The sequence below is a fragment of the Epinephelus lanceolatus genome, chromosome 8 (genome assembly GCF_041903045.1).
Source record: "Epinephelus lanceolatus isolate andai-2023 chromosome 8, ASM4190304v1, whole genome shotgun sequence".
In the NCBI taxonomy this organism is placed as follows: domain Eukaryota; kingdom Metazoa; phylum Chordata; class Actinopteri; order Perciformes; family Serranidae; genus Epinephelus; species Epinephelus lanceolatus.
In genome coordinates this window covers 10,914,617-10,971,696 of record NC_135741.1, presented here as the reverse complement: position 1 = coordinate 10,971,696, position 57,080 = coordinate 10,914,617, and the positions used below count along the sequence as shown (strand labels likewise).

Below are 57,080 nucleotides of genomic sequence, written 5' to 3'. Positions count from 1 at the left end.
GAAATAATCATTAGCAAATGTAATTTTAACCATAAATAAACTTAACAAATGTCTGCTATTATTACTACTGGTTCAAGTGTTACTGCAGTTCTGCATGTGGTTTGTGCAAGTGGCGTTGCCGTACCCCAGCAGAAGCCATGGTACAATCAATGTCAAACACTCTACTGTCTTTCTATTCCATTACTTTCAAATCCAATAAACAGTGGGAAATGTAGTGTAATGTAGGCTACATCATTGTTGATTGTTATATTTTTTGTTAAGTGTTGGTATGTCATAAAAATGTCATTAAAAAGTCATAGTATAGTATGTCATAACCATTAATTTAAGAGTCATAGTTTAGTCAGATAGTTTAGTTTAGAATGAGATCGTGAATACAAGCGGCTGAAATGAGTTTCCTCCGTGGGGTGGCTGGGCTCAGCCTTAGAGATAGGGTAAGGAGCTTGGACATCTGAAGGGAGCTCGGAGTCGCGCCGCTGCTCCTTCATGTCCAAAGGGGTCAGTTGAGGTGGTTTGAACATCTGATCAGGATCAGGATCCCGTTAGAGATGCCCAACTGGTAGGAGGCCCTGGGGCAGACCCAGAACACGCTGGAGGGATTACATATCTCATCTGGCCTGGGAACGCCTCAGGGTCCCCAAGGAGGAGCTGGAAAGTGTTGCTGGGGAGAGGGACGTCTGGGGAGCTTTGCTTGGCCTGCTGCCCCCACGACCCGGCCTTGGATAAGCGAATGAGAATGGATGGATGGATAGTTTAGTAATAGCTTAAGTTTCCGGAGTTTCCGAGCATACTGCAAGGACGTCACTCAAGCCAGATTTAGTCTTAACATCTGACTCCACAATGCAAGTACTGTTGCTGGGACTTAAAGTCCCCTGGGCAGACTGAATGGAGAAGGCCCGTGAGCGAAAGAAGGCCAAATACCTTGAGCTGTTAGAGGCCTGTAGAGAGAGCGGTTGGGAGGCCGGCAGTGAGCCAGTGGAGGTGTGCTGCAAGGGTTTCCCAGGGCAATCTGTGCACTGGGCACTCAGGCTCCCGGAGAGGAAAGCCATAAGAAACACCAGTGAGGCTGCAAAAAAAGCCTCAAGGTGGCTGTGGATCAAAAGGGCAGATCTATGGTGTAGCACGCTGCTTGATCACTAGCTCCTGACTGATCACCCAAGGCTGGGTTGCCAAGGTGAGGGTGTCTGATGACCCAAGACCCGAAACACCCTAACCCTATGACCCTGGGATAGTCACTGAGGATGTGTCGAGGCCTTATCATCTAGGTGTTTCAAGTAACTAACTGTCATTAAAAAGTCATTAAGCAGTCATAGTATAGTACAGTGCACAGTGGTACAGTGGTTACCATTGTCACCTCACAGCAAGAGGGTTCCTGGTTCAAAACCAGGGTGGGGGGGGGCCTTCTGTGTGGAGTTTACATGTTCTCCCCATGTCAGAGTGGGTTTTCTCTGGCTCCCTCCCACAATCCCAAAACAGGCTGGTTAATTGGTGACTCTAAACTGGCCGTAGGTGTGAATGTGAGTGTGAATGGTTGTCTGTCTCTATGTGTCAACCCTGTGATAGTCTCGCTCAGCAGGTCAGCCCAGAAAGGTCTGGCTGGGCTGACTCTCACTTTGAGATTGGAGGAAAAAACGCCCTGGCTGCTTGTATTTCTTTTAACCAATCACAATCGTTCTGGGCGGTGCCACAGCAACGGTGCGCTTGCAAAAATATTGCTGGGGGGAAACAGGTTTTGGTGTAACACGCCCACAAATATATCACCTACAGGACGCGAACCATGGCAGAAAAATGGCTACATCGCCGCAAGATCAAACACCGCAAAAGTTAGTAAAGGACGTGTTGAAAACGGTTGAAAACTGCTACACAACCGGAGGTGGTAGGGCGGGACTTCAGCGGGTGGCTTGTTCCGCCCAATGAGAGGCTGATCTATGCAGTGAACTTCCGCCCACTCAGACTAACCCTGTGATAGTCTGGGGGCCTGTCCAGGGTGTACCCTGCCTCTTGCCCAATGTCAGCGGGGATAGGCTCCAGCTCCCTGTGACCCCCAACAGGATAAGCGGTTATGGAAAATAAGAGTCATATACTGTGTCTCAAATCGCGTGAAAAATGCAGTGCACTATGAGTACCCTGATGGCGCACTCAAAACAGTCAAGAAGTTGAGTGTGGAACTATGGACTCTTCTCATTAAATATGGCTCATACACCCTCAATGGATGCCATCTTGGCTACGTACCGAAGGAGATGTCTATATTATTTTGTCCAGCCAGTTTATATCAATGTTGCTTCACATTCCCTCTTCCAGATCAGCTTGCCGGAGTGAGGAGAAAATTTGTGGACAAAGTGTCCAGTGTACTGATTAGGAAGCTCCTGGACAACCTTTTAGACGATGGCGTCTTGAATGATGACCAGAAAGAGGAGGAGAACAGCACCACAGCAGACAAGGCACGCTGTCTTATCGACACAGTGAAGAAGAAAGAAGACGAAGCCAGCAGGAAGCTGATTGCTCACATTCACAGCAGAGATTCGACACTGTACTCTGAGCTGGGCCTGTACTGTGTTCAACCTACTCAGCCCGGTGAGCTGAAATATTTCAACCTATTTTGAATCAGACTTGTATTATACTTCAACACAGTCACAATCAATCACAAAAGAAGTACATTGTTTCGAACAGAAATGTTTTGCTATCCCCAGCTGCAGTGCGACTGAGTGAGCAGGAATGGTCGATCACCCTCAACCGTGCCACTGAGTCATTCTGGATGTACAAAGTGAATGATAACAATGTCTGTCATTCAAAAAAATCTCATCAAATATCTCACATGACCTCAAAGGAATACTTAACCCACAAAATTACCATTTGTATATTAATTAATCGTGCCCTGTTACCTTGAATTTGTGAAGAAAACTTTGTTTTCCTAGCATGCCTTCATTGAAAACAGCCAGCATATTTATTAACTGATTGGGCACCACGTTTAACAGCATCAAAACTATTAAAAAATACATCTGGTTACAAATTCTCACACAACTCATGCTGCATAATCCAAGTCTTTTTTATCTAGTCATATGCTCAATACTTCCCAAATATGTGCATATTTATAATAATTATAATAATAAGTCACCCAAGGACACTTTACACAACCAGATAAATGGATGCTTTGATATAGTTGATAAATGTGGTCCCCATTCAATAAATAAATCAATAAGTGAGAGCGATGCTTGGCGTTTCTTCCGCGCGCACGCACCGTTGGCTTCAATGGCAAAACTACTTACGTGCGCGCTCCCGCTGTGTAGCGACAAGATGGCGGTCGCCGCCGGATTAGGTAAATGTAAGAGAGAAATACATCACAATCAGAAGCTTAAAAATCGGCTGAATGAATTTTCATGGTGTCGCTATTAAGTTTCGTAGTGATGTTGTGTGCCTACGGATGCATCCGCTGTGTGGAAAGATGCATGCTAACGCTTAGCAGGAGCTTCTGAAGGGAATGAATAGGAAGCGATGCTACTAGCTAAGCTAACGTAACTTAAGTTAGGTAGAAGGGCAGAAGGATGCATTATGACTGGCGTTTATGGGATTTCATGTGGTGTAATAACCATTTAACACCAGTCATCTGTATATAACATTGTGTAACTAGTAAGCTATCGTGTAATAAAGTAAATTAGCATGGTAATAGTGTGGCGCCGATGCTACTGAACCACAGCACCGCTAACGTTAACCTAACGGTCCGGGTGATGTATTAACGTTAGCTTATTTGCGTTATAAAATTGTACTGTGTCAACGGCTGTGGCACAAACCGTGTATTTACCGTTAAATGTTGTGAAAAGATAATAGTGCATCAGCATTTTGCCTTCGTGCATGTTTAACCTGAGACTGTTTAACGTCAACAATGACGGTACGTTTTTCTGACACTTCCTATAATCAGGAAAACATGATGTATAATGGGTCTGAATGAATGGGCTGTAGAGATGCAGGTGATCTGAGCTAACCTGCTGCACCGTCTGGCAGCGTGACTGTGGTTGTTTGCACGGCTCAGTTAACGGTGCAGCACCGTCGTATCTCACTGCAGAGGCCAAATGATGCAGCATCGTCGGAGCCAGATGCTAAATTTGAGGAAATGAAATAACGTCTACCTTTTATCAGACAGCTCAGGAGAGCCGGTCCACTAAAGGCTTCCTTATTTCCCTGTCACGTTGTGTGTGTCTGGATGACTCATGCCCCCGCGAGCTGCTCATACCTTTATAACTGCAAGTCATTGCTCTGGCACAAACTCGTGTGAATTTACAGCTTTGGTCACCTCGGTGATATCTAGATCTAACTGTGTTGGAGCTGTGCATATGTTAGTATAACAGTCTCAGTTTGGTATGTTTTGCCCACAAACAGGCGTTAAAGTCCCTCGCAATTTCCGGCTCTTGGAAGAGCTGGAGGAAGGCCAGAAAGGTGTGGGAGATGGAACAGTGAGCTGGGGTCTGGAGGATGATGAGGACATGACCTTAACACGGTGGAGAGGGGTGATCCTTGGCCCCCCAAGGGTGAGTGGTGACACTTTTTAACACTTAGGTAACGACTGTGCAATAAGCATTTAAGTGGGTATGATTAGCAGACTGTCATGTTAGTGTGCCAATTAGAGCCTATGTGTAAAGGCAGATGCATGGGGTTTAATGAATGTGCTACATTAGCTGTGACAGTGTATATGAGGTAGCAGCACAATATAACAGCTAATTAAAGGTAAAATATCACATGCTATAATATCAGGAAATGACAGGAAGCAACAGGTGGTACATCATAAAGCACAGTCCCAAGTTAGACATCACAGAAATAATGTCAATTTGAAAAATCTACAGCTAAGTTTTGATTCTTTAGATGCTAAATGTAGGAAAGGCATTCTGTATGCTGGTAAGATACTCTTTGAAATGTCTCAAGCTTTTGTTTTGATATGGTTGACTGCCTTTGGAAGATCATTTACAACAAGTGCAGCTCGATATGCATCCGTAATTTACAGAGCTAGAAGACACCTCAGGGGCGTTTATCAGAGGACTGTTTGGACATTAACGTATGTCTGACTTCAGCTGGCTCAGTAGATTTATGTTCTCACAGAGTTTAAACCAACGAATTTACTGTTCCTTTGGAACTGGGGAAAAAATAGATACATTTTAAAAGATAAACTATGCAGGATTTTCCTATAAAAACAATGTGTAGATCCCTACAGAAGTAACATTCTCGCTCATCACTATGACCCATCAGAAGTGTGTAGCGGTACGTCAATGGGCGTGTACTCCCACAGTGCTCAGGTGAGGTCGGAGCTTTATAAAAAGGCAGTGACTAAATGCCAGGCTGTAAGCAGTAACCATCCAAGAGACACAGCGCTGAAAAAAATGCAAATTCAACGAAGCGAAGCGCCAAACAAGAGTGAATCTGTGGTTGGCTCTTACTTTCACTTTTGGCGGTGAGCATGCTTACTAACAGAAACCGACAATCCTGCTTGGTATACCTTTAACCGTCATGAGAACCATGATTTGGGTGTTTTCTCCCATGGATGGTACAGTTGAATATATTTGACACTGTGTGCTGTTTGTTAATGTTTAGTATGCTGTTCACTCATCCCTCCCTACCCTTCTCTGTCCACAGACAAGCTATGAAAACAGGATGTACAATCTGAAGGTTGAATGTGGGCCAGAATACCCAGAGTCACCACCGTTTGTCAGATTTGTGACAAAGATAAACTTGAATGGCGTGCACACCTCCAGCGGTGTGGTATGTAAATCTTGGAAACCCATTTTTCTTATACTAACACGATTACCTCACTGTTGGCAGTTTTTGAAATGGATAATTCTCTTAATCCTGTTCATGCCACACTGATGGATACATTTGGAGAAATAAGAGCATTTGGCTCATGTATATATTACAATATCAAACAGTACGTGCATGCAGCCATGGTTATTATAATTAACTAAAACCAAACCAAAAATGAATACTAGGTGTCAAAAAACCTTTTAATTAACAAATAAAAACTAGAATTTAGAAAAAAACATTACTGGGTACTTACAAAACCAACTTAAATACAGCAAAAAAGTGCTGCATTTGTACTGTAATACCTATTCTGAATTTCTTAAATCTTGCCCCTGATAATAACCCACCATTTTAAAATTAAAACCCCTAAAACTAATACTGAAACTAATGACTAAACTAAAAATAAACATTTTAAACCACAAAAATAAACTGAAACAAGTAAACCCACTCTGGAAACTAACTGAAACTAAACTGCATTGAAAATTAAAAACAAATGAAATTACTAATGAATGAAAAATAAACTATAATAACTCTGCATACAGCACAAAGCTTGTTAACACATTAGAGTGGCATGATGTGTCATAAAAAGAAAAGGTGCACACAATGAAAGAAAGATTCGTCAGGCCTGCTCTGTAGACTTGTCAGTGCAGATGAGCAAGTTCCTCTTAGAAGTGCACGCTTGAATACTCTGACAGATGATGCAACCGCTGCATTAATTCAGGCACAAGAGACTAAGATGTGGTGTACTGTAGTGTGTTTATTATTCTTGATGAAGGAGCACAGAAAATACCACACATGGCCAACATGATGATGACACATTGGGTGGTGCAGACTGTGCACTTGTTCTTTCATGTCTTTGCAAGTGATTTTACTCCCTTCAGTTGTTCAGATGTGACAATGCCCAACCAGTCATTGTTCTACATTCTCCTAGTCAAATTTGGTTCATTTAAACATACTACAGATCAATGATAATCAAACTGAGGCTTGGACTCAAACAAAAAAAAGCTAATGTTAAAAACTTGTAAATAAAGGAAGTAAAGACCAACCTTTGTGTGTTTCAAATCAATCAGGTGCTATATATGCACTCAGGCAGCCCAATTATTTACAGTATGGGCTCAAGCATTACTTCAATCGGGCACTAAAAAAATGGACAAAGAGCCTGTCTCATGGCATCACTGTCATACATTTAAAAGATACAATCTACTTAGTTTTGGGGGCTTTAATTACTGTTTTGTTGTCATAAATTAGGTTTAAAATGAATCAACAGTCGAGCCCAAAGCGTCGTTCCACATATATACAAAGACAAGATGGTTACAGAGTGACAGGTAGCAAATGGCAACTGTAAAATATATCGTAAATCTAAATTTGGTCAATCAGCTTTCTCCATAAAGGGCTGTCAACTCTAGAACACATTACCAACTGAAATCAGATTACTTTCACATGTACAGTCCTTTACAACAAAGATTAAGTGCTGGATAAAAGCAAATCACAGCTGTGCCCATTTTTACCTTATTATGTAAATTACCAAGGTGTATTGGTGTATGTGTGTTAAGTGTATTGTGTGAAGTTTATTTTATTGTGTTTCCATATTTACAGTGGTTTTATGATACTGAAAGCTGTATAATGTAATTACACTGTAAGGCTCAGGCACACCAAACCAACATCAAAGAACTCATGGTGACGAAGGCTGACTATTGTGTCACTTCCTGTCGCCTGGGTCTCAGCCAACAAGTAGCACATGAACCCACTGCAAAGACTAGAGCCAATGACCACTTAGCACGTATGTTCTGCACCTGAATGAGAGGAAATAACTCAACATAGCAACAGGCGGCTGTAGTATGTGGAAGACTGAAAGGTGGAATTCAAGGCACTAGTAGTTAGCCAGTTAGCATATTGACAACACAACCCAATTGAAATAACAAAGGATATTTACTGTGTGCTAGTGAACAACGAGACAAACAATTATGAACTGTTTCTGCTGAAGAGCTCAGTGCCAAAAACTTAATCTTATCTAATATAACAAGCCTTCTTCGATCTCACACTCTCTTGACTTTAGCCGCCTCTTTACTTTCCTCATTTTTTTTCTCTCCGCCGATAATTCAACATGCTGAATCAGCTAAAAATAAAGCCAAAAGAGGCCGACTAGTGCCAACGGTGCGGTACATACTGCAAAAACTTAGGGGACAGATGCTCACTGATGGCCCGACATTGACCAGCGGCCGACTCTTGGCTTGATATGTCAGGGCCTGTATGTGTAAAAGCCCAACTAGGAACAATACTTGAAAATTAGCAATAGCTATAAACTCTCTGTGCAGCACATTAGTTTTATGCTCTGCGTTGAAACTCTTAACTTGCATCATCTCTATAAAAGAAGTATATTCAAATTGAAGCCACCTGTGATCTCATGATGTCATAAAATATCTTAAACATCTTACATTTTGGTAATTCAGAAAGGTAGAAGTTAAGACAAGACCACTCTTACCTGTTCTGTGTCCTGCAGGTTGACATGCATGCGGTGACTGCACTGGCCAAGTGGCAGAACTCCTACAGTATCCGGATGGTGCTGCTGGAGCTGCGACGGCTCATGACCTGCAAGGAAAACATGAAGCTTCCTCAGCCACCTGAGGGCCAGATCTACAGCAACTGAGCCCCTGCTACTTTTGCCTCCATCTTTTTCTCCCTTCACCCCCTCAACCCTCCCGACCCCCCCCCCCCCCCACCCCCCCAAAACTCTTCTGTTTTGCTTTCATCCCTTTATCCCCATCCTCTCCGCCATATGTGACATTCCACCTCCTGCCAACACCTTGACTGAGCACACACACACACAGCAGAAGACCCATACAGCAACAGATACATGAAGGCATACACATATACCTGTGTTCACACACTAAGCAGAAGACTGAAGGATACAATAATTGATAATCGCAAACGTACACACACAGCAGAAGACTCAAGTACACAAACACATGCAAACACACACATATCTGTACACACACTGCAGAAGACTGAAGGATACAATTGATACTTGCAGACGTACATATACACACACACACACATCAGAAGACTGAAGTACACAATCACAAACATTCAAACACACACTTATCTGTACACACACTGCAGAAGACTGAAGTACACAATCACAAATACATGCAAACACACACACATATATCTGTATACACACACTTATTGAGCGTTCATGAAAGTCATTCCAGGCCCCCTCCCCCTCCCATCACTGGAGCTCTGGGTGGACTCGATGTGACGAGGCAGGCGGAGTCCTCAGTCCACACCAGATACGATCATTCGAATACTGTACATGTTACTAATCTTTTTTTATTATTATTTGTTAAAAAATGCAGATTGTACAATAACATAAATAATCTTATTGAGTGTACCTCTTTTTGTGTGTTGCCTTTTTGTAACATTGAAAAACGGCCACTTAACCGCATATAGTTCACTAAACATGCTGTTAGTTATGAGATAATCTTCTTTCAAACCCCAAAAACACATTCGACCTGTATGTACTGTCATGTGGCCAGATGTCCAATGAAATATTCTCACCAGTTGTGTTTGGCTTGCACAGAGTAATTGTTCCCGAGCAGTCCTCTGTTGTAATGACGCATGACTGCAGCTCAGCAAGGTGCCTGGGAGTCATCACCTTCATCACACATGGCTTTTTTTCTTCTCTTCTGTGTAAGAACTGTCCAAAGTGAACATTGTGTATCTATACCACTATATCTGTAGCATAGTATGCAAATCTACTGTAGGTCTGCACAAGTCCCAGTTTTAAACCATGCTTGAAAATAGAAGTGAAATCAGCTACCTCTTTTGGTCCTGTGTAACGTCAGAGGAGTTTATCTGACCTGTGAAACTGTCTTTGCTACTTCATGTGACAATTTGTTTTACTCTCTCCACTTCTTTCATAAATCTTAATTCATGCATTTGTGTCTTTGCAGATCACTACGTCTTAGTCATGATAGTTTATGTGGAGCGTTTCTACATAATGACTTTTCTTCTTTACAGTGTTTGTTTACATAACTGCTGCTCTTAAATGACCCTTCACAGATTCAGCAGAAGCGTGATGCAAGCTCTCTTAGAGACCATTACGTTTGTCTGCTGTCTTGCATAAACAGAATATGAATATACAGTCAGCATGTGTTTAGCTTAGCATAAAAGAATAGAAATAAAGAGCATGGCTCTGTCCATATGTTAAAGAAATAGCCTGTTGTAAACTGTTTAAGTGAACACAGCTAATAAATAGATAGCTGTTGTTGGTACACCATAATTTAGTGTTCAGGTTTGTGTGTAGACAACTTAGAAGATTAATTTTGCCACCTAAATATAATATAGTTAAATGTTCAATACCCCAATCATTCATTATCTGCAGGTAGCATACAGCAGCACTTTTTTTATTCTACAACTACTTCTGACTTAGACTGACAGAGAAGCTGACAGGAGCTGCACACAGGTCTCAACATGGACACAGCTGAGCTGGCAGCTAGCAGCTAACTGTGCTAACTCCAGAAACAGTGCAACAAATCATGGCATCAGTGCTGACAGAGCTAATGGTGTTAACTGGAGGGTGGGTGCTACGCTTCCGTGACGCCACTGTCCAGCCACAGTAGATCAGGACAGCGATACTGGCTGTAACCTCCATATGGACTTAGTCTATAGTGGCAGTAATTAGCCAGCCAGTGGAAGTGACAAGGACTTACATGCACTAACACACACAGGCATGGCCGGACTGTCTACCACACCAACATACAGAGAGGCACCATTAACAACACACCCAGAGGACGTGTGATTTCATTCTCTGCCATAACTTCAGTAAACCTTTAGTAGTTGATTTTTTTGGCCACTTGGGGGCAGAGGAAACAAAATGTAGCCTAAAGTTAAACACAGACTTGTCAGTGTATCTGCACATGCTCCACTATGTTCACCAGCCAGTCTCCAACTGTGTCTCTGCTGTGTGCTGTGCAGTGTACAGTTGGTTTGTTCCAACGTTTTTGGCTAGAAACAGCTACAGCTTACTTTTGTTTGATAAGTACTTTAGGAAAAACGTCTGCATGCAGCACAAAGCAGAGACCTGACAGTGGAAAGAAGAACAAAGAAGTGAAATTTCAGTTGCTGTTTTGCATCAGCGTTTCCAGCAGTGCAGCAGCAGCTGTCATGGTGTTGCTATTTATAGCAGTGGTGGAATATAACTAAGTTTACTCAAGTACAGTGCTCAAACTCATTGTGCGAGGTACTGGTACTTTACCTGTGTGTCTTCATTTTATAATGCTTTGTACTTCTACTGCATTTTGAAAGCCAATATTGCACTACTGTACCACAACTACAGCAAATCATTTTTAAATTGTACAAAACATCCTTTGTTGACCAGATTTCATCCAGTCTATTTTTAAAATAGTTAACTGAATTAGCCTGCACTACATCCTCTGAAGGCTTGTACCATGATTTTACAGCTCAAAGTGTGAACATGTTTTTTCCCTTTCCAGAGAAACAGCTTAGTGGGAATCACTATAAGGAGTTCCCTCTTAAATCATACCTATTATTCCAACTTTGCAGATTTACATTATCAGCTCAATCTTTATCAGCTGCAATATTAAAGGGATGAACACATCCATACATCAATAATAATAACTCAGTAATTTAAAATATTCTGAAATGAACCATTCTGCATAATGAGTACATTCCCTTCTGGCACAAGTATATGTTAACTCTTTTGTTCTTTTACTTAAGTAAAAATTTTGAATGCAGGATTTTTACTTGTGACAGATAATTCTACACTGTGGTATTGCAACTTATACTTACTGTAAAACTTCAATTAATAGTCCAGGCTATTATTTGCTTAAATCACTGAAATCAACAGGCCTATATATGGGACAGGTCTTTAATTCCTTTCACTCAAAACTGTTGCTAAGCAAAGATGGAAAATACAATCAAATTTATGAAAAACCTATTTGATTGTTTTGATCTGAGGACCCTTACGGACTCAAGGATTATGAATAAATTACAGGGTAATCAGGAATAAACACACAATTTGAGGTCGTCAACAACCTGGTTTTATACATCGGAAGAACTTCTATTTAAAAAAAATGAACTGCTTGGCAACCAGACCAGGTGTCTAATTGAGACGGATGTAATTTGTCAAAACTTGCAGCCACATTGTGCTTGTAAAAGGGTCTGGGTGTTTAATTGGGACCAGGCTGTTATATCTCAGTCACTGTTACTAAACCTCAGAAAGATGATCAATGATTAATCAATAGCACTGATACTGAAATGGATTTTGCAAAGTGCTTAATGATTGAGGATAAAACAAAAAGAGCAATCAGTCCACTGATCCTCAAGGTGTTGTAGCAAAATTGGGTCTTTTCCATACGAGGTCACTTTCCACCAAGACTTTGATTTTGAATATATATCTATTTCACATCCAAAGAAATGGATTTTATATTTGAACAGAGGCACTCTGCCCTTTTTCTCATGTGTTTTAACCTAGATTAAAAATTGGTCATGGTGGAGGAGCAGCTGTTGTGGTTTTTACTACCCTGCGACAGATTTTGGTTGTATTAATGTACTGTCTATGTTACATATACACTCACCGGCCATTTTATTAGGTACACCAGCTAATCAGCCAATCACATGGCAGCAACTCAATGCATTTAGGCACGTAGACATGGTCAAGACGACCTGCTGCAGTTCAAACTGAGCATCAGAATGAGGAAGAAAGGCGATTTAAGTGACTTTGAACGTGGCATGGTTTTTGGTGCCAGATGGGCTGGTCTGTCACAAACTGCTGATCTACTGGGATTTTCACACACAACCATCTCTAGGGTTTACAGAGGATGGTCCCAAAAAGAGAAAATATCCAGTGAGCAGCAGTCCTCTGTGTGAAAATGCCTTGTTGATGCCAGAGGTCAGAGGAGAATGGCCAGACTGGTTCAAGATGATAGAAAGGCAACAGTAACTCAAATAACCACTGGTTACAACCAAGGTCTGCAGAAGACCATCTCTGAACCAACAACACGTCCAACCTTGAAGCAGATGGGCTACAGCAGCAGAAGACCACACCAGGTGCCACTCCTGTCAGCTAACAACAGGAAACTGAGGCTACAGTTCACACAGGCTCACCAAAACTGGACAATAGAAGATTGGAAAAACGTCTGGTTGCCTGGTCTGATGAGTCTGGATTTCTGCTGCCACATTCAGATGGTAGGGTCAGAATTTGGTGCAAACAACATGAAATGCCTTGTATCAACGGTTCAGGCTGCTGGTGGTGTAATGGTGTGGGGGATATTTTCTTGGCACACTTTGGGCCCCTTAGTACCAACTGAGCATGGTTTAAACACCACAGCCTACCTGAGTATTGTTGCTGACAGTGTCCATCCCTTTATGACCACAGTGTACCCATCTTCTGATGGCTACTTCCAGCACCATGCCACAAAGCTCAGATCATCTCAAACTGGCTTCTTGAACATGACAATGAGTTCACTGTACTCCAATGGCCTCCACAGTCACCAGATCTCAATCCAATAGAGCACCTTTGGGATGTGGTGGAACAGGAGATTCACACCATGTGATGCTAACATGTCAATATGGACCACAATCTCTGAGGAATGTTTCTAGCACCTTGTTGAATCTATGACACCAAGAATTAAGGAAGATCTGAAGGCAAAAGAAGTCCAACCTGGTACTAGCTAGGTGTACCTAATAAAGTGTTCTGTGATAGTGTAGTAAATGTGCGTTTTAGGCATTTTATTGTGTGTGTGTGTGTGTTCATTTTCCGTAACTGCTTATCCTGTTAGGGGCTGGAGCCTATCCCAGCTGACATTGGGCAAGAGGTGGAGTACACCCTGGACAGGTTGTCCTTTTAAATTATTTTATAGCCTTCTGACTGCCCATTTGTGAAGCTCTTTTTAATCTGATTCTGATAAATGCAATATGAATTTTATTATATTATTGCAGTGTTAAATGTCACTGACGTGCTGACTTTATAACATGAGCACTCTCCTGTAGATACACCCAACTGAAGTCTTCTTTGAGGTTTACCTAAAGTTGTAAAAGTCCAAAGGCTAGAAAACTGGTTATGTGGTGAAAAAAAACAATGTTTATGTGTATGCCTGAAGCTCAATTAAAGTGACAAGCAGAACTGAGAACAAGTTCGAGCAGCGAGGAAAAGAACAGGTAGACATTAGCACCTGTCTCCCTGACCAGATAATGAGCACAAAAAAACACCGTATCGTGCAAAAGGTTGACAACAATGTTAGATTTCATGACATTTCCACATGTCGCAGGTGTAACTAATAACATTAATAATGAATGCATTCCAGCGAGGTAAGGCTGTTATGGACTCATGTTCATGCTGGTTTACTGTGACATTTACTGGGATACAGAGCCATTGTTATTACTTAAACCTGTGCTTCTCCAGCTATGACAACTCAAAATAATATGAATATATATAGTGGTACATAGGGAAAGGTTTATCTATATTAATAACATTAAACATGACTCCATGTCCCAGACTGAAAGATCTCATACTGCACGAACTGACATGATCTTTTTTCTTTTCTTTTGTTTTTTACAGACATCCATGTTCAGCCGAGGATGAATCCTATGACTTGGTGATTCCACTGACTTTTCCTGTTGCACCACTATGTGGCTTTTAAAGGAAATGTCTCAATAACTATGGGATGGGTTGGCCCAGACCTCTATGTTCCCCTCTGGATGCATTGTACAAGGCCTAGTATTCATTAAATTTACTACAGACATTTTAAGACTTTTTAATGACCCGTGAACGTATGAACTTTGGTGATAGCTTAACTTCTGTATTTGTGCCGTCATCAGATTGAAATTTAAATCAGTCCAACACTTTGTTTAATGATTAAATACCTGCAAAACTAAACACAATCCCACCTGCCTCAGCTGTACTTTGTTTTATGCTAATTAGCAAATTTTAGTAGGCCAACAGGCTAAACTAATATTTTCAACATGCTAAACATTATTTGCTAAACATCAACATGTGAGTGTTGCCACTATGAGCACACTGACATTGACATGTGTCTCACAGTAAAGTGAAGCCTCACAGAGCCACGAGCATGGCCGCAGACTTACAAAATAGGCAGTATAAATAATGGACGTAGCCATGTGACAACACCGACTGGTTTGTGGACTGCTGTTTTAAGGCCTCGAGTTCGGAATTTCAGCTTTGGAGCTGTGGAGGAGCAAGGGATGGATCTGACTCACAGACTGTGGTGACGCCTCGCAGACAGCCTGTCACTCAAGCGGCCCCGCCCTTAAAGATGCCTAACTTCGGGCCTTAATAAAATGTAAACAGGTGAGTTATAAAAGAATTAACCTCCTGTATACCTGTCATGAATTTTGTAATTAGCTCCAGAGACCAAAACTGTTTTTTTGGACCAGGCTGTAAACATGTTTATTTATGCTGTAAAGTTGGGCATTTTAACATGGGGGTCTGTGGGGATTTAATCCGTGTTGGAGCCAGCCTAAAGTGGCCGTGGGATGAACTGCAGTTTATGGCACTTTTGAATTGGCTTCATTACTCAGCCTTGGAGGCTGACCCTTGACTTATGGTCTTGTTTTTTTTTAAAGATATTTTTTGGGGCATTTTTAGCCTTTAATGGACAGCAAAGGGCCACAGGCTGGAGTGGCCGCTGCGGCAACAGCCTTGTACATGGGTCACCTGCTCTACCACTAAGCCACCAATGCCCTGACTCATGGTCTTGTTTAGTTAAATGGGCTTCACTGCACAAGTTGTATAACTTTGTAGTATATTTTTAATAGTGTTGTTTCTTTGTGTTGACATGCTGAGGGACGACAGATGTGAATTAGATTAAAGCTAAAATCTGGTATGGTGTATCAAATGGGTGACGTTTATGTTTTAAAGGTCCAGTGTGTAAGATTTAGGAGGATTTATAAGCATCTAGCGGTGATGAGGACTGCAGATTGTAACCAGCTGAAACTTCGCCTAGTTAAAATTCCTTCAAGGATCATTGTTCAAGAGAGTTTCACCGGGAGCCAAATTATCTGCAGAGGTCTCCTCCTCTTAAAACAAATGGACCAGGTGATTTAAACCAGTAAAACCACTGAATAAAGCAGTTTCACGTTATAAATCAGTCTCTCTCCAACGCTCTTTGGGCCGCTACCCATGCACCTGCTAATGTGTGCTAACATTTTTCTCTTATAACTTCAGATCCAGACATTTAGGAGGTTTTGAACAGGAGCTGAATCATCCAGAGAGGTCTCCTCCTCTCCAAACAAACGGACCAGGTGATTTAAACCAGTAAAAACACTGAATAAAGCAGTTTCACATTGAAAAATAAGTATTTTTCTGACACTGCTCGCCATGGAGGGATTGCTTACCACAGTGGATGAAGCAAAACTCAATGGCCTTACCTAGAACCAGTGTTCGGTTTGTCCATTTTGGGCTACTGTAGAAACACAGCAATGCAACATGGCAATCTCTATAGATAAGGACCCTCTCCATATATTTAGTGTCATTCTAAGGTTACAAAAACACAATGATTCATATTTTTGGGTGATTACACAGTAAAGAAAACATATTTATTGTATTACATTACATTTCTGCCAATACATCCCCATAAATCCTACACACTGGAGCTTTAAACTGTACATGTTACCTTTTAAATAAAAAGAAATAAATGAAGTAAGTATCAACTAACATGACATAAGTTTGAGGTATGTGGTAAACTGTAAGTGCACTCTTTACCTTGTGACACTGTGAAACTGTACTATGAATAGAAATGAAGAAGAGTCTACTTCCCTTTGCAATTGTCTGTTGCACAAGACTGCAAACCTCCCACTGACTGTCTTATGTGTTCAAGATCTAAGCTCTGTGCCTCAGTGTCAGGTCCCACAGGAGGCCAGCAGGGGGCGCTGCAGGCTTACACAGTCAATAACAACTACTACAGCACATTTTATTATCCTGCTGGGGCAGGAAAATGTATGACAGATAAGATGTCATGGGCACGTCAAAGGGCTTCAGCACTGACTTGACCTAATTAAGAGGTGGGTGCAGTGAGGAAAGCTCAGTGAATACAGACACTGCCCTCTGTTATCCATTGGGGCTGATCAACAGCTGGAGTGGACTCTGACCTACCCAGAAGCCCCATGTGATTCTCATCAGTGTGTGCATGTAAGAACAGCCGAAGGAGGCCTGTCGCTAACCTCTATATAAGATGACAGCAAGTCATATCCAACGCCTCCAGGGACTGACGGAACTTGTAAGTACATTTCTGTGTCTTATTTGCTCGTGGGATCAGCAGTGAGTGTTTGGTTGACTCTGTATTTTATTCTAAAACATGAGAATCTTTACAAAGACCACACTCTCCTTCCATTATCTTAAGTGATTCCATTATTTAAAGGCATGACTCTGTTTTTCTCAGAAGCCTTTGAGACACAAAGGCCACCGTGGAAATATCACGTGATCATTTGCACATTTTCTGACTATTTTTGTACATCACCATGAGATCAGTGTGAAAGCCACATGGGTGCCAAGAGACAGCGCGTGCGGGACCATATGGTTTGTCGGATTCCTCCACAACGTGTGAAAGGGGATGTGAAAATTGTATCAGCTGCTTGAGACATGAGTAGCGTACTGTGGGTGTGAACTAAAATGATATTGCTGCTAGTTTCTGTCAGGAGAGACTTGGTTTCCCACCGGCTTTATCTGTGTAGAAAGACTCTTGTCCTTGACTTGCTTTGTTACATTAATGCACATGAGGCTGTAATAGTTTACTGATAATGATGCAGTAACTCAACTGGCCTCAGCTGACATTTGCTCTCATGAATTATCAGGGATATTTATGTTATGTCACCTTATGCTACCTTACAGTCGAACTTCACTACATGTCCGAGGGAAATAATTAAATTTCTACTATGTAACCACATTTATTTGGCATTTTGTTTGTTCTTAGTTGTCCTGGGCAACCTCAGTGGACAATAGGCCTTTTCACATCAGACATGTTGACTTGTCTTCATAGGAAAAGAACATGTGACTTACAACATTAAGGCTCTGTATTCCCAGTAAGTCAACACAGTGTGACAGTGAGCCAGCATACACAATACCAGCTAAATGAAATTCAGCCATCATTGGTTTGATTATTTACACCCGTGCTTTTCCTTCTGTGACAAGTCAAAGTGTGTCCTGTGAAAACGACATGTTGGCTGACAGCAGAGGGTCGTCAGCTGATTCAGCTCAGCTGGGCCCTTGGGCTATATAAACTGGCCCATGCTCAGGCTTCTCCCTTCCCACAGCTGCCATCTATTCTTCATCACTTTCTTTTGCACCTTCAACATCTCCACAGCACACATGCTGTCATGGCGAACAATGCTGAATTCTGCACCCAATAGCTCACTTTAACTCAATTTTACTTTTCATAAGCTAAAAAGAAAATAAGTGTGGGACTCCTGGTCACCTAACATTAAAATAACTGTATTTATATGTGATCAGAGAGCAGGTAAATTGGCAGTTTTAACAGTAGAGCTTTATAGGTAAATAATGTGCAACACAACTCCCCTCTGTCAGGTAACAACCCAGTCGCCAGAAAAAAATGCCTAGGAAAATGCTTTGTTTTGTTGTAAAATACCTGGTTTTGGGGGTGCAATCCCTGCTGGAAAAGCAGAAATGCCTCAGTAAATATTACTGCTTTTCATGGCTCTATGCCCACTGGAAACAAAGCAAGAGGTACCCACATTTGGTGCCTAAAAAGTCGCTGGAAAAACAGCAATGACTCGCCTCACCAAATCACAACTAGTTTGTTGTGTGTTGAACAGTGGTCTGCAGTGGTCATGCCATCAGGATGATATGGAGAAAATCAAATATTGCGATATGTTTGACCAAATACCTTGATACTGATATTGTGACAGCACTGTAGGGTTGACTATTGGTGTGTTCACAAAGCATTTACACAATGAGATTTTTGAGATTAACCATCAGTAATATGGATATAATGATTAAGTGGGTTAAGGCAAATAATAGAACAGCTAGAACAGTCTAGTAAGGTCAGAATATTACATCACATTACTGTATTGTGCCCTTTAAAACCATAAAAAGACACTGGTCATTGGTCAGCGGTCGCAGGTTCGATTCTGGCTTGCAACCCTTTGCTGCATGTCATCCCCCTACTATCTCTCTGTCTCCCCATTCCACACTGTCCTGTCAATTAAAGGCAAAAATCACCAAAAATAATCTTAAAAAAAAAAAAGTATGTGTTTAGTTGCATGGTAATCATACTGGTAGTTTTGGTTTATTTGGAAAATTTTTAAGACCTCTATCTCTGAGATTTCTGCCTTCAATACAATGCATGAGAATATTTGTTTTTGGTCAAAATCTGCCTGCCAAAATTAAAACCAAACTTTTCGGCACGGCAAGATGCCACCCGATGTAAGCGCGGATTAACCCTTTTATTAATCTAATTTACAAGACATTTCTTGAACTGGTAGGGTAGGCCCCGGGGCAGACCCAGAACACGCTGGAGGGATTACATATCTCATCTGGCCTGGGAACACCCCAAGAGGAGCTGGAAAGGGTTGGTGGGGAGAGGGACGTCCAGGGTGCTTTGCTTGGCTTGCCGCCCCCACAACCTGTCCCCGAATAAGCGGATGAAAATGATTGGATGGGTGGATTTCTTTTAAGACCTAATAACTTCTTATTTTGGAATAATACATAACGGCAAAAATTTGTATTCTTGACTTTTTGTTCTAGGTATGACACACAGCAGACGTGGGACCATTTGGGGAGGCAGCTTCTTCAATTTTTTTTCGGACTGACCCGGCTGCACCATGGCTCTGCTCGTGCACATACTAGCCTGTGCCTTTGGCCTGGGCTCTTGGGTGGCAGTAAACGGTCTGTGGGTGGAGCTGCCACTCATCGTCAACGCTCTCCCAGAGGGCTGGGAGCTCCCCTCCTACCTGACAGTCATCATCCAGCTGGCCAATCTGGGACCTCTGCTGGTCACCATCATGCACAAACTGTGCCCGGGTCGTCTTAATGAACGTGTTGTCATTTACTCCATCCTCTCCATCGGCATCCTCTCCTGCATCCTGCTTGTCTTCTTGTGGGACAAGACTACAATCGTGGCCGGGGCGCCACGTAGCACTGCCTTCTTCATCATCACCTTCTTCCTCTCTCTGGTGGACTGCACCTCCTCAGTCACCTTCCTGCCTTTCATGATGCAGCTTCCAGCCAAATACATCACCACATACTTTATTGGAGAAGGGCTCAGTGGTTTCATTCCTGGCATAGTCGCTCTGGCACAAAGTGTGGGCATCTCTAAATGTGTCAACTCGTCTCAGACTGAAGGAAACCACACAGACTCAAACATGTGGTCTTTACATACAGAGTATCTTCCCCCCAACTTCTCCACAGAGGTGTTTTTCATCTTCCTAGCAGCCATGATGTGCATCAGCCTGGCTGCTTTTGTTGCACTGAACAGGCTTCCTCGGACTCTTAAGCTGTCCACTGAAAACCTTGTGCCAGACACTGTGGCATCTGTCAGCTCCGGCCTGGACAACCCTGGAGCAGAGACTGATGGAGAGGGTGTAAAATGCCAGGGTGAGGGGGCAGCCCAGAGCACGCTTCTGCTGCCCGGCCCAAAACACTCAGTGTACCAGCTGACCTTCATCTACTTTATGGTGGTGTGGGTTAATGGTGCTACCAACGGCCTGCTGCCCTCTGTGCAGACGTACTCCTGTAAGCCCTACGGAAACCTGGCCTATCACCTCTCTGCTGCTCTGGCATCAGTGGCCAATCCAGTGGCTTGCACCATTGCAATGTTCTTCCAAAACAGGTAAAAATGATTGTTGTGTAGACTGTGATTTTAAATTAAAGGATAGGTTCATAGCAGTCTGACTTAAGTAACAGTCAGATGCCCATATGTGCATTGATTTTACGTGCTGTAATCATTTCTCCTATCAATAAATACTGGCCATTAGAGATACAGATGAAAATAACTTTTTTGCCACACCTGCTGAAACTGCCACGACATACACACAGCACTACATGAGCTCCATTTCAGTGTGCCCGTGCACAGCTTAACACGTTAATGGTGAAGGCCGGGAAAACTGTTTAAATGAAGTGTTATATGTCAGCCAGCAGCAGCAACCATGTAATTCTCAGCTGATTAAACAAACAACAATGTCGGCCTACAGGGCAAAAGCCATGGTAGCTTTCCTAGTCTACAAATAATTGCCTGCATGGACAGTAACGTTCACAATCTGATTTTATGTAGTAGAAGCCTTTCTGTGCGGAGTCTGCAAGTTCTCTCCATGTCAGCGTGGGTTTTCTCCGGGTACTCCAGCTTCCTCCCACAGTCCAAAGACATGCAGGTTAATTGGTGACTCTAAATTGCCCATAGGTGTGAATGTGAGTGTGAATGGTTGTCTGTCTATATGTGTCAGCCCTGTGATAGTCTGGTGACCTGTCCAGGGTGTACTCCACCTCTCGTCCAATGTCAGCTGGGGTAGGCTCCAGCCCCCCCCCCACGACTCTCTAGAGAATAAGCGGTTACGGAAAATGAGTGAATGAATGATTTTATGTAAGCCTGAAAGACATTCATCAGTTCTGTGTCTTGTCAATCTCCCCTGACTTGTATATGTTTGTTGGGCCATATGGTCACGGTGACATAAACATCGCTCTTACTGTTGAAATTTAGCGGTGGATCTGGCAAACTGCTGGCTACGATAACTGTCAAGTGTGTAGACTCTACCTACATGACGCACCACAGGTGTACATCAGGGTGGTAATAGTGCAGACACACTGACAGTTGCCTCTAATGGCATGTGCCAGAATCTATCACAGCTTATGGAAACAACCAATCAGAGCTGACCAGCCTGTAACGCAGCTGTCAATCATGTCACTGCTCAATCAAACTTTTTAAACTAGGTGGCGCTGATTAAATATGAATAAAGATTCTGTTACTGAATTGCCTATTTCTCACCTCAGATGTTTTCTGAAATATATTTTAGTGTACTGTTTAGCTGTACAATGAGAAATGTTGAAAACAGTCGGACTGAAACAGAGCACAAAAATCCACTGAATTCACAGTCCTCATTCTGTGCAAAAATATAGTATATAGTATATATTAAGTATATATTATTAAGTTTATTTGAAGCTAACAGAGCCAAAGTGAAAGCTGAACTTCCAGGTTCTGCTCCAGAAGTAAGAAAACCTCGTTCAAAATCCCGCTGACATTTATAACGATGCTAATACCTAAAAGAAAGTAGTCAGGTTTTTTTTAAATTATCTAATATTTTTGTGGTGGGAGCCCTTCTGTGCGGAGTTTGCATGTTCTCCCCGTGTCAGCGTGAGTTCTCTCCGGGCACTCCGGCTTCCTCCCGCAGTCCAAAGACATGCAGATTGGGGACTAGGTTAATTGGTAACTCTAAATTGTCCGTAGGTGTGAATGTGAGTGTGAATGGTTGTGTGTCTCTATGTGTCAGCCCTGTGATAGTCTGGCGACCTGTCCAGGGTGTACCCTGCCTCTCGCCCAATGTCAGCTGGGATAGGCTCCAGCCCCCCCGCGATCCTCAAGAGAATGAAGCGGTTAGAAGATGAATGAATGAATGAATGAATGAATGAATATTTTTGTTTATATAACAGCAGAGACTTTGAAAAGAGAGCTTTTTGTCAGTTTTATCGATATGGATGAAACCAAGATATGATGGCCTACATGCTCGCAATGCTGTGCATGTAAATTTTCACAAGTATTTTCTGTGCACACAAATTGTTTTTTAACTTCATTAAAATCATGAAATCAAGGTTTCAGTGTCTAGTAGTAACTGCTGTAGTGGATGCTAATTTGCCTCAGAATATAGAATTAAACCTCAAGAAAACTTCACTTTTCTCAGAAAGGCCGATGAAATAAATCCTGAGTGGCAGGTTGTAATGAGTCACAGAAGCTAGTATGACAAAGACAACTCAAAAGAATGTCCTTGGCACATCGTTTATGTGGGACAATAAAAGTCAATGAAACTCTCCTTTTAAAGAGTGGTTGACTTTTATCTCTAAGTGCATTCCTTAGAAGTTACTGATAACACACCTCTGTTGTTTTTAGGTCACTGGTATTTCTTGGCATAATGACGGCATTAGGGACGGGATTTGGCAGCTATAACATGGCTATGGCAGCTTTGAGTCCATGTCCTCTGCTTCAAGGGTCAGTGCTGGGAGAGATAATCATTGTAAGTAAAACCCAACAATCCTCAGTGGCTTTATCTGGGTAATAACTGTGGCAAAGTTCAACCCCTGCTTTGCTAAAGACCTGAGTATTGAGCAACTCTGCTTACTGACTTAACCAACTCTCATATTTGGGCTGTTTTGTTTTTCAGACAATGATGTTCAACATTTCTCAGATTATCATTCAAATGAGTCAGTTTTGTTCTTGTGCTCTCAACAGGTGCTCTCGTGGCTTTTCTTCACTGGAACTCTGTCATATGTCAAAGTCATGGTGGGTGTCATCCTCAGAGACCGGAGCCACAGCGCCCTGGTCTGGTGCGGAGCCGCAGCACAGATTGGCTCGTTAGTTGGTTCGGTCACAATGTTCCCACTGGTTAACGTCTACCGGCTGTTCAAGTCGGGAGATTTCTGCACCACTAAATGTCCTTTATGACATGGAATCTGAGAACTGCAGCACCAAGGAAGCTGAACGCGCTCTCCGTTAAAGGAATAGTTTGTGCTTATTCAGTGCCTTGCAGAACGTTTGATGAATAGACTGACACCACTCTCATAGCTGTGTCTTATGCTGCAATCCATTGTACTCGGAGCTTGGAAGAAAACGACCTCCGACACAGAAAAGTTCAATGGTACGATCATTCAAGTCATCATCCAAGTTGGAAACGTCAGAGCAATGTGATGTCAGAGCAACATGGCGACACACAGTGAACCAAGCAGAATGAAATTTTCATGATTTACTTTACTACATTTAGTGTTTTATGTAATGTTTGTGTTGTGAAACGTGCTCTAACATTGTAGCTGCCATCTCCATTTCTATTCGGTTGATTTGTGCCTCACAGAAGATCATGAGTAAAACAACCGCATGCTATTGACTGTGGTGGCTCACACTATTACTGCACCTGTTTACACAATTTTGAGCTGTTGTAGGTTATTTCAACTAGCAAAGATAAGCACTTGACTTAGTTTATATGCCTTTTTTTCTTTGCTAATGGCGCTTTGGTAACTGATGTAGGCCCTCTGTAGATGCTTGTGAAGCTCAGAGACCTTACAAACAAACATCAGTTTGCTGCAGGTGTCCATGTTTTCCTGAGGAGATGCACTGGGACACGTTTAGATTGCAAGTCAGGAACACTGACTCCGTATTGTCGACTTCCGACTTGCAATGGATTGCAGCATTAAGTACGGAGCTAGAACTTAGAGTCAATTAGCTTAGCATGAAGACGTGAAGCGGGGGGTAACTGCTACAGTAGCCTAGCTTTGTTAAAAAAAAATCTGCTTACAGCCACCTCCAAAGTTCAATAATTAATCTGTTTCTCTTGTTTAATCCGTGCACAAATCAACAAGTATACATGTTGCAGTTTTAGAGGGAGTTAGTTTGGAGTGTAGTTTTTATATTTTGTTCTTTTTTGCAGATTAAACAAGACAAAACATTTTAATTTGTGAACTTTAGTGGTGCTAGTAACCAGATTTTTAAAAACACATTTTGCTAGAGCCAGGCTAGCTGTTCCTTAAATCCAGTCTCTATGCTAGAAGTCTTCCTTTGTAGTTCTTCTTAGAGTTTATCATCTTTCAGCTTTTTGTTTATAAAAGTGATGTTTTTGCATTTATTTTCTTCCATTTGAAGCTGTGATTTTTACATCATGTTTGCACTTAACTTTATCAATATGTGTGTTTAAAGTCATTTAATACACTATGATGGGAAATACTATTAATCTGTATAAATATAAGTTAAACACTGTGACACAGCTGTCATTCATTCTGATACAGTAGTTTTAGGCTAAAAGGTGCATTGTACCAATCATGAGACTGTCAACTTGTCTGCCCACTAGATGGCGCAAGCACACTTCTATACATTTAAAACCTCTCACTCCACACTCTGTAGTCCTTGAAAATGAAATATATTTATACTGTGCATGTGAAAAAATAAAACAGTTAAAATTTATGTTACACAAGTGAGCTGAACATTTAATGCTGACATTTATACACCTTTCATATGGCGCATTTCTCTTTAAATTTAAACATGCATGCAACTATTAAAAACAGGTTGTTGGTGCATTTTATCACTGTGAATATTACTTTGGACAACACAACATAGTCCTAAATATTAACATTGTAAAGTTTAAATAGTTTAATTCATAATAAATTGTTGTCAGTTTAGACTTTCTTTATTGTATTTAGGTGGACCCAGTGATGGGAGGCAGATTTACTCGGCACATGTACTTGAGTATTTCCATTTTATGTTACTTTACACTTCTACGCCACAACATTTAAGATGGAAATATTGAACTTTTTGCTCCACATACATTTATGTGACAGATAGAATTACTTTGCAGATTAAGATTTTACAGAAAAAAATCTAAAAGCATCAAAACAAGATTAGGAACCCTCCACCTCAACCAGCTACAGCAATAAAAAGCTGCTTACACATTGTTGCATCAGTTTTAAAAGCAAAGTACGACTACGTCAGTCACAGGTTCAGTCACAGACAGAGTTCTTTCACTTTTGATGCTTTCAGCACATTTTGCTGATGATATTTTGGTGGTTCTGAATGCAGGACTTATTCTTGTACTTGCTGTACTGGTACTTGACTTAAAGGTACACTATGCAGGGTTGTCAGTTACTGTTTGCAAGCACATGTCAGCGAAAGTGAAAGTAAAAGCAAACCCCAGATTCATTCTGGTTGGGTGTTTCACCTTGCTATATTTGCGTTTTTCTGGCGCTGTTCCTCTAGGATGCCTGCTGCTGAGTCTGGCACCTGGTCGCTTTCTTTTTATAAAGCCCCGACCTCACCTGAGCGCTGAGGGGATACACGCCCATAAACGTCCTGAACACTGAAAATAAGAAAACTCAGGCAGAGGGCAAAGTCTCTGCAGATAAAAACACTGTAACACACTTGTAGTGGGTCATAAGTGATGACTGGGAAGGATTACTTCTGTATGAGTCTATACATTGTTGTTTAGGAAATTGCTGCATAGTATATCTTTAAAGTAAAGGATCTGAGTAATTCCTCCACCCCTGGGTTTAACTAACATTTTGTCACCACCTGTGAAAATGGACCATTAAATAGTCCAGTGGACAGTTTCACTTTTAATTAAAGTGACCATTATATGCTAATGTTATTGTCCACTTATAGTAATTTATAGCTCACATGATGCATGTAAGTCTTGCAATGCCAGTATTCAAATAGAGTAAAATGCTCTCAGTAGTAAAGCACCACCAGATTAAGAAATCACCAACTAGTCATGGAAATGGTGATAGGAAAGAAAGAGGCAAGATAAACAGCCATGAGAAACCAGACAGATCCTATAATATGTCTGGTCCAAGCCCCCATCATCCCTATCAAAGATGCTGCTGCACATCCTCTGAGGACGATGGAGGGACGCTGGTCATCCATGGGAACCGGAGAGTGGTTTCCCATCAGCAGCTGTTCCTCCTCTCTGCCCCCTTGCCCTTCAGAAGGAGAGCGAGAGGTTCCCTGGCCGGGAGGAGGGCGGGGGGGGGGGGGGGGGCTCTAATTACTGATGCTCAGCGGGGGCCGATGGCTGTTGCTCCTGCCGCTGGTCACTTGGGAGCCTCCCTGACCCCAACACTGAGTAAAAACAAAAAGATAAGGAGAGGAAAATGGGGCCACAATTAGCCCGATGTAGCCTCCAGGGCCCAGGATCAGTGGAGGAGAAGCACAGATGGGACTTTCTCACTTGGATTTGTTGAATCTACATTGCAGCGTGTGTAAGCTGCACAGAAATCACTGCAGTCAGTTGTTGATGCAGATTTGAAGAGTGGGTTTGGAGGAAATCACCTCAAGGAATACATCAGGTTTATTATTTTTGTCTTGAAATTAAAAAAAAAAAAAAAGAGGTGATTATGGTGATTAAACTGCAAGTATTCACCTGAAGACTGCATGTAAATGCTGTCCTCCTGTTGTTACCATGGCATTGAATATGTAATCAAAGGGATTTTCTCTAAGCTTCATTAGCTAAATTCCTTGATTGGCTCAGGGCTTTTGTGTCGAGACAAAACAAAGCAGCAAAGAAAAGTGTATCATTTTCCTGCGAGCGTCAGATGGTCCCATCGCTCCTCCAGCTGGTCAGGAGGGGCTGAGGCCACCTGGATGCTGCGTCCCAGTCCTGTGAGATCCTGCAGTCTCCTCTGCCATGTGAAGACTCCACTTACTACGCCACTGAGAGGTCCATCTGCTCAGGACGACACCTCCCAAACAGCCCCCCACCCACCACCACCAACACTATCACCACTGCTCCCCCACCCACAGCTCCCCTCCCTGCAGCCAGCCACTGTGCCTCTCAGCTAAATGAGCAGCATGTCAAATGGAAGGAGGATTTACCCTTCCTTTAACGGGATAAGAGAATGAATTCACAGCACCATGATGCAATGAATGAATGAACCCACCTGCACTCCTGCTGAATCGACAGATATGTCACCTGTGTCTGACTTTGCGCAATCTTCTCGCTCTGAGGCACGAATGCAGAGCAGCATGTTAACATTTGGTCACACAAAAGGAAGGCAGTAATTTTTTTTTCTTCGTTGTTGACGGAAACAACAAAACGACGCTCAGAAAGTGTGGAAATTTGCTCGGGTGAACCCACAGGCCGACAGATTTTGGCAGCTGATGCTCAGGTGAACAGCTTGTGGGTAAACCAATTGCTGATGCATGCAGACAATTCACAGACAGGCGCAGCTCAGACAGCATCTCACAGCCTCTCTCCCATCAATTTCCACACACACCCCATCTAATAAACGCCGTCCATTTATTTGAGATTGGATGTGACAGCCCTATGTCATTTCACTATAGTGTCTCCGAGCAGACAGCGATGCACACGGGCCCACTCCTCGTTTTCTATCAGCAGGTATTGATGTTGCTTTAATGAAGTGCCTAGCACTCCACCCTAGGAAGAGACAAGTCTGTCAGCATATGTAAATGCTTCCTGCCTGTCATTGTTGTGGAGGGTTCAGCATGGGTCAGCATAGATTCCCCCTCTGGGAACCCTTTGTTCTGGGGCCCGACTGTGCCACATGAGGGGACCAATTACAGAGATGCACAGCAGGACGGGGGTGCTAACTTGTTACCCTGCTGTAGTGAGCTAATTATTACCTCCACACTGTGAGTAGCATGCAGCCGGTGCATCATGGAGGGGTAACAATAGCTAGCTTGTCTGTATACATATAGCTCCTGCACAAATGGCTTCCAGTAAATGAGAATACATTTCATTTCGGTGAATTGGTTTATATCAACGGCACCATTATCACAGTTTGGGAAAAGGTCATCCTAATTTTCGGGTCATAAATAGCTACTGAACTACTTAAATCCCAGCGGAGCTCCTTTGCATTGTCAATGCAAAGGCAATTTACAGGCTACAGACTGCCAACCACATAACCTTGATGTGGTGTCAAGAAATGATTTATGAAAATGCATCCTGTTCTGCCGGTCCCGAGCGAGACCTGGCTGGACCCGGAGTGTTGACACAAAGCCCATATGGCCGAGCAAACACACACACACACTCGCTGAATTATCATTCATATCATAACATCTCAATGGGCTTTTGTTCCCAGTTCCTGATGAGATATTGGCAGTCTGTTTCTCATCAAGGAGCGCAAGAGATCTGCCATGGTTTTCGCCGAGAAACAAAGTGTTTCAGCTGACGTGCAAAATAAAGCTTTACCCTGATGCCAGTGAGCAGAGGTGTAAGTATTTGATGAAAAGTAACGAGCAGGTCGACCTAAATGTGTAATACACCTGAGCATTAAGTACATTATCAAGAGTGTTTTGGAGAGGGAAATAATAAAGGGTATATTTTAGGAGAAAATAGCAAACACACCTCTTGATGCATATAGACGCCCTTCCTTTCTTGCTATTAGCCCCCTCCCCTTACATCCAGCCCATTCATCTCCTTCTCCCCACCCCCCAGTGACCAGTCTCGCCCAGCTGCTAGGGGCTACCAGTCCCCCTCGTGTGTGGGGCCAGTCAAGTGGAAAATGGCTGCTACCGAGAGAGCCCACTTTAGAGAGCCATCATCCTTTGAAGGGGCATGATGGCCTTTGACAGCCACAGTGTTAACATGGAGCCCACACGAACACAGCACTGCTATTATCGTGTTTACTAAAGCAAGAGGAGAGGAGAGGGGATCAAGGGGAGACCCTGTTGGTTGATGTTTGAGTCCAGGGGTAGCGGGGTGCTCGTCTGAGCCACGCCACAGTGGCATTGTGGGGAAACATGACATGGGATCACTCACAGCCAGGTGGAGATTGTGTTTCAACATGTCAGCGGAGCTTTTAGTGAACAGGTGGTGATATGATTTGTTTGTCTTGTGCTTTCTTATCTGGATACAGTCTGATTACTATTCAAACGCCTGTTTCAGTCAGACATACACCGTTTCTAACTTGACAGCAATATAAACGGGTCCCTGTGAATTTCCTGCTGGAATGTTTGTTAATGCAGCGGCTGACAGGAAATAAACAGAGACTGAAGCTGCTCCCCATGGCAACAGACCAGCAATGAAAAAGTATAGACTGAATCACCATGATGTCACACCAACAACAATCACTTCTGGGTAGACAACTGGCCACTGATTTCAATTGTGGTGATGTGTGAAATCAGCAAACTATTTCTGTTGTCATTTACAGCCATAATTGTAACATTTAAAGGTGTACAGTTAAACACGGTGGTCCAGGCTGTCTGACGTTTCTCCTTATTTTATGTACTGTAATGCTTTGCTAGCGTCCGGCAAGGAAGCTAAGCAATGTACTGCTGTGGGGCTGCAGGAAAACAATATTTCTCTGCTTTACCTTGCATGCTAACCAATACAGGCTACGGTAGACCAGCAACTGCCATTTTTTGTATCATCAGAGTACTAAAAGCCTGAAATAAACATCTACACAAAGCATTTAGCAGCAAACCCGGACGTCCGAGCTAGCACAGCCCCTGATGCTAACGCTAGCAGCAACTACGTCAAGCCACCCTCGACCAGGCATTCAAACGCAAACTGAGTCTACCTGTGACCGACTAATTAACTCCCTCGCAAAATGGATTGCAGACCAGTGTCTGTGGTAGAGGACAGGAGGACAACTGTGTCCAAAATCTAGCAGCTTTACTACGACACATCTCCTAAAATTAATTTGAATTGAAATTCTTTAAGTACTTTCACAGCTAAAATTGATGTATGCAATTAATTTAGATTAATTAATCACAGCGCATGTAATTTTTTTAATCCCTTGATTGCCCTAAAAATGACTGTTTTTGTAAACGGAGTCTGGTGGCTTTGAGAAACAGCTTCAGTTCCCCATTGGAAAGGATTGTCTGACAGCACGGTAAAGCTATGAAAATATTCTAAACATGACATACACCCAATTTGATATGGATCTTTTTTAGGTGGGCCTTTTTGTAGGTTGCTAAAAACTACACAATTGTGATGTGTGATTGAGCCTATGTGTGAATAGAGCAGGTAATTGTCCGGAGAATTCACAGCAAGCGACTGAGCGTGTTGATGACGTTTCTATCATGCAGCTTGCGCAAAACCGGAAGAAAACAAATATTGGAGGGTGAAGAAAGGTCATTTACACAGACACCACAACGAAAGTGTCTAACTGGAGAGTTAATGACATTTGGGAACTTCTGTTGGTAAGGGCTGAAGCTGAAAATGTCAGACAAATTAAAGGGACAGCAAGAGACTCTGTTGTTTACAACCAAATTACGTGTAATCAGCGTCATGTCCTGCCTCCTGCACGCTCTACCCAGGTGCCACCCCCTTGCCTAAACCAAATGGAGTATTTTCAGTTGGTGAGAGGATTCTGACACAGACAATCTCTTGTTGTGTGCCACATGTGTGAAAGAGAGAGTCCAGACAATGTACATGACTCTCCAGACATTGTCCAGACAGTTCACATGAGAAAACAGATTAGGTGACAGTGAAGAAAAACAGTAAAGTTGTGGATCCAACAGCTCAACAAACTCACTATGAAGCTCTGTAAAGCCGAGGGGAGCTGCAGATTCACCTGATAATTCTCTACAAGTTCAGCAGTACAAGCAACCCCTTCCACATTGTTATTTAATGCATTATATTAATAAAAATATAGATTATAGCCACTTTAAGTAATTATGATGGACATTATTTTGGCAGCTTTGGTGGATGCATTTCTTAACTTTGATACAAGTCAAGTTGTTTTGAGTAAGTGTTGGCCTTTTGCAGGACAAGAATACAAAATGCTGTGGTGTTTGCTCCCAGTGTTTAGAGAACCGAAACATGGTTCAGAAAAAGAGTAATGTGCTCATTAGCTGATGTAGTGTGCTCTTATCCACCTCTGACCTTATGCAATGTGCGCAGCCCAATTTATGGATGCAGGTTGGAACAGCAACAGATAAAAGCTGACACCGTTTCATCCGGCCTCGCTCTCACTGGCTCCACTCCAGCACCGGCTGACTGCTGATCTATGGCTGTAACTGGACCAAGCCGCTCTCACAGCTCCGGCACATGTTGCTGGAGGACACACGTGGAGCTCAGAGTGAGCAACAGTGATTTTAACTGCAACAAATGGTCGAGGTATGTCATTATCCAGATTTTTGGTGAAGGGATCATTACCTGCCACAGATGCCACTGTTGTTTTGTGTCTCCATTTGTCCTGAGGCGAGTGTAGCCCCGATACTTGAAAAGAGCAGGAGGTGCCATTGTGTAGATGCACACCTGATCTTAGCAATCAATTGGCAGCTCTCCCCTCACACAACTCTCTCAGGCTCTGCCTCAAGGCCGTCCATCTGTTGCTGCGAGGCTGCGGGTGAATGTGCTTGTGCACAGGTCGGCATCTATCTGAAGCTGCACGTGTGTGTTGGAAGTGGGAGGTTGCAGAAAATATGTGATTTGTGGTTTTGTGCCTGTTGACACCGCTGCTCCCAGAGGTGCAGCTCTCTCACTCTCTCTGTAGTCATGAAACCGATATTTAAAGCGGAAAGAGGTGACAAACAAATGTGGCAAGATGCTCGGTGTGTAATTAGTACAAACAGAGGTAGCATTAGAGAGCTGGGGGGGAGTTTAGATCCATACATCCTAATGAAATGAGCATATTGCGCCCTTTATCTTCCCTATAAACAGATGTAAAGATATGCATGGAGTGAAGAAACCTGAGGTAAAAAGGACAAATAGATGCAGTCCCTCTAACATACTGTAACAACAGATTTTTATTTCCTGCTGAGTCTGCATTATACTGCCGCTCATGACCACCTTATCTTCTCTGGGAACATTAAAAAAAAGGCTTCTGAGGGTGGTGTTGAATGCCTTCAGCGTTAAATACTCCTGTGTATGTGTTTGTGTTTGTGTTTGTGAGTGGAAATGCTGACTTTCTATCCAGAGTGTCTTATTTCAGTGAAATGCAATAAGAGAATCAACGCAGAGGAGCAATGTAAACGATCATGACATAAAGACTTGATGTCCTTGAACACACACATTTTAAATGGTATTTTGTCTCGTTATAGTTTTGTTTTCTTTCATAGTCATTTAAATGGGAGCAGAAACGTATCTTTTGGTTTCTGATTTAAATGAATAAACCCTGTAAATCACAGACTGTATTATAAAATGCTACCACAAATTGCATATTATTTTGAGCTATTTGTGGGAGGGTGTTGCAGTTCTAAGTCACAGGGAGGGTCCAGAGAAATTATTAATAACCTTAGAGAGGGTCTTGCTTTTTCATTAAGTAAAACATATCCCTATGATTTTAATACAGTGTCTACATGCATAAAATATTTTTTTTTTCAACTGTAAGAACAAATAAACAAGCCAAAGACATAAAGGCAGGAGACTAATGGACAATATTTTTTTACACATGTAACAAGGTTACAGCACAGGGTACAAAGTGCTTTTTATTCTAAGGCTAAAGGACCACAAAATCAAAAACACTTATCTTTCCTCTTACCTGTAGTGCTATTGATCAGTCTCGATTGTTTTGGTGTGAGTTGAGTGTTGGAGATAATCTCTTGCATATAATGGAACTACATGGCAAGATGGCAGTAGGCTTGCGGTGCTCAAAGCGCCAAAAAAAATCCCAAAACATAAATGTCTCCTTCCAGAAATCATGACCCAGTTACTCAAGATAACCCACAGACCTTGTTGTGAGCAGTTTCATGTAGGAACTATTTTCTTTCTACCAAACTACACCCACTTACCTAGTCACTGCATAGAAGGAAGTGTGCATCTACTGCTATGTTCACACCACAAGCAAAAAAGCATCAGCGTGACCAGCAACGTTATTGCCGAGTCGTTGAAGTGCTTCTCCAACGCTCATTAACGTAGTTATGTTGTCACGGGCTTGTGTTTGTCATAGAGCACCTCCACTAAATGTCATCTGAAGTTTTCAATTGGTTAAAAAAAAAATCTCTGCTTTTGATCAATGTGTGAGCCGCATTTTAACATTACATTTTGCTGCCACATTGCATCCCTGTGTGCACTGCAATGCACATAAAGCTAGTATAGCATCAGCTAATGTTAACTACATTAAATAACACAGTACCAAAGCTAGAAACAAAATCACGTAATTGGTTGATGCTTCAGTTTGTCACTGGAGTGCTGAAAAGAGTTAATGCCAGCTCAGCTTTTACTTGTAGTGCATCACACCCGTCAACAGCAACAAGTGTCGGGCATCAGTTTGTAGCTTGATGTCACCGGCTTCCAAAACATTGACTTGTTGCGTGTTGCTAGCTCACCTAGCACCACTAAGCTAGCTAGCAGCTCAGCACATGAGCACAAGCCTGTCATCCATGAGTAGACACACGCTTCCTTCTGTGCGGTGATACAATTGGTGTGTGTAGTTTAGTATTAAGAAAATCGTCCCTGCATGAAACTGCTCACAACAAGGTCTGTGGATTATCTTGAGTAACCAGGTCATGATTTCTGGAAAGAGACATTGCTGTTGAGTTTTTCAAATGTATTTTTTTGGCACTTTGAGCACCACAAGCCTAGTGCCATCTAGTTCCATTATATTGGAGAGAAGGCAGACATCTCCAAGGCCGTTATCTCCAACACTTGGCAACTCACATTAAAACAATCTAGATTGATGAATAGTACTACAGGTAAGAGGAAAATATGTATTTTTGATTTGGGGGTGAACTGTCCCTTTAAACCTTTATCTCCAGGATAAAAGCCGAAACATTTCCTTTACTGTTTCAGTTTGACAGACAGACCATAATCTTTCTGAGTAGGACAGTGAAGAATATTTGTCTCTACTATCTATCTTGTGGGAACATGATTTTTGATACCCTTGACCTTGTAAACACTGAACCTTTCTGATAGACGTAACTCGACTCAGGGTTGTTCTGGTCATAAGAATCTGATAAATGATTAATTGATACAGAAAAGATGCCTGTTTTGCATTGTTCTGTATTATTTCCTTCATGTATTGTGATCAAAAATATATTTAATTTGCAATGTACTTGTCTTAAGTCTATGAGACATTTGGATTTTGTATTTCCCTATACTGGTACCGCAGGACTCGTCAGTAGTTTGTTAGTAACCAGTGTGGGTTCTTAAGCTTTAATGATTTATTTCATTATCTCATCCAGATTACTGATCTCTCTCTCTCTCGTGCCTGCTCTGCTGCTCTGTAAGTAGAATAGTCGGAGATGAAAAACAGTAATGTGTCATGCTCATACTGGTAGCCTCCCTCCCTGTACGCTCTCACTTTAACATGATTTAGTTCATTACGGGGATTCGGCGCTGGAGAGAATGTCATATGCTAAGTTAACCTCTGCATGCCTCACTGGCTCGGTGCCAGTTATGAAAGGACACGAACATAGACACACTCTCTGTGATGACGACAACTGGCAAAGTTCCCAACCTTTAAAACAACTCGAGCCGCTTTCTGGATATATCCGATGGTGTGAGTGCACTCAATAAATCTGCAAGGGTCTGATTCAGACTCCCACACATCGCCGTTCAGTGTCCTTGAACGCAGCTAATGCCATATCAGTTCAGGAAACATAAGATCTGTCCGCTCTGCCACAAGTCAATGAGTCACTGAGAGCACTTTTAATTGTGTGGAGAGCGGGTGATGTCCATTTCATAAATATATTGAGTAAAATACTCACAGATCATTTCAAACTGACGTTCTGACGCTTGTCTTTTCATTGGACAGCCCACTGTGAGGACAGCCAACAATCCCATTGAGAAATTAGCAGGGTCCCCTGTGCTTTTCTCTCCTTTAATGAATAATTCAGCTGTCAGGGTGAAAGCAGGGCGAGGAGACCTTGTCAGTGGCGACTGACTCAGCACTCTATGGCCTGAGGGTGACACTCTAAACCTAAGCATCGCATCCTGTTCCCTCCATAACAGGTAGCGGTGCTACAGTATGTCTCCTGTGTTGGTGGCCACATGATCGGCCAAGTGCAGAGGAAATGGAGCGGAGGAGAGGAAGCTCTGCTCAGTATGGATCTACCCATCATTAAGCGCCCATAAAAGTTCTGCAAAGCAAGATAGTTTGTTGATTGTCAAAGCACTTTTTAGCCATCGTAGCAGCTCGGCTCTATTGCTGTCAGTGTCAGCTGGTCAGTCCACTTTGAACCAGAGTGAAACGTATCAACAACTTCTGATGGATTGGCACAAAACTTTGTAATTCATGGTTCCTTCAGGATCAATTGTAGAAACTATGGTGATCCCTAAAACTTTCATCTGCACCATCATCAGGTCAAATGTTTACGTTTTATACTTTATACCGTAAATGTTTGCACGACTTGGCCAATATGTTGCATATTTACTGTTTTTCATCAGAAACAAATATATTTTATAATTTTTCTGTTGACTGTTTATGATTGTTGACTTTTGCAGTACTTGCTTTTAATTCTCATGTGCTTATATATTTATTGTTATGCACCAAAGAACCAAGGCAAATTCTTTGTATGTAAAAACCTACTTGGCGATAAACCTGATTCTAATTTGTCGAATACTATTGTTTATAACCTGCTAAACAAGACTGTCTTCTCCTGAGTGACAGCAAAACGTCATGTTGATGCTCAACATGACAAAACATGACGTTATAGACTGAATCACAATGTCAGTTTACAATAACTTCTGGGTACAAAACCATCACGTCGTGCAGAAAATGAAATGGCGCTGAGCAAACACTGCCTCATTTGGTTAGTTTTTAGCCACCTAAAAAAATCATAATCAATTTAAAGGGCCAGTGTGTAAAATGGGTTGAAAACAGTGACATCAGTGGTCAAATTCTAGATTGCAGGGCTCACTCGCTCACCCGTCCCGTCGGGTAAATGACGGTGGCCTCGTAGGGACAAACAGCCTTGCGCAGACATGAGTTTTTCAGGAGTAGGTCTATCTAGCGACGAGGTAAATATTTATTTAGAAATCTAAACCATGTTATGATATTGTAATGAATCACTCACGAGCAGGAGACCAGAGTAGCGTTCGGGAAAAAGGCCCGTTTATTTGAGCACTCCAAAAACTCCGGTAACACTCCAGGGGGTAAAAGACTCCGTCCCAAACTCTGACTCTTCTAGCGTAACACACACAGTTCATACCAGTGTTTCCCATTAATTAACGAAACTATGGCGGCCCGCCATAGTTTAATTTGACCCGCCGTAGTTTCTAAATAAAAGATTTAGGCTGCTGAAAGTATTGACTTCTCGTGATATAAATAATATCTCGAACGCCGTAGTAGTTTTGTGCCGATGTGCTCAGGCTGTCCGATCCAGAGCTCGACAGTGCGAGCATTTCACTCGACTAAAAATAAGTCTGTGCGAACTGTAAAAAATATTTAGGGGCACATGTGCGCATAAAAAAATCAGCCGAAGCAGGAACTCCAGCCGCCTTCCCTCTTCCCTGTGTGACACGGTTATGGGCGGTTTTCCAAGCCACTGTCGGCTGGGTGGAAATAAGTCAAAGGGTTCTAGTTTCCCAGCGCAGCGCAGGGTGGCGAACCCCGCACAGAGCTAGTTTCGAGCAGCGCAACCCAAGGCGCGCTCAGTTTGGTAGTTTGGCAGACCGAGGTGTGCTGAGATGGGTGTGGTGGCGCAGCAGGGGGAGGTGTCGACAGATCCAGCTTGGCGCATGGACAGTTTCGTGCCAAAAGGCTTCGCCGAAGGTGCGCTAAAAGCTCGCCAGCTGAAACCAGGTCTACTGTCAGCGCAGGCGGAGCACAGCCGGTGTAAGCCGAAGTTTGGCTGACCGGCGGACAGTGCGCACACGTCACCAAAACCTCACAGGAAGGTTTCCAGAATATCAGGCACATTAACGATGCAATAAATAGCCACAAAACCATTATTCAATGCAACTATCTGCAATCAGCACATAAATGTATCTCTATATCGACTGTCCCGTCACATCTGATGTCAGATCAAAGGGGATTGGCACCGTTTGGCACGTTTGGCACGCGTAATGGAAATCCAACCTGATTTGATTAAACAGCTGCAAACTAATGAGTTCACATCCCTCTCAGCCAACCACAAACAGCCACAGCATCAGATAGGGAGTATATATTCAGCATCTGTCATCTTAGAAAAGTCAAAAGAAAAGAAACAGAGTGAGACTGCGAGAGAGAAAGAGAGAGCGCACGCACAAGAGAGAAACGCAACATTGATTTACAATTGTGGTGACCTCCTCCCAGGCCACCTTTGCATCATCAGCCCGTGGAGGACTGCTCGCAGTTCCGTATATTCGGACACTGCAAACTTGGACCTCCCGGACCAAAACATCAGCTTCCTCCTGGGAGAAGTTTGGCCGTCTAACGCTGCTGCTCTCTTCTGCGATTGCGAATTGAGTAAACTCTCATTACGCCTTCGTGCAGCACATTTAAGACAATAGTATCCCTCTTTCCGACTTGCGCAGGTAGGAGGGACGGAGGTGGGACAGACGAGTAGCTGCGCCAGCGCGCACGGTGTGCCAAACTTGCAAAATCCACCTGGCCATACCCAGTTGGCGAAGCGCAGGTGCGCTGCGCCCCCGCCTCGCCTCGCCCAAAGTGTGGAGAAGAGGGACCGGGAAAAGCGGCGGACCTCTGGGGAAGCCTGGGGGCTCACCTGTTTATTTAGCCTAGAAATATCTCTGGACTATAGTAGCTGGAATGGATGACTTTGAACGCGATTTTGAAGAGTTTCTTGTAGCGGACACAGACCCAGAGCCATACCTGTTTGAGCCGGAGCATACAGATGAGGAACTTGGATGCTGAGCGGGCGAGAAGAGAGGCTGAATCCTCTGCTCCCATTTTGCTGCACAGAATGGGATTTGGTGCTACCATTGTTGGGGAGATATATCATCAGGAGGAAAAGCGCCGCAGAGAGTGCATCACAAGGAGTGAAGTTGCATCTTCTTTTCCTCGCAGATGACGGTTCGGGTTCATTCTCTCCTGTTGCGTGGTAAGTGTGGTCCATTCGCAAACTTTATAACTAAAAAAACTTTTCACTACTCTCTATTGACGAACTACTAACACTCTCTGCTGTTTCCTCCTCCTTCTTCCTTCCTTCCGCTGTCTTCGTTGGTTTATTTATACACCGAAATGCGTTCTCTGGCTGGCTGGATTGTCCGCTCGGGCTGCCTTACATACATGGCGGCGCAAGATGGCGACCTCTCTAAAGCAAGGCCCTTGCTATATATATATATATATATATATATATATATATATAAAAGCATAATTATAAGGCTACAAAAACCAAACGAATTTTATTTTATAGCAATTATACACTTATATAAACATATTAATGGGTAGAATATTCAGATTCAGATTCAGATTTGACAATAAACCATGCCAAATATTACACACTGGCCCTTTAAGTGTACTGATATTGAGAATATTGTCACTGCTTTACTATGTTGACAACAGATCTTTCCGATGGGGAACTGAAGCTGTTATCTCAAAGCCACCAGACTCCACTGAATAACTCACTTTACTTTGCAGAACAGGGAAGTTCTTGGCTGACCACTGCCTCGATTGGTAAGTGTGTATAGTTAAGCAAAAAAAGAATAGAAAATCCAAACATAGCATACCTGATACTGAATTTTTTAGGTGGGTCTTTTTAAGTGGCCAAAAAACATTTTGGTGCAGCCCTGTCCACAGCAGAACATTGCTTAGCTTCTATTTCGTTAGATTTAGTTTATCAAAGAAGCTAGCAAAGCAGCACAGTAGACTTCATAAAATAAGCACAGCAGAAATGTCAGATAGGTCGGACCATTGTGTTTACCCATATGTCTTTAAACGTTACAGTTACGGCTGAAAATGACAATAGAAATATACCCGCATGTTTACCCAGAAGTGATTGATGTTGTTAGCGCGACTTCACAGTGATTCGGTCTATAGGGTGCCAAAGTTTGCATACGTAGAGGGGTGGATGGATAGGACAACAAAATGTTCCCATTTTTTAACCAACAGTCAATGTAGCTTTCTTCTAACCTTGAGTACAGTCATTCCATGACCAGCATCACGAGGTTATCAACCATGACAACAAAAGTTCCCTAACCTTAACAAAGGAGTTCAGCCCAAACCACAATGTTTTCCTAAACCAAACCAAGACATTCGTCTGCCAAAACATAACCAAACCTGAACCTGTTATCAGATCATAAACCAGTATCTAAGTGACTTTTAACATACTTTGTGTATGGTCAGAGTGCACCTGAACAATGCTCCACCATTTTTTGGCCTCCAAGTGAGAACAGCCTAGAATATTCACAGTTCACATAATCTGATTGAGATTAATTTACATTTTTCATACATTAATACATCACATTAATCACTAAAACCTGTGTCATGCAGGAGAGACAATTAAAAAAAACTTGTCATTGACATTTAAAATACACAGATTGATTCACAACATCAACTCATGCATCGAGTAAGATGCAAAAAAACATTCCATCTTAAGAGTTGCCAGTAGCTGCTGGCGTAGCCTTTGAGCAACACAGTGAATTAAATTATTTTTTTCTCAGCCTATAACAAACTAACTCTATATGAAATATGCATCAATCTTCTGACTGTGTCTTTATTTGTGATGCATTTGCAAACACAAACACCAGCCTGTTAAACTTGGCCAGCTCATGCTGCATCTACAATGCCTGCAGCAAATGAAAGCTTACTAATACATTTTCATAGCCTCGTCTATTAGATGAGCTTGACCTCTGCCTACACTGCAACTCTTCCTCAGGATAGATGTTTTCGTTGCTGCTTCATTTGCTCAGCACAAGGAAGTAAATTAAATAATTCAAAACACAAACTAGTTGTGTTCATTCATCTATTGTTTAACGCCACACTAACTGCAACTACTACACCCTTGGTATCGCCTGACACTACTTAGCTAAATGTTTGGCTGAATACTGACCACTAGGGGTGGAGGAAAAAATCGATACAGCATAGTATTGCGATATTTTTGTGTGGCAATATTTTATCATCACACAGTGCTAAGCATCAATTTTTTATTATATAAATTATTATTATGAGAAATACAAATGAAACTTTAGGTAGCCTACTAGAATAATATAATCAACTGCATTTTCAGTCCCTAGATACATTTTGCTGCTACTAAAAATGGCTGAAGTGAGACGAACAGACTGAAAACTTTGTCTTATTAGATAAAACAGATGTTGACAAAGTTTTCCTTGAAAAAAGGTAATGATTCACAATCTATCGCAATATATTTTATCACAATACTCAGCATATCGCAACATATATAGTTGACTAACTAGAGGACAAACAGTGGTGTGCCTATATAATCTTTGAAAGGAGCCACAACCTAATTGTGTGAGTACACGCATACACCCGTACTTAAAGCAAATATCACCACAGCCCTGGTGCTAAGTAGCGAAAGTTAGCATGCTAACACACTAAACTATGATAGTATCATTATAACAGCAACAACTTAGCATGTAAGTGCTGTCATTGTGAGTCTGTTAGCATGGAGATGTTAGCATTTAACACCACAGTTCCTATGTGCAGCTTCACAGAGCTAACACAGCTGTTGACTCTTAGTGTTGTTTTGTAATTACTCTGATCCACATATGCAGAAAATGTCAAATAATATAAAAGATAAACTGTTTTCCACACATCTCTCTGTGCCCATGTCAAACACATCTTTCCTTCCATCTATTCACCACAAATCTTTATTCCAGTGTGTATTTTTGTCCTTTCTGTCTTTCTTTCTCTTGGGTGCATCATGCCTCTGGCTGTCTCCTGCATTCATAGCCAGTGGAGGAGGAAGACATTTCAACACAGTTACAAAAGATGATTCCACATCCAGGGCACTCGAGCCCCCCTGGGCCCAGTGCATTTGCCTCCTATGGTCCACAGAGCTCTAAGCAAACATCTGTTTTGCTCTGGAAACAACCTTTGATCGCAGAACGAAGACTTGTTGTCAAATTAATGGAGGACATGATCATTACAAACACAGAGGGTGAAACTGTGAAGTCTGTTTTCTTGTTATTGATCAGGCAGGTGAGGTTAAAGATGATTCATTTCTTCAGTTCCCGCTCATGAGCTTATCACATTGGATCAACTGCATCTCAGGTTAGACCCAGCGAGCGAGTGTCACAGAGGAAATATTACATAGTACGACCCACTGTGAATCCATTAAACCTGAGCATGCTGTCACATCTGTTCACATGTGTACAGTCTGTGTGCAGGGATTCACTATTTTACACATACTGAGGTCATGACAGCAAAGTAAGAAAGTAAGTTTTAGATGTTTCATCTGAACTGTATCTACTTCACTGATGAATTACAGTTTTATTCAAATGAAGCAGTTCTTCAAAGACTATAATTTACTGCTCATAAACCGCACTAGCTAAAATAACTGTCACAGAATATTCTCCAGTTTCCCTCGTAAGGAGCACCAAATTATATTGTTCTATCCAGGAAACTTTCAAGGAAATTATGAGGAAATTAGTGACCCATAAAATAAAGTGTTTTATTTCCCTACATGGAGGTTTAAATGCTCCACGGTGCCAGGAATTTAAATATGCTTAAGTCTGAAAAAATACTGGACGCAACATAAAAAACTGTAGGTTTTTGACCTCAGATTTTAAACTCCCCCCAGGGTGCTAAATCACTCAAATTCACAGAAAAAAATACAGAGGACATGACATCAGGGTCCTGAAGTATTGATTATGTGCTTATTAAAATCTGAAGTAAGTCTATTACAGTTGTTATTTCAGCCATTGGAACTCAAATCAACAGGAATGACAGTTCATTACTGCTGTATTTGCATGCACATCATGCTGCCTTGTACGTATTCAATCATTTTGATCTCCTGAGAGTAGAAAAAGTGTTTCACTGCTGAAAAGACAGTCTTTTCACAAAATCAGGCTGTCCATGCAGTAGAAAGATGTATATACTTTTTAAACTTGTGCTATTTCTTAAGTGCAAAAACTTGTTGTGCAATGATACTTTCTTTTATCCCATTTTAACAGCATACACTGACAATGACTGTATGATATCTACAATTGTGGAATGGAGGCATTTATTTATTTCCATTACTATTTTATTACAATTTATTACTTATTGTTATATATGAGCCCAGTCCTTGAGTGCACCTGAATGTTATGGTATGTTTGTACAATGACAATTAAGTAATCAGAGTCTGAATCATTTCAGGCGAGAAACAGGCAACACAGTAACAGAATCTTGTTTTGTGCTTACTTTTACAGAAATCTGAAACAATTGCATCAGAGTCAATGGAGCACAGCTGTGTTGTTGTCGGACCCTGGTCTGAGCCAGCCTGATGCTATTTTATGATTGGCCAGTCTGCGTCCGGGGGCAGGACTTGGCGAAGGGTCAACTGGGGTGAAAAGCCAAGTGTTTCTGATATATATAAAACTGCACTTAACTGTAAGCTAGTGGGTACTGAGCAGAGCTATGTAGGTCAGAGGTGTGTGTTTGGATCTCAGTCAGCAACATTTGGCTACACTCTATTAACTTGTCCTTCATCCTCTGCATCCTGATCTAACAATGTGTGAGGGAGGTGATCACATCCCTCCCGTTTAACTACCTCACCTCAGAATATGTGACATTACAAAAGATAAAGATGCTCTCTAACTGCTGTTTTACTATGACTTCAAGTATTAGTAATTCAGCTCTTATTCAAGGAACAACCTTGAAATTGGCACCATTTCCATTTTTCCTGTTGAACTAATAAAATCAATATCAATATAATCATATTCCATGAGAAAGCCATCACTGCCTGTGTTAATCTGGCCATGTTAAATTTCCATCTCTCCATCCATCCATTATGTATACCTGCTTATCATAAGCAGCAGAGTCACAGGGGGCTGGAGCGTATCCCAGCTCACACTGGGCGAGAGGCGGAGTACAGGCTGGACAAAGTCCAGCCAATCACAGGATGAATATGGCCCTTTAAAGAACAGTAGTTTTAATCTAATGCGTTCTGTGATTTAAAGAGCGTACATTTTCTCATTATTATACATTGTGCATATCAAATGATGCCAGAAGGAACTGCAGCTATTTTCCTGTCTTTTGCCTGATGCATGCTGGGATAGGCTGAAGTGTAGCAAGGAGATGAGATAATGGACTGCACACTGGTGATACTGCCACCTAGTTATCACTCCTCCATTGTGCCACTAAAAATTCGATTTTAGCTACAGTGTGCTGTCAGTATGTCAAGAGGAAACGGAGCATTGCTTTAATTAATGTGCTGATGCACATGGATGCCTCAACAATTCTTTGATTCTTTGACTTTTGATAGCTGACTTGACAATCATTGTGAGTCCAAATTTTCATCAACAAAAACAGAAACACTCCTGTCAATCTCCTGAGAAAAGCGCAGTACCAATAATTAGTGATGTAGAGGGAAAGATTAAGTGACAACAGCCTTCTCCCAGACATAAAAAAGCCTTTTATTGAGAATTCAAACAGGTGTCATACTGTTTTCTGAGAGGCAAAACAAATGACAGGCTACTGAGCCGTAAATAGCACAGCAGACGATGGGAGATTGGCCATATGTCCACTGTGTGTGTGAGCGCCAGCTACACTGGCTTGGTTTGAGATAGGATTCATTTGGGAACGTCCCAGTAAAAGCTCCTCTGGGACGGACAGGGATTCAACATCCATTCACTCAATTTTGGTCGGCTGAAATGCTCAAACAGTGCACTTGTGTCCTCTGAGGTTTGGATGTATTAAAATGACAATTTAGCTGAGCGTTATCTGTCAGCGCTAAGCAATTAGCTGATAATCACAATCAAAAACGTTGTTGGAGCTGGTGAGTCATTTCTGCTGTGACCGTGAGAGAGCGTCAGTTGATCCAAAATATGATATCAGTTTAAATTTCATATTTGTGTACCTCATTAGCCCTCTTCATGTCCCTTCTACATTTACCACCAAGAGGGTGCAGGGTGTTGGGCAAGGAGAGGGTGTTCTCTGAGGAGCACGCAGCTCCATCTGGGCCAAAGTAATTGGTCTGCTATTCATATTCAGCAGTGTAATAGCCTCTAGCTATTCCTACAGTCACACGTGAACTAGTTACACTGAGAACAATCAAAAGATGGGTTGACCCGAGTGTCAGTTTTTCAGGAAGGCTTACCGAAACAACATGGTGAGAAAATCTATCCTGGTTTGATCCTTCTCTGATTGAATCAGTCAAACATTATCCAGAGACTTCCAGTCTGCAGAATTCATTAGGAGATTTACAGATTTATAGTTTTAGAGAGGCAGAAGCACTGACTACATTTACATGCACACTTATATTCCATCATTATTATTATTCCAAATATGACAATATTCTGAATTTGATAGAGGTCATGTAAACAGCATTTTCCTAATACATTCCAAATTAGGGTCTGTGTCAACATAGCTTTTTTGTTTTCAGCGTGGGTGTCTTTTTAAAATTGTTCTTAAAGAGGAGAGAGGAAAAGCGCTGCATCCAGTGTCTTTTTTGGGCTCTGCCTTTTTTGTGCAGCCACTCCAAGTCTTTCTAGTTGAAAATCTGAACTTTTCAGAAAGGCGCTGGTGACGTCACTGCCGCTTCTTTAGCTAGGCTACTGTTTGCTGTCAAACAAAGACAGAATTTTTTGGGAAGCAGATCAGCCAGCATACACTGGATGTTGCTTGTGAGTGTTGGGCTTTTATCACTGTTCGCTTTGTAAGCTTGAAGTTGACTGTGTAGTCAACCCTCATGTTAATGTAGCACCACCTTAGCTACCTAGCTAATGTTGGTGTCAAGATATTGTTGTCATATAAACATACCTATGTGGAGCACGTCATTTAAAAAAGCGCTGAGAGCGTTTTTATGAAACGCCGAGATGAAACGCTCACCAGCGCCCTGCCACCAATTTTCTGCCAAAGAAAAACGCCATGTGGACACATGCCCTTAGAGATTTTCCGAATACCACATGTGGGATGTGCCAGTACTATTATTATCATTATTTTAAAGATTATTTTTTGGGGCTTTTTGGACCTTTATTTGACAGGACAGTGGTGGTGTGAAAGGGTGACGAGAGGGGGAATATCATGTAGCAAAGGGCCACAGGTCGGAATCAAACCAACAGCTGCTGCAGCAAGGACTTAGCCTTAGTACATGGGGTACCAGCTCTACCAGGTAAGCTACTTGGCCCCCCTATTATTTGGGTTTTTATACCATTCTTTGGGCATGTATACAGCCCTTTCGGAATATGCATCTAGACTGGGTTTTTTATCATAGTATGCAACACACAGCCTCTTGTCTGTCCGATCAGCTCTGTGCATTGCCATGGATCAAAAAAAGCTCGCCAACAGTTTGCAAGGCTGGGGCAGAGATGCATGCCTAAATGAAAAGCCCATATTTGGTCCGAAGGTTAACACATACTTTTAAACATCATAACAGACTTGGATACCAACAGGTTTTTGGATATGCATGAATATTGCAATGCCAACCTTTTCAAGAAGGTGGTTGAAGGAATGAAAGTGGTAGGCTGTGTTTGCACGGTCGAACAAGTCCATGACCAGAGGAAACTTACAGTATAATCCTGTTTTTATGCAAAGGGGCTCCAGCTGTGCCGTTTTTCTATATGTTGATGTGATGAACAACATGTTAGGATCCATTAATTGCAGAGCGCACAGCTGCAAGTAAACGAGAATATTAGTAGAATATTAATTTTTATTAGCCATATAAACAGCTTTTAGAAATATTGTCTTTTTTACAATAAGGGCAGAAACCGGAATATTTTGTGCATGTAAATGTAGTCACTGTTAGATTGTGCCAGTTCTTGGACGATGAAGGTGAATCTTGCATTATGATGAACTGCCATTAATAGAACCTGCTGCTCTTTGAATAAAAAGATCTGCCCTCCTTTCCCTGAGAAAGGCCTGCAGCAGTCCTGCTCTCTGAAATGTATGCAGTGAATCAACAATTACAGTGGCAGCTTATGGTGAATTATTATCATGTTAAATTAAAGCCCCTCTGTGTTGGTAATAGCATGCACAATAGCGCTGTACTGTGTTTGTGCATAAACGTTTTCTCGGCAGCCTCAGAGCACAACATGAATAAACTGGATCTATTTCACCATTAACACCATTCCTCACCACCATCAGTGGACTGGGACTACTGGAAAGCCCCCTGCTGTAAAGGTAAGCTGCCGCTGATGCTTTTCCTGGGTAAAAACACCTATAATTACTTGTGTAATGGAAGAAAGCACCCTTCATCATCTGATCATTCCTCAACAAGATAAATATGGTGGTCAAGGCATTTAGAGACAAATGCTATCCTCTTGGTGGCGAGGGTTTGGAGTGGTGTATTTATCATGGTTTGAAGTGGTGTCTGAGTCTAACCAAAGTACTGATTATTCAGAGTGAAGAGGAGCTGCCAGCCCATTACCTCCCAGAAAATAACAATGTGAACACCCGCCTCCCTGGCCTTTCCCGATGTAGTCTGTCAGAGCTTGTCAGCTGCAGCACCATTCATTCAATCTCAACAAGCACTGTGCTCCAGGATTCATTCCCCGTCCTGCACTATCTCTCCCTCCTTTTAGCTTCGCTCTCCCTACGCTGCCTCGCATTACCTCCCAATGTCTTGCAGGTTGCCTCCCACCCCCTTCAGCCCCACCCCACCCGCTCACTTCCTCCCATTCTGCAAGCCTCTGCTGCTCCACCCCTCCACCCTACTTGGTCCTGATGAGCCATTGTGAGATTCAAGCAGATGGATGGGGAACAAAGGGGTGAGAGGGGGGCCCCCTCTGCCTGTCCCCCTTGTATCACTGCCAACCAGGCTCTGGGTAATCTTCTCAAGCTTTCACGGCAGAGCAATGAATAACCTCAGCCTCCTCTCTGAGACCCGGGCTACGCCGCAGCCACCCCCCTCTTATCTTACCCTCTGCAGACTCGCCAGGGCCGGCTGCTCCCCGGATAGCATCTCTCACCCTCGCTTTCTACTCACTGTCTCTGCCCTCCACACCCAATCAGGTTTTTTTTTTTTTTTTGTTTCTAGGGGCGTGTTACAAGGCCCGGAGATTAATTGGGGCTGTGGCTGGATGACATCTGGTCCCAGCTTCATAAAAGTCTGGGTCCTTGAGGTCTGCCGGGTTTATAATGAAGTGTATATAAGTTAATTTTCTCATCAACAGAGCGTTAATCAGAGCTTCTTCAATGGCCATTTCAGCACTTATCAGGGAATAGTTCAGAAAACAGTTTGGCTAAATTTGATTACCACAACCTGCTGGTGTAAACTGAACCTATATAAAAAAAATCTTAACCTGTTAACCATTATAGTATTTCTTCTTTAACTTTAAAGCATATGCTCATACTGTCAATAAATCGCATGAAAAGCCCAAATCCAATAATGAATTGATCGACTAACGAGTATTGACTGTGTATCCAAAGCCTGATATATCTCATTCCTCTGTGTCCCAGAGCTTCACTGTTGTCCAAAACTATTAACTACATCAGTGAGCCACACTGTTGCACAGAGCTACATGTTCCATGAACACACACACTGTAGTTGATTTTGACTCAATCCAACGTACACCATCCTGCTGCTGACAGTCCCCAATAAATACAAAACTTAATCCTGTTTGAGAAACATTTGTGGAATTATGGTGTCTATCTACTTGGGGAAACTATTACGCCATTTTTAAAAGATGAAAGCACATATTTGTAATGCTTTTTAGAAAATTATGTCCTTAGTAGGAACCAGTGAGCTTATGGATGAACATAAACAGGGTTCAACGTTCCTGTTTTTTGTTTCATTTGCCAGAAACCTACTTGCTTGTACAGCTGCATTTATCAGTTCTTTTCTGTCGATTAATCTGTCGATTATTTTCTTGATTAAATGATAAGTTGTTTGGTTTATAAAATGGTTAAAAAATGGCTTTCAGTGTTTCCCACAATGAAAGATGACATCTTTAAATGTCTTGTTTGTCCACAACCCAAATATTCAGCTTGTTGTCAGAGATGAGTAAAAAAGAAACCAGACAATATTTACATCTAAGAAACTGGAATCAGAGAATTTTGTTTTTTCTTCCTCTATAAAAATTATTTGTACTGATTAATCAATCATCACATTAGTTGGCGATTCATTTTACATTTTTTAATCAAATAATTACTGCAGCTCTACTTGCTTGAAGTCAATTTTACTTGTCCATATACATTTTTTCTTAGTGGTTATAAAATAACAACAATGACAAATCGTTACTGCACACATGTAACTCTCAATTAAGATAAATTATGAAACGAGATAGCTCACTCCTTAGCTAGTTCGAGTATTTAATTCCTTTTTACCACTTGCCCAATCTGGCAAGTGAGTTGCTAGATTTACTAGCCTGATGTGGTATTCTATTTGCCGCTGTCAATCAGGCAATCCTTATTGTTTAGCCCTCAAACAGACTGAGAAAGTCAGAAAGTAATGAGAGAGTAACTAGGCATTTTTTAACAGTTACTTATGTTTTGTATGTATCTGTCAGACTAAAAATGACCAGCTAAGAGAAACAAAATCCCACAAAATGTCGACTATATACACATATACGTATATCTGCACATATGCATTAAGTAAAAGACATTAAAGAAAAGCAAAGGCAATGAAATATACTACATAGATAAATAATTAAACAAACAGATAAAAGAAAACTACGTCCAAATTTACTTAATTCATACTTTAAAACAAATATTATGATGATGATTAACACATTGTTGGTTTGAGTCTTTTTCATAGTATTTGTTGACGTTAAGAGAAATGTAAAATACTGAAAGCTTTATTCTATAATATCCCTACAAAATTACAGATTATTATTCTATAACAATAATAATAATAATAACAATAATAATAATAATCAGTTCCTTGTGTAACTATATTCCAGCACTTAGAGAATTTCCCAGTCGATTATTAGACCTGAGCAGTGAAGCTCTACAGTCATTAATAAGAGCTTTATGCTTGTGCCTCTCCAACAACAACAATCCACCTCCGCTACTCTACAGGAACAGCTCAACCACTCCACAGCTTTCTTGCATGGCCCTGTTAAAATATTGAGCATGTACTTAAATGCTATTTGGCCAAGTGTCATTTAGGCTGAAGGGCTCTCCATCCACAAAAGATGTCTTGAAGTGACTGGATCAGAGCTGGTAGTGAACCACAGAGGAATACACAGGTGTTGAATTATTTACTCTCCATAAAATATTTATACTTTTGTCCCACAAACTACTAACTACAAGTATGAAGTAGGGCTGAGAGAGAGAGAGCAGGAGACATGTTAGTAAATCATACTAACTTTGTGTTACATATAGAGCTGCCATTTGATATCAGAATTTACTTAAAGGGACAGTTCACCCCTTTTATTCCTTTCCATTTTTCTTTTTTCCGCTATATTTTTATCAAACTACATTGTTTTGGTGTGAGTTGCCGAGCCGTACAGATGCCTGCCTTCTCTCAAATATAATGCAACTAGATGACACTCAGCTTGTGGTGCTCAAAGCCCCCCAAAAATACATTTGAAAAACTCAGCAGCAATGTCTTTTTCCAGAAGTCATGACCTGGTTATTCAAGATAATCCACAGACCTTGTTACGAACAGTTTCGGGTAGGATTTTCTGTCTACCAAACTACACCCACCAACCATATCACAGCTCACCTAGCATCACTGAGCTACCTAACGGCTCAGCCAGGGAGGACGCCATTAATGTTTACATCTCACGCTGTCACGACCCCAAGCCTCTCGTCCGTGAGTAGATGCACTCTGTCATCTGTGCTGTGATACGATTGGCGGGTTTAGTCTAGTAGAACGAAAATAGTCCCTAAATGAAACTACTCACAACAAGGTCTGTGGATTATCTTGAGTAACCAGGTCATGATTTCTGGACAGAGACATTGCTGTTGAGTTTTTCAAATGTATTTTTTTGGCGCTTTGAGCACCACAAGCCGAGGGCCTTGTAGTTTTATTATAGACGTCTCCAAGGTAGACATCTCCACCACTTAGCTGTGAGTCTAAACTGATAAATAAAACTACAGGTAAGAGGAAAAAATATGTATTTTTAATTTGGGAGTGAGCTGTCACTTTAAACTAATACAAATGGAACAGGTCTTTAATGTGTAATTTCAGGAAATGTATATAGTGGCTTTAATGTATGCTTCACTGACATCTATCAATAATACATTTACATAACATGACGTCTATTCATATTTCATAATCCCCATCTCAGCCCATCTCAGCTACATCTCTTTTAAACCAGTGATATTGATAACAACACTATGTAAAAGAGTCAAAAACAAACTGCTGTTACTTGTTATGCTAAATACTTTGTCTTCAGAGACCAAATGACAATGTTCGTTAACAAAACTTCCAAGCACAAAACCCCTGCATCACATACATAAAATGACACGGTACTGACCAAACGCTGCCTTAAAAAGTTGGTTTTTAGCCACCTAAAAGTGTGCGCTGTATTTAGAATATTTTCATTGCTTTTCCTTACCGCCAGACAGTCCTTTCCTGTGGACAAATGAAGCTGCTATCTCAAAGCCATCAAACTCTATTGACAAAAACAATAATTTCACTTCTATATGGCTATATATCTGTTAACGTCACAGTTATGGCTGAAAATAACAACTGAAATTAAAAAAGTTCAAATCTATTGGTAGTTGTCCACCCATAAGATGATTGTTGTCTACTATATAAAGTACGCCATACAGGTGAGGCAGTACTTTAATATATGTTGTGCAGCAGTTTTAACTGTCTGCAGTCTGAATTTGAGTCAATATGCAGCATATGCATCTTCTTTTTTATTCTTAACAGATTTATGTCACCATAAATATAAAACATAAAACGTGTGAACCCACTGTGTGTCGTCAAACTGAGCCTATTGAGCACAGAGGTGATCATCTGAAAGCAGATTCTACAAGACCTTGTCTGTAAGCTCTCCATTTTGCTCCATAAACTGTGATGGCATTCTCTGATTAAATTATAGCTGTATTGACTTTTGGGAACCACTTGCCTAAATCTACAAGATTAGCCTATGATTAATGATGGGCAGCTAATCCTTTGTTCAAATTGGACTGTTCAAGACGAATTGTAGCAGGGGAGACAAGATGTTCACTTTCTCCTCCTTCAACACCTTCCACCTGCTGCCTCCTTACAGGGCTGCTGTGCTGAGACACAGCCTGTAAAACTAAATAACCACATCATGCATGTCTTTTCAGAAATGCCACACAGCGCAGGTGTTTCACTTTCGTACTGATAAAATGCTGACAGTATACTAAGTCTGTCAGGGACCTCTATGTGATAAGCTCCTGTAGCCTCTGTGCAAAGCCGTCAGTGTTGAACTACAAGAAGAAAAACAAGATCGATAGTCAGGAAATTTATGGATGGAACAAGAGAGGAAGTCAATTCAAATTCTGGAGGTCTTCAAGGGTCCTCGACCAGACCCCAGATCCAAGTCAGACTGCGGTACAAATTATACTCAGCCTGGGCAGATGAGGTAGAGGCTTGTTTTACTGCAACAGGTCTGAGTGTCACTATGTCCAATATCCAAATGAATCTGCACTGCATGTTGATTACTTTGTAGAGTAAACACCTTATTTCTTCATATTGTTACAGCTAAAGATAAAACACTTGCTGCCATGATAACTTTCAAGAGTTATAAACTCCTGTCTCATTAATCTGTCCTCTTACTGGACTTCCTGGATTCCCCTGCGCTGTCAGTACCCAAGTGGATCTGAATTTATCCCAGCCCATCTACATATGTTCAATATTTTGTAGTGGATAAGTTGTTACTTTACACTTCTCAGCCATGCTGTGGTGAAGGTGTGGTTAGGTTTAGGCACAAAAACCACATGGTTATGTTTATATTTGTTGTAAAACACCAATGTCTGGTGGCACAAAAGTCACCTGGAAATGCCGCGATGTGTCTGTGAAAAACATCTAGGTTTGGGGCTATCAACGCTGCTGGGAAATGCTGTGATGTGCCACTAAAACACCCAGGTTCCATTATTATGTAACGGTTACATTGAAATTTTCTCAACTACACTGTGGTTAAGGTGTGGTTAGGTTTAGGCACAAAAACCTCGTAGTAATGTTTAGGAACAGATCATGTTTTGGCTAAAACACTGATGTTTAGTTGCACAAAAGCCGCCTGGAAATGCTGCAATGTGTCGGGGAGAAACACCCAGATTTGGGGCCCCAAATGCTGCTGGGAAACACCACAATACCCAGGTTCAAGTAATATGTAGCAAATACACTGAAATTTTACTTTTCAAATATGCTGTGGTTAATGTGTGGTTGGGTTTAGGTACAAAAACCATTTGGTTTTAGTTAGGAAAAGAACATGAATAGTCTAAAATACCTTGTTTATTACAGTTTATATGCAATTCCAGCAGGAAAATCAGCAATGTCTCTGTAAAAACCAATCCCTTTTAGTGCCACTATCCCGATGGGAAAACAGCAATGTTTAAGTAAAAAAATACAACTGCTTTTCGTGCCTAAAAAGCTGCTAGATAAAAGTGACGAGTCACTAGAAAGCACACACGTTTGGTGCCTAAAAAGCCACTAAGAACACAGCGATGACTTGCTAAATCACAACGGTTGTTTTTTACTGGTGGTTTTGGACAGTGGTCTGCAGCTTGGCCGGCGTCTTGCATAGGTGACACACTTCCACCATCCCTTCCACCTCCCAATGAAAAGTCAGCTCATACACTACGTCCCTTTCGAAATGTTAATATGATATGTAAGAAACATGCAAAATAGCATACTCGTGGTTTGCTCAAACGTACAATTCCAACATTTTCCTCTGTCAACAGGGCTACTATAACCGTGCCCTAGACTATATCTCTAAATACATGTCTTTCTTTTTTAAGATTATTTTTTTGGCATTTCTCCTTAATTAGATAAGAAAGCTCTAGTGTGAAAGAAGGAGAGAAAGGGGATAATTTGCAGCAAAGGGCTGGGGTTGGAATTCCACCCGCGGCCGCTACAGCAAGGACATTGCCCCTGCACATTTCATTTCATTTCATTTTATTAGGAATCACCATTAGCACTTGTTAAACAACAAACAAACAAGGCTATTCTTCCTGGTGTCCATGGGACACCCGCTTCACCCACCAAGGCACTGGGTGCCCCAACTCTGGAACATTTTATATCACTTCTGAAAACATGTTTCTATCAAAAGTCTTTTTCCTAACCTGTTTAATATGAGTTATTTTTTTGCAATTTGTGTGTATGTCTGCATGCAGGTTGGTATATGTATGTAATACTTCTGTAACATGCATATTATTATTGTGTACAAATTGATTAAGATTTTTATGGTGGATTCTTCCTAAAAAAGCAAAATAATATAATTTTTTGTGATTTTTTTTTCCTTTAAAAGAGAGAGCCTTACAAATAAATGTTTTTATTACTATAGTTAGCATTTATAAAAACCAAGCTGCTACATTACACTCTACTGTGAGACAAAGCAATATTACATTTCAGTGGTAAACATGTTAGATCAACAAATCCACTAAAAAATGCTCCAGTTTTATAGAATGTCATTAAACAGTTCAACATAAGCTTTTTACAAACATGCTATTTTTGTCACAGCCCGTATTACCTGTCAGAGGAGTGTATATTCATGTGTCACATAAAGAGAGCTACCATCAGAGGTTTAACTATGAAAGACAATGAAGAACACAGAACTATAGCCTTATTTAGACAAAAAGGGTTTGCTGGGATATCAGACATCATCATGTGACACTTTAGTCACAGACTGAGCAGTTGTTTATACATAATTCCTTTGTAGTTTCAGGAGCTCATTCTGCGGTTGATCATATTCTCTTCTGTCTGTGTTCAGAAGCTGACCTGTTGTGCAGAGATGTGCATATTTACTCTATTCATAGGCTCCACACAGCACACATGCTACAGGCACATATTCATTACTAAGTAGCCTGTGGCGACTGTCATGTGCAGACAATAGTGGAAGACGAAAACAGTGCATCTACCACACAGGGAATCTTCCACACTTGTAGCCACAATATGGAGATAGCGCTCCCAAACAGCGTGTTTTTTTTAATCATATTCACATAATCTTGTGAGAGTCGTATGTGGAATCACAGATAAGCCTCTTTATGTTGCGCAGATATTACTGCAAATGAGCATGTCTGAGAAATGTAACACCTTGCACAGACTCTTGCATTTTAATTTCTGTGGCATCTGTGACCAGTCCGTCATGTCCCTAACCCCCTCGGGGGACCCCCAACCTATCTGCTGCAGACCCCCAAAACCCAGGAGGAGGGGAGCGCGGGGCGGGGGGAGCAGGGACACATTTGATTGATGATAGTGTGAATTAAACAGAAAGAGATGGAGAGAATCCTTTTATCAGGCCAGAAACACGAGTGGATTAAAATGTAGTTGTACAACCCCTCTGTATAATGCAGCAGCCTGGCCGCATATCACGAGGCACCAGAAGCCAAGATGAGAGCTGCTCGTTATTATTGCCCCCACCCCTCAACCCACAACATGAAACTTTGCTGAAGCAGAGAAAACAGGGCTCAAACACGTGAAGCAGGGCTGAAAATAGAACTGAGACCATTAGTGGATCGACAGAACATTAATCTGAAACTATTTTTTGGTAATTTTTCAAGCCTAAATATCAAACGTTCACTGGTTCATGTCTCTTAAACATGATAATATGCTGCTGTTCTCTTTCAGTATTTAACTAACTGAGTATCTCACAGTATCTTACAATGAAAGATATTTGATAATGCCATTTAGGGCAGAAAAATTCTGTGCATATATAACTTTTTTCTGACATTGTGTGAGTGTGCAATAGCTGCTACCACAGATATACATGCATCCATGCATTTAAGCATTCACACACACACACACACACACACACACACACACACACACCCTAACAAACACTTGTCACAAGTATAATGATGCCTCCCTATGACAACTGGTTCATGAGTTATGAAACTGGACATGGCACAATGGTGTGTGTATTTGGGCTGGTTCCCAATATTCGACTACTCGGGTATTCTTTCCTTAAATAGGCATTCGGTTTTCAATTTTGGGATTTGGATATTCAGTGTTTGCTCTTTAATTTTATTTCCCAGATCTTAAATTTGTTGGAGCTACACTGTTTCTGCATTTCTGTTCAACAGCGCTTCGTCAAGGCCATGTCTTAGATTTAGAGGCTATTATTACACACGAGCCACACTGCCTACGTGAGCAGCGCATGATGGCTACCTCCTTGAACTGCTGTGGCTCGCATGCATGTGTTGCTGCTGCAGCGCTGCCTGCTCCTTTAACTACTGCATTTCCACAATTAAAAGCCATTACTCCACTCATTCATAGAGCCATGAAAGCCACTATGTGGTTAACAACTTAGTTGTGCAAATATTTCACAATAAAAAGCCTTGTGTTAACAAATGGAGAGATTCTGTCGACAGAAACATTGTCAAAGGGCTTTTATTTTGAAATGGAAACAGAAAAGGTTAAGTAAAAAAAAATAATTTTTTATATTTTTTCAGGTCTGTGACAGATAGAGACTGAAGAAACTGTGAAAGGTGGTATAAAGTCAAGTCATTATCAAGAGACCATTTTCATTTCTGTTTTTATTTTTGCTAAAAAAGACACACGTCACGCAGAAAAAAATGGGCAAGACTTTTATCCTCTGAATGAACCATGCCTGAGCAGTACTGCCCATGCGGGCAATGTGACTGCTCTAATCTGTCAACACAGGCACCGAAAAAAATACAAGAGAGCCTGCGATGCACATGTGCTGCTCATGCGGGCAGTGTGGCCCGGGCGTTATGAGCATTCATTGTTTACCTCAGAATTTGAATTTTGGGGTCGGGTGCGTTTGACGGTGCAGTTCAACGTCTGCCCTATCTGTTTGTTTCTGTCCATAAAGTTTGGTCATGTTATGTGAATCCATTTAGAAGTCATGTACCTTTTTGTTATAAGCCACTACCACTGTCCCCTCCCCCCACATTTTAGCCATTTGGCATGAACACAAACATGCACCTTCACATACACACACACTTGACCTCAATGCCATATTTCAGCCTCCTACGGCAAAAACTGTGGCTGCCAAAGGGTAGGGAATTTTTTTTGGACCAACCAACCAACCAACCAACCAACCAACCGACCAACCAAACGAGTGACCTATACAACAGAACCTATAACAAAATATTAGTTGTAACTCTGCCTGACAAAAGCATTGACCATATCTTATAATTTTCTGATAAGAAAAGCATTTCGATATTTGGACAAGCCTTCAATCCAGATTCACATCCTTTTAGATTTTTGCAGTGTAGCATATATAAGACTTTGTATTTATTAACTATTCAATTTAATATTTATCTATCTGACAATTTAAGTAAAAGCTGACAATAAAAAAAATAAGAACATGTTAACATGCTTAATTCTCTTGAGACTTTTATGGTCTGTGACTGCATTATGAGCCTCATGTCATGTGTTCCTGCAGGTAGAAGCCCTTGATTGTCCTTAAGTCAAGTCGAGTCCTTCATGGCCATGTCCGAGGCTTTAATGGACCTGCAGCATGTCTCCGTCTGGCCAGTAGCCTCTGTGCCCGGCTCCACTGCTGCTCTGCTGATGTTTTGTGCCACTGCATAATTTATTGCCCTCTTTGCAGGCCTCTTCCTGCACATCCCCTTCTTGCGGTGCAGGTGAGAGTTCAGCTGTTTGGTTTAACACATCACCGAGAAG

At 41.7% G+C, this 57,080-nt stretch overlaps 2 protein-coding genes across 3 annotated transcripts; both read left to right on the top strand.

Moving 5' to 3' along the window:
* Positions 1–3,214: 3,214 nt before the first annotated feature.
* Positions 3,215–9,169, top strand: LOC117258151 (ubiquitin-conjugating enzyme E2 variant 1-like). 2 transcript variants are annotated; one of them, XM_033628707.2, is made up of 4 exons: positions 3,215–3,313; positions 4,372–4,520; positions 5,617–5,742; positions 8,279–9,169. In XM_033628707.2, exons 1-4 carry the CDS (start codon positions 3,247–3,249, stop codon positions 8,423–8,425), a joined length of 489 nt encoding a protein of 162 aa, XP_033484598.1. In that variant the 5' UTR covers positions 3,215–3,246; the 3' UTR covers positions 8,426–9,169. The 2 variants fall into 2 exon arrangements, with proteins under 2 accessions (XP_033484598.1, XP_033484596.1); XM_033628705.2 differs by having other exon boundaries at positions 3,251–3,319.
* A 7,593-nt stretch (positions 9,170–16,762) lies between these two features.
* slc52a3-1 (solute carrier family 52 member 3-1) lies at positions 16,763–24,926 on the top strand. Its single transcript, XM_033628110.2, has 4 exons — positions 16,763–17,036; positions 19,520–20,603; positions 22,869–22,992; positions 23,208–24,926. The coding sequence occupies exons 2-4, from the start codon at positions 19,597–19,599 to the stop codon at positions 23,418–23,420; spliced, it is 1,344 nt and encodes a 447-aa protein (XP_033484001.2). The 5' UTR covers positions 16,763–17,036; positions 19,520–19,596; the 3' UTR covers positions 23,421–24,926.
* Positions 24,927–57,080: the final 32,154 nt, after the last annotated feature.

Coding starts and splice junctions, on each gene's coding strand:
- LOC117258151 (XM_033628707.2), top strand. CDS start 3,247: ATGGCAAAACTACTTACGTGCGCGCTCCCGCTGTGTAGCGACAAGATG. Junction 3,314..4,371: donor GGCGGTCGCCGCCGGATTAG/GTAAATGTAAGA, acceptor GCCCACAAACAG/GCGTTAAAGTCCCTCGCAAT. Junction 4,521..5,616: donor TGATCCTTGGCCCCCCAAGG/GTGAGTGGTGAC, acceptor CTCTGTCCACAG/ACAAGCTATGAAAACAGGAT.
- slc52a3-1 (XM_033628110.2), top strand. CDS start 19,597: ATGGCTCTGCTCGTGCACATACTAGCCTGTGCCTTTGGCCTGGGCTCT. Junction 20,604..22,868: donor GCAATGTTCTTCCAAAACAG/GTAAAAATGATT, acceptor TGTTGTTTTTAG/GTCACTGGTATTTCTTGGCA. Junction 22,993..23,207: donor TGCTGGGAGAGATAATCATT/GTAAGTAAAACC, acceptor TGCTCTCAACAG/GTGCTCTCGTGGCTTTTCTT.